The sequence below is a fragment of the Euphorbia lathyris genome, chromosome 7 (assembly GCF_963576675.1).
Source record: "Euphorbia lathyris chromosome 7, ddEupLath1.1, whole genome shotgun sequence".
Taxonomy (NCBI): Eukaryota; Viridiplantae; Streptophyta; class Magnoliopsida; order Malpighiales; family Euphorbiaceae; genus Euphorbia; species Euphorbia lathyris.
The window spans coordinates 16440-88528 of record NC_088916.1 but is presented as its reverse complement, the minus strand read 5'-3'; the positions used below and the strand labels follow the sequence as shown (position 1 = coordinate 88528).

Sequence of the window (72089 nt, the reverse complement as noted above, 5' to 3'; positions counted from 1 at the left end):
GAAAAAGTCATCCCCGAACTCGGCTTTATTCCCATTATCCGTAACTACACCTACGTTTGTCTATTTTCTTTCAGTGGTATCAAAGCAAGCGTTAAATATGTTATTTCATATATGTGAAATATTAAACATTAGACGAGATTGTTGTAAGGATTTTTTGTTTTCTACGCTACTTATTCTACCCATTTATAATGAATTTGGTTAAAACTTATTAGAAGCTCGATAAAATCTTGGCTCGGTCAAATTTGGTAAATTTTTTCAAAGTTTGGTTTGCGATATTAATGATCCAATACCGAGCCTACCTAGGTTCGAGTCAAGCCCTCTCGAATCAAGCTTTCACCGAATTTGACCAAACCAAGATTTTATCGAGTTTCTAACGAGCTATGTTAAAGAGTTCCAAAAAATAACCAATTCAGAACATGATATGTTAACCAGTTTTAAACTGGTATACCAGTCCAAAACAAGCTACCAGAACTGGTATACCAGTTCAGAACTGGTTATCCATTTCGGCTTAGAACCAGTTCTGAACAATTTTAATACTAAACCATTCTAATACTCTTAATTTAGTTACAATCATGGTTAAACAGATTTAGAAATTCTTTCTAAATTGACCATTTAAACAAGTCCTAGTGTACCCCAAACATATTCATCAAATAAAACAGCCAGAAAACTACATTCATTAACTCTTCTTTCACAGTACATTCAGACAACTCTTTGCTTTTTTCATTCACTTCATTTCTCAAATTATGATGAAACCAAATCCAATACATTTATGTCACACCATTTACGGACGGTGAATTTTGAAAACAAAATGTAAGCAACAGACATAATGTGTACCCATAGTATCCAAACATTGTGTCTAAAGATGGAGATGAGTAGCATCCTAGATAGTATTTTTCTTATTAAGTAACCAAATTTTGTCATTTGGACCATCACCTATTATTTGGTCACATCTGACAAAGTCGTTGCCCCGCTAATATGTGGTGATATTTTGATATCTCAACTTGACACGTGACACATCTTAAAGTTTATTTTTCATGTAGATTTTCTTATGTGAAAATAATTAATTATATTAAAAAAATAAAATTTATCAAATCTAAGGATAGGTTCGAAGCCTGGTCTTGGTCAGAGAGAGAATGCAATCGTCGATGAAAATGTGAAGCAAGAGGAAGAAGTGAAGCAAGAGGAAGAAGTCATTAATCGAAAAGAAGATGAAACCCAAATTGATAATTGGGACTGGAAACCAGTCAACTTTTGTAGGAGTGGCAGAAGGAACCTGAGGAAGACCGGTAAAAGGAAAAAGAGAAGTTCAAAGGCCAAAGAAAATTCTATGGGTTTCTTTTATCGATTCTTGACATTTTGTTACTGTTTCTTTAAGCTTTTTTTTTCTTCTTGGCAAAATGAATCTTTAGATGTGCCTGACATTTTGTTATGGGTTTCTGTTTCTTTAAACTTTTTTTTAATCTTATTGGTAAAATTAATCGGCAAAAAAATGTAAAGATTAGAGAGGAGTAAGCTTTCTAAAAGCTTAAACTGTAAATAGAAACGTATGTATAAAAAATAAGAATTAGTAATGAAGATATACTAGTTTTTGTTTGCTATCGACGAAAAGTGAAATAGATAAAAAAATTATATTTCCACTACACCTACGTTTGTCTATTTTTCTTCAGTGGTATCAAAGCGAGCGTTAAATCTGTTATTTCATATATGTGAAATATTAAAAATTAGACGAGATTGTTGTAAGGATTTTTGTTTTCTAAGCATTTATGATGAATCTAGTTAAAACTCATTAGAAGCTCAATAAAATCTTGGCTCGGTCAAATTTGGTCAAATTCGATCAAAGCTTGGTTCGAGATATTAACGATCCAATACCAAGCCTACCTAGGTTCGAGTCAAGCCCTCTCGAATCGAGCTTTGACCGAATTTGACCAAACCAAGATTTTATCAAGTTTCTAATGAGATTTAACCAGATTCATCGTACATGCAAAAACTGAAACAATAGCAGGAGATAGAAGATGATCTACGAAATGCTCCACGTCAACGTCTATATCTTCATTTTCTCGTTCTTCTTCCTCTCTGTAATTCAGCTCGTCAAATATAATTTTGTGACTGCATGATTTGGCTTGTTGAAGCATCATCCCAAAGAGCATATCCAGGTGTAAGGTATTCACTGAATATGGGCAAGCCACATGGACGTTGCAAGTGGCATTAAGATTGCTATAAATCATCTCACTAATCCTATCTAGTGCCAAATCAATGCTATAAATCGGTCGCTGTAATGGCATGCCGAAATCCAAAGATTCATCCATTTGAAAGAATGCGAAAACTATACAAAACAGACAAAAGCATTAATACAAAAAACAACAACACAGAAATTGAGTCTAGTTTTGACCAATCATAATTAACTAGATAAATAATAAGAAAAAAACAAGAATGTTTTGCAACTCAAGACGATTGACAACTCTTTCTTAAATCTAAAGTGCGTAATCTACTCTAATTAGTATTTACATTCCTAATCTCCCAAAGCTTAATCAACATTTACTCAGAGAGGGTTTGCCATTTATACAAACAACCTGGCAGACGGTAGAGGCTAAAAACAAATAATTATCTGGAAAAGTTGCATCTATGTAGCCTGCTTCTTCTACTGCTCTCTAAAGCACCAAAAAAATTAAAGAGTTAGCAGAAACCCAAGACATCTAAATTCTTGCACTCATCGAAGCAGAGAAAACCAGAACAAGACAGTCAATTGCATATATTCAGTTGAGACATCACTCTACCAACAACATCATTTGTAATTATCGTTGCAAATGCCATCTAGTTTGACAGATTGCAAATCTGAAAGGTTTTTCAGACTATTAGCAAGTGACAGATTAACCTAAACCGATGGAATGATCACACTCCGCAATGTAGCATGTTAAGCAATGAAGTAAAAACTATGAAATCTATAACTAAAGGAAGAGAACTTATAGACATACGAGTTCCTCTAAACCTCCAACACCACTGATGAAAGAAGACGACCAACATGACTAATGCTCTGACAATTTGACATATCAAGAATCTAAAAAGAATGACACAATAGCCAGATAAAGACAACATGAAAGAAAGTCAACCTATTTCCGCAGTTGCATTTAGCCTAGCTACAGCTCTTTAGTTGCTTCCCCCCAAGCATATCAATGTAAGCCTTTCATATCCCCAAGAAAACCCTAAGCCCCAAAACATTAAGCAAACCCCAGAACTTACCGAAATTACTTCCGAAAATATGAAAGAAATAAAAAACAAAGGAATTGTAGTGGCTGCAACAGCGGGTGAAACTGTGATGGTTCTCTGGTTTCTATCATTAATTACAAATTAATCCATATGGAAGTCATTGATATCGATGATTTATTCTCAATTATGAACTAATTAGCCTTCATTTCGTCATTAATTATTAGTGCATTAACTCTAAACTTTTTTTCCTTTATCTAATTTTGATAATGGTATGAGTGTTCCATGGTTAATTGCATATAGATATCCTATGGTTTGACCGATTGGTAGATGGATACTTGTGGTATTTCTTTTACAAACGCAACTTTGTAGTTTGCAAAATTTTGCATTTGGATTCACTTTATCAGAATTTGACCGATAACGACGTCGAAATGAAAATTTTCAAGTATTAAGTGATATTTTAAGCAGCTTTAATTATTCAACTTTTTAGGTTTGAGACCATTTATGTGTTGTTTTTTTATTAGAGAGAAAATTAATGTTTAGAGAGAGAAAACTAAAAAAATAATGATTTTGAAAAATTAAAAATATGGTTCCATAGTAAATATGATACTAAACAAGTTTAATTCTTAAAAATTTTATTTTGAGGTCATTGCTGGCCAAAGCTAAAAAGAGAGAAGAAAATTCTTCCAAAACCTAACTCGAAAAATTAGCTTTCTAGTTTATTCGTTTCTTAGTTCGTGTGGATACCGTTGGAGACAATCTACACTTGATTGTTTTAATTAGTTGATTACTAACGTTTTATTTTTTGTTTTGTTTGTGATCGTGATTGACGGTTGATATCCTCGTGGGCACTTCGTTTGCAACTGTAGATAATTCGTGAATAAAAGGTACACATGTTTAATCCATTTAATATGAAATAACGGTTAACAGATCTTGAAAAAGTGAAATAGGTAAAAAAAATTATATTTCCGCTACACCTACGTTTGTCTATTTTCCTTCAGTGGTATCAAAGCGAGCGTTAAATCTGTTATTTCATATATGTGAAATATTAAACATTAGACGAGATTGTTGTAAGGGTTTTTTTTGTTTTCTACGCTGCTTATTCTATGCATTTATGATGAATCTGGTTAAAACTCATTAGAAGCTCGATAAAATCTTGGCTCGGTTAAATTTGGTCAAATTTGATCAAAGCTTGGTTCGAGATATTAACGATCCAATATCGAACCTACCTAGGTTCGAGTCGAGCCCTCTCGAATCGAGCTTTGACCGAATTTGACCAAACCAAGATTTTATCGAGTTTCTAACGAACTATGTTAAATACCTCCAAAAAATAACCAATTCAGAACATGCTCTGTTAACCAGTTCCAAACTGGTATACCATTCCAAAACATGCTACCAGAACTGGTATACTAGTTCAGAACTAGTTATTCATTTCGGCTTAAAACTAGTTCTGAACAATTTTAATACTCTTAATTTAGTTACAATCATAGTTACAATCCGATCTTACCGAACTTTAGACTGAACATTCTGTGCCTATTCTATCAGATATAGCTAACTTCTGCGTAATATGCTATGAGTGTAGCCGAACAGGGTCTTTATCCTTCTTTTATGTTCTACGAACCATTTTCCCTAGCCTGCTTATGAGCCTTAGACTTTCCCGGCTGAGCTTGTGATCCGATCCCTAGGCTTTAGGCTTATTTACCGGATTATGATCTGATCCCTAGGCTTTATGCTTATTTACCGGTGCTTCTGTAAATAACTTCTCTAGCTAATCTACTTTTCTCTCGCTAATCGGCTAATCAGCTTTTCTCTGGCTAGCAATTTCCTCCATCTTTTGTGTGTAAATGAAATAGCAAAATAAAATTTATACATAAAAGAATGGTTTTTTTAGAAAACATCAGAATTTTGTTTATCCTAACAAAATATTAAGTTCAAAATCCTTAGGATTTGTAGGATTCTAAATCCCTTAAAACTCTCTGGTTTTGATTAAGTACAATTCTTCTTCCACTTTTACGCTTCTTTCTTCTTTTTCTACCATTTTCTTCTCTCAAAGCTCAAAGAATATCAGAATCAAGCTTTCAATACTTCAATCATGGGTACATAACTCTCTTTTCTTTTCTTTTCTGATTTTTCTTTTGTTATGCTTTTTTTTTTCTGTGTTAATTCTACCGTATATAGATACATGTTTATTGAACAATTGGCGGACTAAATTGAAATTTTAGAATAAGAATTTTAGAATTACCATACTTGAGTGAAGGATTTATCGCTGAAATTTTGTATCTGATTATCACAGCTGATTGTTTGTATTCTGACACCATTCGTGTTGATTCTCGTTTGGGCAAAACTATTGGCTTGCAGGAGGTACTTCCCAATTAATCAATTTTGCAATTTTTCATGATCATGTGTTTGAAGATAGTATTCATAGGCCCTAATTGTTTGTGTCTTCAATTCAATATCAGGATAGTGTCTTTACTCTTAGCCTTGTTGTTGTGAATAATTCTCCATTGCCTCCTTATCCTATGAGTAGTGCTACTGAACTGGCCCTTCATAGGGAAACTTATTAATTTCCTAAAAATAAGAAAGCACTGATATTCCCTTATCGTTACACTGGATGGAATGACCTTGTAACCCGTTTAGAACCGAGATATGCAGGTGTTTGGAATACGGTTGGTATTAGAGATTTTGTTCACCTGACCTGTTGTGAAATTATTCCTTGTGTGAATGTCCTTGAAGGTGTTTTGAATTTTTGGTCGCCGGTTTATAATTCACTGATCCTCAGGGTAAGTATGAATACTTTGTACTATGTGTTTATCAGTTGATTCTCTGATATTGATACAGCTGAAATGGTTATTGTTTGTAGATCACATTGGACTATGACCGTTGTTGAGATTGAGAAGAAAAGATCATATTGGTTAGATCCATTAAAAATGAGATTGCCAAATTCCACTGAATGGACGGATGTGTCAGCAAGTAAATTACAAAATGCTTCTAATGTGTACACATTCAAATAGTCGTGTTCCTCATATACATACACGTTGTTACACTTGTTGCAGTGTGATAAAGTTCTATTATACGTAGAAAGACCCAAATAAAGTGACAACAACCAAACTTAAGATGACACCGCTTCTAGTGAGTTGTACAATTACCTGAGCAAGTGTATATTGTCTTTTTTAGGGTCTAACCAGTATATTTCGTGCCATAAGGCATACCTGAGCAGCGGGATGATAAAACATGTGGTTTTTAGGTAATGATGTACATGAGAGAGATCGTCATGGATAAGGACTTAAAGTTTGTTGAAAAGGTACCATCTTCAGACCAAGTCATCAGATTGTACATAATTTATTATCATAATTTTGTGTTGAGGTCTATGCAGTTGTTCTAGCTATCACTTATAGAGCAAATTCCTCATAATAAAACATCTCTATTTTGTAGTGGATAAACAAGTGTGGATTGAGTTACAACCAGTCTGATTTGGATGCACTCCGCAAAGAATGGGAAGATCATGTGCTTCACTTGAAGTGACAATGGATTGTGTATGTAATGTTTTCGTACAATATGATTATCTATTTGTGTATATTAGGTACATTTTTTGTGCATATTTTGGATCTGTTTTGGTGCACATTTTTGTACAATGGTATGACACTGGTTCTATGTGTATATATTGTGCACAATAGGTGTATATATTATGTAAATAATGGATACGTAAAGTTATATGTGAAGTTTGCAGTAGTACTATCATATAATTTAATGGCAGTATGTACAGGTGCATGAAAGGGTTACAGGTTATGCGACATAATTGACAAAAAAAGTCTGTCGTCTATTGCAATATTGAATGAGCGCTAAATTATAAAAATGTCATATTATGATGTGTGACACGATACCAGGTTAATGAAATACTGTCATGACTAAAACGTTAAGATGACATAAATAAAAAATAAGACTGTCGTCTAACAATTAACATAGTCAAATATGACTAATTTTGTGACAGTTGATTAAATGAAAATGTCATGTGAAATCCACTCACAAGACAAAAAAAATTAAACAGTATGTCATCTCAAATACCTTCCCATGATAGTAATAAAGATAAAAAAATGCCGTCTTAACTTATCTATAATGACAAATACGATGGTAAAATGTGTCGTATGACACGTAAAAGGTCTATTGTTTCCCAAACTCCAGTCACGGAATATATAAAAGATCTGTCATTAGAATGAAACCAATATTACGGTTCTAAATAAAACTAACGTCGTCGTAACATGGAAAAGATGACAGAAGTTTAGGAAGCGTGTGTCATGTGTTGCCGATATAGATGACAGAACTTGACCATGGTCTGATGCATTATCAGACGGCACCGAACCCCGTGACAGATTTATATCTTGCGGGACGACGGTTTTTAACCGTCATCTGAGAGGCTATTTGGCATAGTGTCATAAACTTGTATATATAACCAAAGTGCAATCTAATGCAAATAATGTGCAAATAACTTTTATATATAACAATAAACTTGTACATATATGAAGACCATAATATTAACCAAAGTTTTTCTCATTACAAAGCTAAAATTTAACTACATAGGAAGTCTAAACACCTAAACCTTGAATACCCTATGGTATGCCGATCCTTTTTAAGTTTTTCCATCCCTTTTCTCCTTGCAAAACAAAATATATAGATTAGTTGAGTGATGGCCTTGAAACTAACATGCCTATTATAATAAAGAAAATGACTAAGTTGAAAGCATAAATTCTAATTAAAAAGATTTAGTGAAGCAGACTCAAAAAAAAAATATATGGTTATGGATTAGCAACACTTTGACATTGAATTTGAGACTACTAATGTCTAGCATGTAGGCAAATCCCACCTGGGAAAAATGAGTCACCCCTCACATAATGTATGGTCTACTAACATCATAGGCTAACTTAAGTGAGCACTGTTACCAAAAGCATATATTTTGTGGCCAATAATACAAAATTTCTTATGATATGGACACAACTCAAAAAGGATTTGGGGTCAGATTTGCTGTTAGTGGCGGAGCATATTCATCAAACATACTTCCATTCTTCTTAGGGTTCAATTATAGACGATTATAAAAGTCATATTTCTAGTATCAACGACATTTCTGTTAGATTTATAGGTCGTTCTGCGAATGGGGCGGCTTATGCTTTAGCTAGGTCTTCTCATTCCTTATCAGAAGTTGCGGAATGGGGTACTGTTCCTCCAGATTTTATTTTACATTCCTTGTATGTTGAAATTCTTAAAAAAAAAAAAAAAAAAAAACTCAAAAACGATTCAACCACTCAAATATTTGCTACTAACAATGAAATAAAATGTTTCATGCACCTTTCATATATTTAGCCAACTTATACTTAGATATTAGATGTGGAAATACTGAGATAATTGTTTATTTTCTAACCTTTAATGCAACCTCGTTGTAGTTGAGCATAAGCATGACAGTTGTGGATCAAACTTCTCCTAAAATGATCAAAAGTTGGTTTGTGATTAGAGAACAAATAGAGTACAAAAATCTGAATTTTGTATCATTTGGGAATGCGAAACTGATTTTCAGTTGAAGTGAAAGTCAGATTTGCTCACCGAGTCACTTTTCAAATCGCACCTTGCAAAATAAACAAAGGAAATACCATAATCTATGCAATAAAATATTTGTTGATATTGGAGATATCAGAATCTTCTTTATAAGCAGCTTTCAATAACCTGAAAGCACAACAAATAGTCAGACAAGGGCCAAAATTCAGTGAACCCTCTCTGAAACTTAAGTTCGTAAGATATTCAGAGAAGAATATCAACTTGAAACCGGAGTTCTCAAATCACTGCTATTTATAGATAATATCACTTACAAGTGGGCTTATATAATGCACACATGTCAGCTTTTCATTGGTTTCGAACCCTATTATTTCGCGTTAAGCAAAGTTGAGCGCACCTTTTGGGATCCAAAGCTCCAGCTGGCTTACGTGTCTCTTCGGAACTTTCTTCTAAATAGAAGCCTTTGAAAGGAATGTGGGTTGATGCTTTAAGATTGATAATGGGCTTGGGCCTTTGGGCCTTAGCCATTATTTATCATATCAGATGTCCCCCCCACCAGAACGATTTTAAAAGCTCTTTAGGGCCTTTTCTCTAATCAAACTAGCCATCACTACTAGCATTAATGATGTCATAATAACGTTGCATGCGTCGCTGTTTCAGAAACTCATTATTACAATTTGAATTTGTTGGTCTCGTGTAATGTAATAGGATTAGTTCTAAGGGGGGGGGGGGGAGGGTTAGGAACTAATATAACTTTTTCGCTTAATTATGGTGACTTAATTAAATGTTTAAATAGCTTCACTCAGTTTTGGTCAGCAAGGCTGAGCGTGATGTAAGACAGCTTTAGTCAGAGGCTGACTAGAACTGTTTCACTTGTGAGTTGGGAAATAACACTTAAGGTCAGCTTTCAACTCAGCACTCTGATTACTCAGCGTTGGCTTATACAAATTATATACTGAGTAATTTAAGCAAGCAACACATACATATATATCAAGAGAAGGGTTAAAGATTACTCAGCAGTCTTATCCTGGTTCGGCCTCACCGCCTACGTCCAGTCCCCAGAATCCTTCCTGGCTTTTTCAATCTACTACTGAGCTCTTTAAAGGTAGAGCACAAACCATTTACAAAGTAATTGAGTATGCAAGAGTACCATCCCCTATTTGTCTACTCAATCCTACTGAGCGCTATAATCGAACACTCAGATTTTCTCTACCGCTGTGTACTAAAATCGAGTACTCAGCTTCACTCTCTCAACCTTTATAATTGATACAAGATTTGTTCTCTCTAAACGAAGAACACTTTAGATGAATATAAATTCACTCTAGAATTTTACACAAAGATTGGATTTGGGTGTAAGAACTTGCTTTTTCTATTTAGACAGCTTCTATTTTGGATTTTCACTCTTGTGAAGATTTGCTTTTCTGTCTGTGCTTTCTTGTATTTCGGCAAAGGATCCAAGTGATGAACTTGTCTTTTTATAGCAATTTCTGAAGCTCCAATGATTTGAATTTGGACATATCCATTGAATTCAAACGGTCTTCTTTCGTCATTGATAGGTCAGCGTTCAGTAATTGCAGGCCAATCCTGTCGTCTGAATTTAGCAGGTGCCAGACTTGCCAGTTTCGTCTTCTTGCGCCAGGTTTCGTCTTCTAGCACCAGGTTTGTCTTCTTGCCAAATGCCAGGGGATCCATGCATCTCGAGAAGGTCTCTTGGCGTAATTCTGAGGCTTCTGAATTGGTGCAGACCTTTGTCGGACTTTGTCTTCTAGTCAACGGATCATTGGTGCTATCCCGACGAACACTCAGCTTGACTTAATTGACGTTGCCTTTGATCTTTTATCTTTATCGGAGACTGAGTAACATTCTACTCAGCATCTTCGGCCAGCTTCGTCTTCAAGCGTTTGTTCTGAAGAAGACTTTTCTTTTATGGTGCTGAGTTGTGTTCTACTCAGCTTCTGTGACTCATGCTGACTTCGTTCTGTCTTACTTTTTATTTCTGTTCTCATTTATTAATATACTCAAAATTGAACAAACACATTAGTACAATTAAATCAAAGCACTTAAATTTAATTGTCTTAATCATGGGATTAACTTAAATAATTTTATCAAATCAAAATCATGTGGAAAGGTGTTTCAACAAACTCCCCATTTTGATGTTGGAAAAAGTATTTAATTATGGAACTCAGTGTTGAGCATCTCTCATGATTGTTTACCTTTCTTATTCTTCTGAAATTACTCCCCCGTAAGGGTTGCATCTATTGACTTAATTTAACTCTAAACCTAAGATCTAATCGAGAAAAATTAAGACATGCCATTACTGACTTAGTTCAATTCTAGACCTTCCAAGATCTAATTCAGATGAGCCCAAGGTCAGCTTTCAGAAGTAGGTCAATTCTTGGAACATATATTTATTACTTAGTGCCAATTATAGATATCAGAGTTTATATTGAGTATGATTTACTTGTATATTCCTTATGTTCACAAGTTTTAATTTGTTGTTCAATGAATAGTTAAGTATGACAGATCAGCATATAAGCACAACAAGTAAGCATCGCATATATAAAGTCAGTGTGGATAAAAGATGCTTATAATATTACTCAACTTAACAAGAGCATGCCATAAAATATAAGTTACAAGCACTATAGTCTATTGCTAGCACTATTTCCTAATATTGGCTTGAACTTGATTTGACTTGGGTTTGGTTTTGGCAGTTCGTTGTTGCTGAGTGTGGGTGCTCGGGACATCAGAAGTTGAACCAGGCTTCTTAGATATCTCCCCCATTTTCTGCTGAGTTTGTTCTTTCTCCCCCATTTTTCCAGCATCATGAGATGGAGGAGAATGAGCATAGAAGGTCACCTGTTGAACAGCACGAGTCAGTTTTGATGAATACATTTGCAGTTGACTCGTACTCTCTCCTAGACCTTGGAAGACCTGCATGCCATCGGCCATACTTGAAGCGGAGATTTTAATGTTGACACTGAGCATACTAAGTAGATACTCTTGAGATTTCCTGATCCAAGTAATCGATTCTATCATTCGGGCATAGGATTGATGATACATCCTGAGCAGCGCAGTATCGTATGTCTGACACTGAGCATTTGTGTGCCGGACTTGCGCAAGTGTTGATTGCGTGCATTGCAGAATCTCACTGGTCTTGACATGGTCAGTGTACATTTCCTCTTTGCTCAAGTTGAGTAGGCGAATGGCTTCACCAATCTTTTCGATGGAGCACTGAGAAGAGGAGAAGATAAGGTCACGAGCTCCAGTTAGCTCAGAGGTCAGCTGGGAGAAGAGTTGATTGACCTCAGCAGAGGTTGCATATGTTGAGTTCACAACCGATAAGGTATTAAGGTGACCTTGGATGGAGTTCATATGATTTACCATCATCAGCTGGAGTTCAGCCATCTTCACTATAGACTCTTGCTTGGGCTGTTGAGAAACGAAAGATGTCATGACACTCATCAGTTCTTTAAGACCCTTAAGTTCGGTCAGAAGTTGAGTGACAGAGGATATTTAGGTTGGCTCAGCAGACACAGACCCAGCAGCATCGGCGTGAGTTTGATGAATATCCTGAAATAGAGCTTGAGCTGAGTCAATGATTTTTTTGCCAGACTCAGATGCATTCAGATAGGCGTAGGAATCATCGATGTTATGCTCAGGGGCCGGAATCTTGTCAGCATCGGAGGGAGGAGATGTTTGGTGCTGGGAAGTGGAGGTGCCAGCTTGGTTAGCAGCTCCACTTTTATTCAGGTCAGCAGCAGGGGCTGACTGATTTTCTTTCTGCTTTATAGAAGTGGGAAGAATTTGATTAGCAGAGATACTGACCTGCTCAGTGTCAGTCTGAAGTTGAGTAGATTTTGGAGGTTGAGGCAACTCAGAACTGTCTTGAGCAGGAGTTTCCTTTGCTAGCTCGTTGGGTTGAGCAGCAGAGACTTCGAGCACTTGCTCAGTGGAAGGATGAGCAGAAGTGTCGGCAGAGATTGGTCCTTAAGGGACTGTTGGGTCGGCTTGTTCCTCAGCTCGAGAAATAGAGGCTTGTTTTTTCTTGATTTGGTCCGGAGTTGGCTTAGTGACGTTGGTGAAGAACTTGAACTGAAGTCCGGTCAAATCTGTTATTGGATCTCGAAGCGGGGAGTCATCCAACAAATCGATGATGTTGGGTTTTTGAGCTTTGCATTTGAAATGCTTGTCTGCACTATCCTTAGGAGTTTTGGTTGGTGGAGAAGGGTCGGCAGCAATAGAGTCGTGGGACTCAGAGGAAGAATTGAGTCCAAGATCAGCATCAAGACCTTCCACAACCTTGTCCTTCACTGGTGACTCAGCTTGGTTCTTAGCTTGCTCAGCAATAGCTGTTTTACTTTGCTCAGCAGGACCCATCATATCTGCTTGAGGCTGATCCTCAGTGTAGCCTTGTTCTTCCTCCTGACCAGAAGGAGTCTTCTCCAGATCAATTTCTTGACTCCGCACGAAGTGTGATTCCTTTATAATCACAAAGTCAAGTGGGTTAGCATCTAGCGGCTTCAACCCAGAGGTTTTCTTCCTCTTCAGAGGCTGATCAGGTGTTTCCTCACTTTCTTCCTCAGGCTCATCTTGCCTTTTCTGTTTCTCAGCTGACTTAGGTTCCTCTTGAGTTTGCTTAGCAGCTTTCTTTGCACTAGATATAATCCCGAGCTTCCGCGGAGCTATGTTTATGTCTTTGGTTGAGGTTTGGTCAGCTTTCCTCTTTTTGTCATGCCTAGTGCGCTCAGCAGGTCCCTTTTCAACCACAACTTTCTTCCCTTTCTTGGCCAGCACATCCTGTGCTGCTTCAACCATATTATCCCCTTCAACCATATTATCCCCTTCCATATCTTCCTCAGTAGCTTCTTCTTCAACCATAGTCCCTTTTCCTTTCTTGGGTTTTATCGGTTGGTTGTAGACTAAGCCGAACAGCACTGCGACAGTGATTTCCGTACCCTAAATCTCAATCTCCTCTACTATACTGACCTTGTGATCCTGGAGTATCTTTGTGATGAGAGAACCCATCCTGAGGGTCCCGGTACTTCGTTGGAAAGCACCGATGAGAAAGACGGGCATGTTGAGCGGCTTGTAGTTCAGCATGTGCCAGATAAAACACTGCTCAAAATTTGAAGCCGGGGAGGAGGCATTGATCTTGGGGAGCACGAAGTTGGTCAGAATATAGTGAGCCATTTTCTGAGGCTGACCCATGCAGGTGCTTGCAATTTCTCCTTTGTGGTTCTTTGGTTTACAGAACTCAACAGGGTAATCAATGCGCGTGTAGTCGTTCGTGCACCGGAGTTCTGATCCTTTGGCCGTCAGCTTTAACAGTTTAGCGAGATAGGACGGAGTGATGGTGATGTCCTTGTTTTTGACTTTGGTGACTAAGTGGTCAACATCATCTTCGGCAACTCTGAGGTTCGTGTAGAATTCCCTCACTAACTGTGGATAAGTGGTACCGGGGAGAGAGAAGAGTTTGGTCCATCCGTTTTTGGAGATCCATTCGCAAAAAGGTTTCTCAGCTTCTACGAATCCTTTGGAGAACCAACGGGATCAGAAGATTTTGAGATTTTTGACATTTTTGTAAACAGGGAGGAAAACCTTTTCCTTAGGTTGCTTGTTCTTTTTCTCCTTCTTCTTTCTTGATGGAGTTGCTTGGTCAGCTTGAGGGTTTTTATGAGCCATACTGACCTTAGGAATAGATTGGTCATGCTGACCTTATTCTTGAGACTCAGTGGAAGTCTCTTCATAGTCCTGCTCTGCAGGAGACGGAGGTTTCAGATCGGAGCGATTGTCATCGTAATCGGCACCGGAGTTGTTCTGAGAATCGCTAGACATTTCTTGAGAATTTGAGAGATGTAGAAGATTTGGGATTTTAGAGAGAGAAATCAAATGCCAGAGGTTTCAAGTGTAAAGAGAAATTAGTGGGAAATCGTCCACTATTTATAGTCGTTTTGAGTTAATCTGATAGGTCGGAATGGCGGTTTCACCTCGAGTTGATCAATCGACTGTTATCTCTGGCATTAATGACACATTCGGCGCATGGTTTTCTAATTATTACGCTTACGTCATCCTAGGTGGCTACTTAAATGCACGTGCTAGCATTAATTGTGCAAGTGGCTTCGCTCAATATCTAGAATACTAAACGTTTTGAAGTTCTGAGTGCTCAATTTTACGTAGAAGGGATTTTAGCATGCTTAGTAACTCAGCTCATAGTAATCACTCAGTATGTATGTCTACTCAGCATAAGGTGATTTTATATCGTTCATATTAGCTCAGCATACGATAGTTACTTATTAAGCAATAATCACTCGGCATATTATAATCACTCAGCATTTAGCGCAGAAAACTTATTGAAGAGGATTAGACATACCGATAGCTTCCCTTAGTATGTTAAATTGCTCACGAGCCAGGGGCTTCGTACAGATATCCGCAAGCTGTTCATCTGTTGGAACATAGGTCAGCTTGATCTCACCCTTGAGTACATGGTCTCTGATGAAGTGATGCCTAATGCTGACATGCTTCATCCTGCTGTGTTCGATTGGATTTTTGGATAAGTCAATGGCACTCTTGCTGTCGCATTTGACTTCGATTGTTTCTGTTTGTACTCTATAATCCTCCAGATGTTGCTTAATCCATAGGACTTGTGCCACACAGCTTCCAGCAGCAATGTACTCAGCTTCAGTTGTTGATAGGGCCACTGACGATTGCTTCTTACTGAACCAAGACACTAGACAGCTTCCAAGGAAGTGACATCCTCCTGAGGTGCTTTTACGCTCCAGCTTGTCTCGTCCATAGTCAGCGTCAGTGTATCTAATGAGTGTGAAGTCATTTGTGTTTCGATACTATAAACCTGCATTAACTGAGCTCTGCAAATATCTAAAAATTCTTTTTACAACTATATAGTGAGATTCCCCGGGGTCAGCTTGATATCTCGCACAGTAACATACTGAGTACTGAATGTCTGGCCTACTAGCAGTTAGATAAAGTAGAGAGCCAATCATACCTTGATATAACTTCCTGTCTACTGACTTACCTTTCTCATCAGCGCAAAGCACAGTGTCAGTACCCATTAGGGTAGATATGGGCTTACATTCTTCCATATCGAATTTCTTCAATATTTCTTTGGCATACTTAGACTGACTAATGAAGATGCCATTCTTCCCTTGCTTAATTTGAAGTCCAAGGAAGAAGTTGAGTTCGCCCATCATTGACATCTCGAACTCAGTTTGCATCTATTTACAAAATTCCTTGCATATAGATTCATTAGTAGCACCGAAGATAATATCATCTACGTATATTTGTGCCAGCAGGGTATCTTTACCCTTTTTCTTAATGAATAAGGTTGTGTCAGATTTACCTCTAACATAGTTCCTGGTCAGCAGGAAACTAGTCAACCTTTCGTACCAAGCACGTGGTGCTTGTTTCAGTCCGTACAAGGCCTTTTTGAGTTTATAAACGTGGTTTGGAAATTTTGGATCTTCAAACCCTGGAGGCTGACTAACATATACCTCTCCGTTTATAACTCCATTAAGAAATTCACTCTTGGCATCCATTTGGAATAGTTTAAAGTTCATGAAGCTAGCATATGCACACAATATTCTTATACCCTCTAACCTAGCTACGGGTGCAAAGGTCTCACCATAGTCAATGCCTTCTTGCTGATTGTAGCCCTGAACTACGAGTCTGGCTTTGTTCCTGACTACATTACCTTGTTCATCTAGCTTATTTCGAAAGACCCATTTAGTTCCTATGGTCTTTTGATTCCTAGGTTTTGGCACTAAATCTCATACCTCATTTCTTTTGAATTGATCAAGCTCTTCTTGCATCGCATTGATCCAGAATTCGTCGTGCTCAGCTTCGGTGAAGTTCTTTGGTTCATGAACTGAGACAAACGCAACATTACTGAGATATCTCCTGAGTTGATTTCTGGTCATCAGGGTGTTCTCAGCAGCATCAAGAATGGACTTTTCTTAATGTCCTCTTGGAATTTTGATCTCTTTGGGCAGTGTTGAGTTTTCAGGAGCAGGTGTTTCAACAATCTCTGCAGTTTTAGATTGGTCAGCAAAGGTAATTTCAGGTTCGTTTTTACCTTTGGTCAGCCCGTGTGGTAATGACTCAGCGGCTCCATTTTGGTCAGCGGAAGCTGAGCATGGGTCATCTTCGGTAGGCTGACTTATCTTCCCTGCAGGGTCAGTTTCATCGAACTCAATATGAACAGATTCTTCTACGACCTGAGTTCGTTTATTGAACACCCTATATGCTTTACTGTTAGTTGAGTACCCTAGAAAGATCGCTTTCATCAGCTTTAGAGTCAAACTTGACAAGGTTGTCTTTCGTATTGAGTATAAAACATTTACAACCAAAGGCACGAAAATATCCAATGTTGGGTTTTCATCCTTTCCAAAGTTCATAGGGGGTTTTCTTAAGTATAGGTCTAACTAAAGCCAGTATATAGCACGCTGTGTTGACAGCTTCACCCCAGAAATACTTTGGAAGCCTATTCTCACTCAGCATTGTCCTAGCTATTTCGACTAAGGTTCTGTTCTTCCTCTCAACTAGGGGTGGTCACGGTTCGATTAACCGGTCTAGTAGGGTATTTTATTAACCGAACCGAATCTATCGGTTTTTAATATATTAAAACCGAAACCGGTCCATTAACATCGGTTAACCGCATCAACGGTTAACCAATATTTTCGGTTAAATTTTTCGGTTATCGGTTTTTAACCATTTACCTTTTCTTTCTCTATGCTTAACCAAAACGAACGGTTAACCGTAATTTTTTTTATAGGATCTTTATCAATAATTGCTAATTACACAAAAAATTCAAATATACAAACAAATTTAATTTTAAATATAATCTAATTAAAAGTTGATGATATATGAAAAAAAGGGTTTTGAGAACCCAGCTAAACATAAGTGGGGATTTTTTTTAATATATCTAAAATATTTAATACTCTTGCAACATTTTCCATTATTAATTTAGAGCAAAACAATTAGAAAGATAAAAAAAACAAACAATGGAAGAACTAATTTATACTAAACAATTAGAAACATAAAAACAAACAAAAAAATGAAGGCTGAAATTAAAATGAATCTAAATGTATAAGTCTTTCTTTTCTTTGGTTCTCAAGATTTGATTTGTGATTCTCCATCCTCTATTAGCTGGTAATTAGTATCCAATCTAAAAGAAAATATAGCCTTGAGCCTCATTTCTCTATTTGCTTTTCAAGATCCACCCTTGAGGAAGATAAAGTGAAGCACTTGAAAGCCAAGAAAGTTGAAATGGTAGAACATTTAGGCAACCCAGACATTTCTATTTACCTTAATCAACGACGATAATAGATCAGAACAACGGCGGTGCGAGATCAGAACGACGGCGGTGCGAGACAGAATGAGGAACGACGATGTGAGGAGATCGAAAGGGATGAGGAAAGACGGTGTGAAGATATCAAAATGGATGAAGAACGATCGTGTGAGGAGATCGGGATACGGAGGAACCATGGTGTGAGGAGGAGAGCGGCGGCTTCCTTTCTTTCCTTTCTTTTAACTTACAGATACACAACAAAAATAAAAATAGGGTTTGTTTGTTTTTTATATCATAATAGTATATTAGTACATTATATTAGTATATTCTGTATAAAAAAATATGATATCATAATGGTATCTTAATATAGTATATTCTGTAAAAAAAAATTCGAAAGGACAATATAATAATAGTTAGTATACTATATATATAATATATTATTATTTCTTAATATATATTTATTAAACGGTTCAGTTAACCGTTAACCGCGGTTTTTGAACACTCTAATCCGAAACCGAAACCGAAACCAGTATAATTTTTAAACCATTAAGAAAACCATCGGTTTGGTTAACCACTTTTTCCGGTTCGGATTATCGGTTTTCGGTTTGGTTACCGGTTTGTCCGGTTTTTTTGCCCACCCCTACTCTCAACTACCCCATTTTGTTGAGGAGTTCTAGGAGCAGAAAAATTGTGGTCAATGCCGCTGACTTCACAGAATTCATCAAACTGTTGGTTTTTGAATTCTCCATCATTATCACTTCGGATGTGATCTAATTTTAAGTCTTTGTCATTTTCAAGTTTTCTAATCAGTGTTGAAAACATCTCAAAGGCTTCATCCTTGCTACTCAGCAAGATGACCCAAGTATACCGAGAGAAATCATCTACAATGACCAAGGAAAATCTCTTACCTCCCAAGCTGAGTGGCTGGACTGGTCCGAAAAGATCCAAGTGTAGTAATTCCAATGGACGCTTGGTTGAGACAATATTTTTACTTTGAAAATACTTTTTGGTTTGTTTACCTTGCTGACAAGTATTGCATAATTGATCTTTCTCAAATCTAAGTTTGGGCAAACCCTCAACTAATTGCTTTTTTGCTAATTTGGCAAGGAGGTCCATGCTTACATGACCAAGTCTCATATGCCATAGCCAGGAATTATCTTCCTTGGACACTAAGCATATATTTTTCGAAAACTTCTTTTCTAAACTCAACATGAAAACATTGTCAACAGGAGGGGCAGTTAAAATTAAATCATTTGTTTTTCCCTCGAGTATCCGACACTCAGTGGCATCAAATACAACATTTCTACCGCTGTCACACAGCTGAGCAACGCTCAGTAGGTTATATTTGAGACCCCTGACTAGGGAGAATGACTCAATAGTAGGATTTCCTCCAATAGTACCTGATCCTACTACCTTACCCTTTTTGTTGTCTCCAAAACTTACATTACCACCTCGTTTACGCACAAGTGTGATGAAAGGAGTTTCATCACCAGTCATATGCCTCGAGCATGCGCTGTCAATGTACTATAGCTTTTACTTCTCCGTGCACCTCAGGCTCACCTGCAATTTAAACTATTCATCTTTAGGTACCCAATTCTTTTTGGGTCCTCGTTGGTTAGCATGAATAGGTGAAGCATCATATTTTATTTGTGACGGCATACATTTATGGTGTGGCCATCTTTACCACAATAGTCACAAAAAATTACCCTTTAAGGGTATTTCCTCTTTTGGTCAGCACGATGGTGCTGAGCATACCAACACACATTTATAGTGTGTCCTCTCTTTCCACAGCAGTCACACTGACTGTTCTGCTGAGTGTACTGTCTATGCTGACCAGTACCTTGATACTCAGTATTTGGATAGAACCTTTTCTTAGCCGAAGTACTCAGCTGGTTCTGTATAGATGTGATGTCCTTTCTAAGCTTCTTAGAGTCTGATTGGGCTTCCGAGACAAACCGATGCATGATTTTTAGATTTTCATCTTGCCTGGTGTTGTCTTGATGCAGATGTCGGAGGTCACTCAGTTTGACCTCTTTAATCTCATCACATCGCATGCTGAGTGCTCTTATTTTCTTATTACACTTTTTGGTCAATGTATAGAGATCACTCAGGGCATTAACCATTTCATTTCTGAGCAGAAGAAGAGATGTTACCTCAATAGAGTGTTCCTCTTGGTCAGATCCGTCTGGGAGGCCAGCTTGCTCAGATCGGCAGTGGTCAGCAGATTTGTCAGCCATGAAACATATGTTTGCTGACTCAGTGGCATCAGCTTCTGATGAGGTTGACTCATCATTATCGCTCCATGTTGCCACCATTGCTTTTCTGCTACCTTTCTTTTCTTTCTTCAGAGTGGGATAGCTTGATTTAATGTGCCTAGTTTGATGGCATTCAAAGCAAGTGACAGGCTTCGAGATGTCCTTCTTATTTCTGCTATCGCTGGACTCAGCTTTGTATTTATCGCTTCTTCTGAATGGCCTTTTGCTGTTCTTGTCATTCTTTCTGAACAGCCTCTTCATCTTTCTGGTGAACATGGCCATCTCCTCATCATCTGATGAGTCAGCTTCTGTTGAGTCAGCTTTCATGACAAGAGATTTTTGCTTCTTGTCCTCTGACTTTTCTTTAGCTTTAAAATTCTTCATGGAGATCTCGTGGGTCAGCAGAGATCCTATGAGCTCATCATATTTGTATGTGGTCAGGTCCTGAGCTTCTTCCACAGCTGTCTTCTTAGCTTGCCAGCTCTTGGGGAGACTTCTTAAGATTTTCTTCACTTGTTCTTCTTCTGTGAAGTTCTTGTCGAGTCTCTTAAGCTCATTTATGATATTGGTGAACCTTGAGTTCATCTCAAAGATGTCTTCATTCTCGTTCATCTCAAACAGCTCATATAGTCTCATGTGTTGATTCACCTTGGACTCCTTGACCTTGTTGGTTCCTTCATAGGTCACCTCCAGCTTCTTCCAGATTTCCTGTGCTGACTCACAACCTGAAATTTTGTTGTACTCTGCAGCATCTAACGCATAGTGAAGCATATTGATAGCCGAAGCATTATTTTGCAATCTTTTAAGGCCATCCTCTAACCACTTAGACTCGGCCATCCTCTAACCACTTAGACTCACTCTTGATGGACTTTACTCCATCAACAATTTCATAGGGAACAAACGGGCCTTGGACTATAGCCATCCATGCACTCATGTTTGTTGCCTGAATGAAGTTTTTCATTATGTTTTTCCAAAATGTATAGTTTGACCCGAAAAACAGAGGAGGCCGACTAATTGATACTCCCTCAGGGAGTATCTGTGTTGTTTGATTTCCAGGAAGGAAATGAGTGTTGTTCTCATCCATTTACATGGATCAGCTCAAGATAGTTTTATCTTGAATAGTGAGCTACTGAGCTCTGATACCACTTGTTGGTCCCGTGTAATGTAATAGGATTAGTTCCAAGGGGGGGGGGGAGGAACTAATATAACTTTTTCGCTTAATTATGCTGACTTAATTAAATGTTTAAATAGCTTCACTCAGTTTTGGTCAGCAAGGCTGAGCGTGATGTAAGACAGCTTTAGTCAGAGGCTGACTAGAACTGTTTCACTTGTGAGTTGGAAAATAACACTTAAGGTCAGCTTCCAACTCAGCACTCTGATTACTCAACGTCGGCTTATACAAATTATATACTGAGTAATTTAAGCAAGAAACACATACATATATATCAAGAGAAGGGTTAGAGATTACTCAGCAGTCTTATCCTAGTTCGGCCTCACCGCCTACGTCCAGTCCCCAGAATCCTTCCGGGCTTTTTCAATCCACTACTGAGCTCTTTAAAGGTAGAGCACAAACCATTTACAAAGCAATTGAGTATGCAAGAGTATCGTCCTCTATTCGTCTACTCAATCCTACTGAGCGCTATAACCGAACACTCAGATCTTCTCTACCGCTGAGTACTAAAACCGAGTACTCAGCTTCACTCTCTCAACCTTTACAATTGATACAAGATTTGTTCTCTCTAAACGAAGAACACTTTAGATGAATACAAATTCACTCTAGACTTTTACAGAGAGATTGGATTTGGGTGTAAGAACTTGCTTTTTCTATTTAGACAACTTCTATTTTGGATTTTCACTCTTGTAAAGATTTGCTTTTCTGTCTGTGCTTTCTTGTATTTTGGCAAAGGATCCAAGTGATGAACTTGTCCTTTTATAGCAATTTCTGAAGCTCCAATGATTTGAATTCGGACATATCCGTTGAATTCAAACGGTCTTCTTTCGTCATTGATAGGTCAACGTTCAGTAGTTGCAGGCCAATCCTGTCGTCTGAATTTAGCAAGTGCCAGGCTTGCCAGTTTCTTCTTCTTGCGCCAGTTTTCGTCTTCTAGCGCCAGGTTTGTCTTCTTGCCAAACGCCAGGTGATCCATGCGTCTCGAGAAGGTCTTTTGGTGTAATTCCGAGGCTTCTGAATTGGTGCAGACCTTTGTCGGACTTTGTCTTCTAGTTAACGGATCATTGGTGTTGTCCTGACGAACACTCAGCTTGACTTATTGACATTGACATTGCCTTTGATCTTTTATCTTTATCGGAGACTGAGTAACATTCTACTCAGCATCTTCAGTCAGCTTCGTCTTCAAGCGTTTGTTCTGAAGAAGACTTTTCTTTTATGGTGCTGAGTTGTGTTCTACTCAGCTTCTGTGACTCATGCTGACTTCGTTCTGTCTTACTTTTTATTTAGGGTAAATTCCAAAAAAAAAAACACTGTGGTTTGATGTTGTTCCAAAAAAACCCTTGTGGTTTGTTATTACAAAAAAAAGGACTGTGGTTTGCGCCGTTACCCGAAAAACGGAAAATGGCTTAACGGTGTTAAATTGCTGACGTGGCACAGGGGTAAGGTTGGAAATTCGAATTTTTTTTATTTTTTTCTCTCTCATCTTCTTCTTCTTCATTCTTCTTCTCCTTCTCCTTCTTCCTTCTCATTCTCCTTCTTCCTTCTTCTTCTCCTTCATCCTCCTTCTTCTTCTTCCTTCTTCTTCCTTCTTCTTCTCCTTCTTCTTTCTTCTTCCTTCTTCTTCCTTCCTTCTTCTTCTTCTCTCCTCCTTCTTCTTCTTCCTTCTTCTCTCCTCCTCCTCCTCCTCCTTCTTCCTTCTTCTTCTTCCTCCTTCTTCTTCTACTTTCTTTTTTTTCTTTTTTTTAAGTTTCGGAAATTTCCAGATTTCTGGAAATTTTCCAGAAGGAAATCTGGAGGAAAATCTCCAAAAATCTAGAAATTGTCCAGATTTCCGTCGGAAATCTGGAATTTTCCAGATTTTCGGAAATTTGGAAAATTTCCAGATTTCCAGAGTTAGAGAGTCGATGAGCCATCTGTGATCCCTATACCTCCGCCACTGCTCTTGCCCTCCTCCAATTGTCTGTTGCTTATATTTCAAATCGAACTAGAAACCTAACTCAAGTGATTTGAGACCATTATTTGCGTAAATAGATCTGATTAATTTCATAGATGGATCTGATTAATCTGTTTATTAGAAATGTAATCTGGATGTGGAAATTTCAAATTTGGTATAGAACTGGTATATCAGTTCAGAACTGGTTATCCATTTCGGCTTAGAACCAGTTCTGAACAATTTTAATACTAAACCATTCTAATACTCTTAATTTAGTTACAATCATGGTTAAACAGATTTAGAAATTCTTTCTAAATTGACCATTTAAACAAGTCCTAGTGTACCCCAAACATATTCATCAAATAAAACAGCCAGAAAACTACATTCATTAACTCTTCTTTCACAGTACATTCAGACAACTCTTTGCTTTTTTCATTCACTTCATTTCTCAAATTATGATGAAACCAAATCCAATACATTCTTTGCAGCACTACTGAGCCAGTCAAGATTATATAATTGATCCAATGTTTGCACAATTGCAGAAACATTAGCTCTCCTTTCTTTTTTCCCAAATATTTCTCCATTAGAGCTTACATTAATATGACTATTCAACAATGTCTCGAACCATCCGCTTCCCGTTGATTAAATTCACAATTACCCATAGAAAATGATATAGTATATGAGTTGGAATTTGGCAGAGATATTATGTTGGATTATTGGAAAGATTTAAGGAGATTAGCATTAATAGAGAATTGAGTTAGAATAAGTACATTGTAGTTAATGTTGGTGAATTCGGTGGAAATGCTTTTGCAGGAGATATATGATTTAATCTCTTGGAAGTGGTGGCATTATATGATTTAAGTGTGCGAATTGACAGAAAGAAACTTGGTTTACCAATAGAAAGGAAGACATTTTGCAGACATTTTTGCTGGGTTTTAATGGGGGGTTTTTGGAGAAGGAGAAGAAGATGAGTCTTGTGCTGCTGCTGCTAGCCATGTCTTGGTGATTAGATTCACAGAATGGACCTTTTTTTGTTGGATTTCCAGATTTTCGGAAATCTGGATTTCCAGATTTCCGGAGAAATCTGAAAATTTCCAAAATCTGGATTCCAGATTTCAGAAATTTCTAGATTTCTTCGGAAATCGGAAATTAAGAAGAAGAAGAAGAAGAGAGAGAGAGAGGGAAAAAAATAAAAAAAAATTAAAAAAAATTCGACTTTCCAACCTTACCCCTGTGCCATGTCAGCAATTTAACACCGTTAAGCCATTTTCCGTTTTTCGGGTAACGGCGCAAACCACAGTCCTTTTTTTTTGTAATAACAAACCATAAGGGTTTTTTTGGAACAACATCAAACCACATGGGTTTTTTTTTGGAATTTACCCTTTATTTATGTTCTCATTTATTAATATACCCAACATTGAACAAACACATTAGTACAATTAAATCAAAGCACTTAAGTTTAATTGTCTTAATCATGAGATTAACTTAAATAATTTTGTCAAATCAAAATCATGTGGAAAGGTGTTTCAACAGAATTCCCTAAGGAATTTTATCAATAACAACGTTTAGACATCCTTCTTCTTCTTTCCTACTCTCGTGATTTTGGAAAAATTTGTAAGTACTTCCACTCCCTTTCTTGCTTTTGATGTTTCTTAGTTTTTCTATTTCTTTTCAATTCACATGGCTCCTAAAGCCACTACCAAGAAAGTTTGCCAATCTGAAATCCCAGAGGTAGTTGAGAAGGTTCCTAAACTTAAAAAAACCAACCCCAGAGTTCCAGATCAACCTTCTACCTTGACCACCACCTCCTTACGAACTATTGAGGAACAATATGCTTGGCTTCAGAGGATGACTATCTCACTTCCCCAAAAGAACAAAAGCGCTCAAAATCATCCTTGCATACTTAAATTGGGTCTTTTCACCCAATATGTGGATTGGGAGATGAATTTTCCTTTTCAAGAAAGTGTAGGAGTTGTGCTTAGTGAATTCAACAACCGGAAGTATCCGATGTGCTTACGGATATCACCAATCGTGCAACCGGTGGGTTCTCTAGTGCAACATACAGCATCCCAAAGATAGTTCAAATGGATCGACATGAAGCAATACCAAGAGTAGTGAGCAGTCTGAACGATCCACTAGGGTTTGGTTCATCTAGAGGTGCAGGGGCTTCACTTGTCTCAGAAGTGGAAAATATGGGTGTGGAGGTCTCGGAGGCCATGAGGAAGCGGGTAGAAGGATAGAACGAGCAAAATATGAATGATGATTTGGGTTTGATGTCCTGTGATGAGAATCATAATGGGGAAGATGCTAGCAGAGCTTCTAGTGTGAATGTTGTGGGTATTGATGTCCAAGCCCGCCAGGAGCAATGAGCGTCCTCTCTTGGAACTGTAGGGGTCTAGAAACGCCCATACAGTTTGTTAGTTAGTTGAATTTGTTTCCCGCCTCAAACCTGGTTTTATTTTTCTAATGGAAGTTAAATGTAACCGGATTAAAGTTGAAGCAATAAATAACAAAATTTCTTACGCTGGCTTATTCTATGTGGATCATGTGAATTGTGTGGGTGGTCTTGCTTTATTATGGAAGAATACATGGTCAATTAATTTGCTCAGTTTCAATGCTAACTATATTGATACAAATGTTTCTATCTTGGGTTTGCTGGAGTATCGATTAACCGATTTTTACGGTTTTCTAGAGCGGCTTAGGAGAGTCGAATTTTGGTGCTTGTTGAGATCCATTAGTTCTTTTTCCTTGCTCTGTGGTTGGTTATGGGAGACTTCAATGACATCATGCCCCTTCTAAAAAGTGGGGGGGGGGGGGGCAACCGTCACCCTATCTCACTTATACAGGGGTTCCGAGAAGGAGTTATTGCGAGCGGTCTATCGAAAATGCAGATAGTTGGGTATCAGTTTACTTGGGAGAAGAGCAGAGGCCCGACAGTTTGTATTGAAAAGAAGTTGGATTGTGGGTTGGCCTCGGGGACGTGGCTGTCCCTTTTTCTGATGGTGTTGATTTCCAATAAAGATTGCATGAGTAGTGACCACTCTGCGCTCTTTCTCATGATTGTTGTAACGTAGCCTGCCCCTCACTGCCGCTTCTGTTTTAAGAACTCTTGGTTTGGGGAAGAGGATAATGCAGAAACGGTATGTTTAGCCTAGCAGTTCGATTCGTCTACTGACGTGTTGCATCGTCAATCGATGTGTAGGGAAGTGCTGGTCGTCTGGGGACGTTAGGTCTAAGACACATTCAACCGAAAAATTACGGATTACCGTAGGGAGGTTTGGAGGTTGAAGGCGGGGAATAGCCATGGTGCTCAGTCGCTGTTTATGGAGGTGAGGGCAAGACTGGACGACTTACTCTTAAAATAAAAAATTTACTGGAAGTAGATGAGTAAGAAGTTATGGCTCCAGGCAGGTGGTCTCAATTCAAAAAAAATATCATTCGGCAGCGTCTAACAAAAGGAAAAAGAACACTATTCTCCGATTGAAGGATAACTCAGGTGATTGGGTTCACTAGAAATCAGGTTTACCTTCTCTTATCTCAGATTACTTTTCTGATATCTTCTCCACCTCTGGCTGCGAGCCCGATTTTATTATCAACAGTGTTCAGTCCGGATCACGACTACAATTAATCAAAAGCTTCTGAGTCTTTTTACTGAGGAGGAAATAAAATCTGCAGTATTCTTGATGCATCCAGATAGGAGCAATGTTGTAAAAGTCGTTAGGCGCTAGTCGGGCGGACAAGACCTCCAAAAATTAATCGAGGATTAATCAGTTATTAATCGAATTTGTATTTTTCTATTTTTTAGATTTATATCAAATAAATATTATATAAACACATTTAAAATATAAATTATACTATCTAAAAATAATAATAATAAATATTATATAATAGAAAAACATAAATATTTATTTAAATAAATAATAAAATAGTTATTAGTTAATACTAATTACTTGTATTATTTTTTACTAATTGTAATTTATACGTTGGGCCGATTTTAACTCATTTCAGCCGATTTTTTTCCGCCTAGACCGATTTTTCCGCCTAACCCGACTTGTCCGACTTAACCCAATTTGAACCGCCTAGACGGAAGAAAATCGGGCTCCCGACTTATGCCGACCAGTTATATAAAATCGGTCGGTGTTGTAAAAATCACCGATATATCGGTCGATTAGTCGCCGGCTTGACCGATTTTTACAACACTGGATAGGAGCCCTGGCGCCGATGGTTTTAATCCATGTTTTTACTAGCACTACTAGGATCTAGTGGGTCCGAATGTGGTGACCTCGTGTTTACACTGGCTCAATTCGGGTAAGTTCCCTGAGGATATTCATGACACACATATTGTCCTTATTCCCCAATAGACTAAACCAGAATTGGTTTCTAACCTTCGGCCTATAGCATTATGTAATGTGATTTATAAAATTTTATCAAAAGCTATTGCCAACCATTTGAAGTCAGTTTTACACCTTATTATCTCGTCCACAAGGTCATGCTTATGTTTGAAGTAAACCACTTCTTGAACAGGAAGACACAATGTCGGGTTGGTTTTGCTTCACTAAAGCTCTATATGGCTAAGGCTTATGATGGGGTCGAATGGGATTTCCTGTGTGCAATGATGAAAAAGCTTGGGTTCGATGACAGGTGGACTGAGCTTGTATTGCAATGTGTCACTCAAGTCTATTATCATGTATTTAGTAGTGGGCACATAATAAGTTCGATTCGGTCGAACCGTGGCCTCAGACAGGGGGATCCGATCTCCCCATATTAGTTTTTTATTTGCACTGAAGGACAGTCAGCTTCTCTTTCTCATCTAGAAGCAAGTGGATTGACTCATGGTTATCGTCCATATCTCATTTGTTCTTTGCTGATGATAGTTACTTATTCTTTCGAGCTAATGCTGCTGAAAGCAATTCAATTAAGCACTACCTGGCAATGTACGAGAAAGCTTCGGGTTAGAAAGTAAATTTCAGTAAGTCATCTATCTCTTTTAGTAAGAACTGCAGTCAGGATCTTTGTCAAATGTTGAGTTCACTCTTTAATATCTCAATGTTGGCCATCCCCGACAAATACTTGGGGCTCCTAATAGGGACGTTTTATCCCTATCTTTTGGGTTAATTTACGGTTTATTTTTAAGCTAAGTTGTTAGGTTTAGTGCTAGTTTATTGCATATTTCGCTAAATTAGCAACAAGTAATAAATTATGTACCTTTAGTTGATTTTTGTCATTTTTAATAAATAAAATAAATCATAAATCAAGTAATCAAGTAATCTCGGTGTTCATAATTGTGCTTTGCAGGACAAACGTATAAGATGGAAAAGGCGATGAATAAACGTCCACGCGGAGCGCAACATGTACCACGTGGAGCTTAAATCAATGAGAAGTGTTCAGTAAATCATTTACGCGGAGCGTAACCCTTTCCACGCGGAGCGTAACCCTTTTAGAGGACAAAAATATGACTTCAGAAGCTCATCTACGCGGGACGTAGGTGTCCGGTCACCTTGTTCACATTGAGGACAAATTTGACACATTTTCATACTTTCATCGTATCTCCCACATACGAACTCGGATTGAGGCGATTCAAAATGCGTTGGAAAGCTAAGAGAAAGATGTACAAGTGAATAATAATGTCATATCCAAATTCGCATCGAAACAGGCTCAAATAGTTAATCTAAGTTGCTGGACGTATTGAAGCTTAGGAAATCTTCCATTGGTGTGAAATATGCAAGGGAGAAAATAAGAAAATAATGAAGCATCACATGCTTCATTATTCTACATCAAATTCAAAGTCTTCCTACCACTTTTACACACATTCAAGATCTCCATTCACATTCAAAGTCTCCATTCACATTGAAAGTCTTCATTCAAAGTCTTTTTTTTACACTATGTAATTACAATTATGACCCAAGCTTGATTTGTGTATAAATAGGAGTGCTTGGCACTCATTTAGGAAGTAGTATGTAGTATGTAGAAGTAGTTTTAGATTTAGATTCAGATTTTATGTAACCAAACTCTACCACCTTGAGCTTGTACGATTATTTCGTTACTCCGTCGAAGTTCCGTTCCATCCTCTTCCACCAAGCTCGAGAGTTCCACCTCCGAGTCCTACGTGACGGCTATTGAGTCTGGTTAGCTAGTCCTAAGGGCCGATTCTTCTTCCCTTTTTACTTGTTAACTAGCTTGTACTCTTCTTATGTACTAGGCTCGGTTGTATTTCACTTTTATACCTTCCATATTTATAATACATGTTTTGCAATTTCCGTTTCTCTATACGTGTTGCTATTTACTACTTGTTTTGATACTTATAATTGATTATTGTGTAGGGGAGCGCGATTACCGGTGCCCTTTCACGGGTCATCTTTAGGGAACTATATAGGTGCTGCCCTACCGGAAGTGACACACCGGAAACCGTAGAAATTGACAAGCCACAGAACATACGGGCCCTAGTTTCTGATCCCCCGCATTAGACACGCCTTGAATAAGAACCACGTAGTCTAAGTACTTCACGGGTCAGTCGAACTACACATAATCGTCTTTGCAAGAGTAAACTATCATACGTACATGTTCGGAATTATTGTTTCTTATATGTTATGACTTATCGTCACCTTTATCGCTTCTTTGGAGTTTGAATTATATAAATCTGTCTCACCTTAGTTTAGGAGTAGTTTGTAGTTGTCACCCAACCCAAGCTAAAGTATTCACCGCTTAGATAACGTGTAAAACTGAGTAGTTTAATACTTGTGGTTATAAATCCCGTGGATTCGATACCCGGTCTTAACCAGATTATTATTTGATACGACGGGGTACACTTGCCCCTACGTAGTAGCGTCTAGTACAGTTAAAGCACTTAGAAAGATCATATCCATAACCATAGCACACTCATAACATATATATATTACCACTCTACCTAGTTGCCCATCAGCTCCCATCTCTAGTGGGAAGAAATAAATTCTAGGTGTTTCATTATGTTGGTGATAGATTTGTGCTCGTCTCAACAGCTAGAAAGTCAAATTCCTCTCCCGTACGTGTGAGTAAGGAGATTCTTCTTAAATCTGTCATCCAGGCTATGTCATCATATGTAATGAGTTTGTTTCTTCTACCGTACATGCTTTGTTCTGATGTGGAGAAAATGATGAACTTCTTCTAGTGGGGTTCGATGGGTTAGAACGACTCGGGTATCCATTGGAAAGCATTGGATAAGTTGTGTACCCCGAAAGAGGATGGTGGAATCGGTTTTCGGCGTATGCATTAGTTCAACTTAGTTCTGTTAGCCAAGCAAGGATGGTGTTTCTATCTAATCCAGAGTCCTTGGTTGCACGGGTTTACAAGGCCTGTTACTACCCGGACACTTCTTTCATGTAAGTCGAGGTGAATGATAACCCGAATTTTCTATGGAGGAGCATCATGGCTTCTCAACATTTAATCACTTACAGAGTGATAAGGGTGGTTGGTACCGATGAAAGCATTAAAATATGGAAGGAGCCATGGCTACCGAATGATGATCCGTATATCGAGAGTACCCGAATTGTGGGAGTGGAGTATGAGTTTGTATTAGATCTATGGGTACCTGGGGGTGCAATATGGGACTTGGATTTGATTCGGGGGCTATTCACTGAGTGGGATACTGGCCTGATATCTTAGATACAGTTTAGCCTCAGGATAGTGTCGAATTCATAGGGTTGGGCATTGACGACTACGGGCCGATTCTCGGTGAGAAGTGCCTATCGGAGGCTGATGGAGATGGCAGATAACCCATAGCATCAGGTTCCGGGTGTGGATTGGCAGTCCATGTGGAGTCTTCAGGTACAGTCGAAAGTTCGTAACTTCCTGTGGAGAACGTTGTCGGGCTGCCTTCCGACACGGAATGCTCTTTGGTAGAGACGGGCGCCTATCACTCATGAATGTCTGTGGTGCCAACACCAGGAGGAAACGTCCTACCATGCCCTCATTGCATGCAGATTCGCCCGCCTAGATGGAACTTCGTGACAATTGGAGACCTCAACGCAAGATTCTCGTCTTTTGGAGTTCTGGGCTGATATATCAGTTGCTAACTCCCAGTCCATTATTGCGCAGGTGGCGGTTATTTGTTGAGCGATTTGGCTCGATCAGAATGAGGTAATGTGGAATCAAAACAGAGTTTCAGCCGACATAACTTTCAGCAAAGCAGCCGTTTTTCTTTCCTAGTTGATGTGATATCAAAAGCACAAGAGCATGGAACAAAGGAGCTTGGAGTTAAGGAGCCTAGTAGAAGCATGAGGGATCCATTGGAGCTGTCAATTGGACCTATGACGAAGAATCGTGCAAAGAAAGACCAACAAATGCTTAATGGACTCATCTTGAGCTTCTTTAAACAAGGAATGAATTCTAGCGAAGTCATTAAAGATGGTGTGTTTTTGTGTTGTATCCAAGCCCAAGCCCATAATAGTGATATGTAAAAAGGTTGATCATATTTTAAGAGAAGCTTTGGACTTGCATGTGTTTGGCATGTGCAAAACCCATTGGGACTCATTAAAATTAATGCTATAACCTTATAGGTTTGATTGGGCTTATTTCTAGCTAATTAAAAGGCCCAAATAATGTTAATTAGTGGGCTGAAATTGGGCTCTAAAGGACAAAAACGAATTTAATGTTTTTCCTTGTCTAATTAGGATTTCTTTTACCTTGGTGCACTAGGATTCAACTTCCTTTTTAGTTTAGGTTTAGGTTTATTTTGTAGCCTATATAAAGGCTTGTATTCTTCATTATTTTGATCAATCAGAAATCAATATTTTTATGAACAAAAGTTCTTCTTTTCCTTTGGGAATTATTTTCAATCCGGGATTGAATTCTTTATTGTGAGCTTGAGAGACCGGGTCATCATTCTTGCAATATTATCTTGATCGTGAACAAGTATTTTGGTAAGGTACTTGTGAATCGCCAAACACTCAGGTTCCAATTTAATTATTCGAAGGTGTAAGGTCAGATCTCCTTTCATTGTCTTTAATTCTTTGGGATTGGTTTGTTATCACCAATTTATGTTTGTTATTTGATTCTATTAATTCCTTAAGATAGATCGGGAAAACTTGTTGATTTGGTTATTATCTCTTTTTCATAACCAATATCACATCAATTGGTATCAGAGCTTTGGCTCTTAAGGAATTTGTTGTTTTTGTTTTGTTTGTCGAAATTAAAAAAAAAAAAAAAATTACCCCAATCTAGAGTCTTTAATTATTGATCGAGTTCCTCATATCTTTGCATCTAGTTATTTAGGTTCTTAGTTGTAGCGAACTGATTATTTTTGGATTCTATTCTTACTAGCCAAACCCATTTATGTGTGTGAATTTCTTCAATTTTTTTTTTTTGCATGCTAAATCATTAGTGCAAGTTTAATTTGTTAATCAATTCCAATCTAGTTTAAAAAAAAAGGAAAAAAAAAAGAAAAAAAAAAGGAAAAAAAAAAGGAAAAAAAAAGAGGAAAAAAAAAGAAAAAAAAAAGGAAAAAAAAAGGAAAAAAAAAAAAATCGGCTCATTGTTTGTACTAAAGTTACAAGTTTTCTAGAATTTACATGCTAAACACACATTCTTAAAATTTCTTTCAAACATTTGTCTCTTCTTCGAAAATCGTCTTTTATTCTATTCTTAGTGTGCTAAACTTTGGTTATCGTTACAATATTAGTCTTCTTTGCTTCTAGTTTCTGCTCTACTTTATTTTGTCATTCTTTTGCTTCATTGGCATTTATATTACCCGAGATAATCCTTGTGATCTATCAAGATAATATAAAAGAGTGATTGAACCGGTTGTGAGGTACTTCTTTTACTTTCTTTTTCTTCTTTTCTTGCTTTAGACTAGATTTCACTTTTCTTTCATTCTTTATATATTTTGTCATGTCTAACGAACCTAAAAAGGACAACGTTAACGATGTTGATTCTAAAGAATGGCAACAAGCTATTGTAGGTGAGATGAAGAGGTTAGGGGCTATTGTGGCTGATTTGGTTTCAAACCAAAAGAAATCAAGCCAAAAGAAAGGAGGACGCGGGAGATTGAATTTTGATGATGAACTATCCGAGTCTGAAGAGGAGGAGCAGTTTGGATACCGAAAAAGGGGTAACGATCGAAAAGATAGTAATCTTAATGCTATCAAACTTAAAATGCCTACTTTTCGAGGAGCTAGTGACCCAGAGGCGTATCTTGATTGGGTACGAAAGGTTGAAACAATCTTTGACATACATGAGTATTCCGAGGAGAAGAAGGTGAAACTTGTAGTATCCGAACTAACTGAATATGCGGCTGTTTGGTGGGACCAATTAAAGCGCACAAGAAAAGGAGATGGTGATGAACCCATAAGAACATGGGGTGAATTAAAGAAGGTCATGAAAAAGAGATTTGTGCCGGCTCACTATTATAAGGAGTTGTTGAAAGAACTCCAATCCATGTCTCAAGGTAACCAATCTGTTGAAGATTATCACAAACAATTGGAGATGGCACTAATCCGAGCTGATATACAAGAAGATGAGGAAGCTACCATGGTTAGATTTCTCATGGGAATGAAGAGGGAGATTCGCAACCCTCTTGAGCTACAAACTTATTTCCACATGGACGAGATGCTCCATAAAGCGATAAAAATTGAGAGACAACTTCAAGAGGTTGAGAAAGGGAGATCAAAGTTCAAAGGCACTACTTCCACTCCATGGAAGTCAGATCCAAGAGGTAATTTCAAAACTAAATCTGAATTTAGCTCTAAAAGTGACCAAACGCCTCAGGTTGATTCAAAAGCATTTGGGAAATTGCAAATTGGTGGAACTACTCCAAAATACAAAACTACTGAAAAACCCACAAGAACTCGTGAAATTGTGTGTTTTAAGTGCCAAGGGAGAGGGCACTATGCAAGAGAGTGTTCGAATCAAAAGGCGATGGTTATGAAGCATGGTGAGTTAATATCCGAAAGTGAGTCCGAACATGAATCAGATGATATGCCCACCTTAGAAGATTGTAGTGATATAGAAGAGGTGGATAGTAAAGGAGGACATGGAGTTAACTTAGTCACTCGTAGAACATTGAAGATGGGAGTGAGTGGTGACATTGAGCAACGAGAGCACATCTTTCATGCTCATTGCAACATACTTGGAAAAACATGCTTACTAATTATTGATGGAGGAAGTTGTTGCAACGTGGTAAGCAATGTGTTAGCAAGCCGATTAGGGATATCAACAATTCCACATCCCAATCCTTATCGGTTACAATGGTTGAATGATAGTAACGAACTCAAAGTTACTAAACAGGTGCTTCTGAACTTTTCTATTGGTTCTTTTTCTGATGAGGTATTATGTGATGTAGTACCTATGCAAGCATGTCATGTGTTATTGGGGAGGCCTTGGCAATTCGATCGATCAGCACTACATCATGGTCGAACAAATAAATTTACTATTGCTAAGGATGGGAAGAAGTATATTTTGCCACCTTTATCACCTGCTGAAGTGTTTGAAGATCAGCTCTACATGCAAAGAATGTTACAAGAACAATCTGTGAGAAGGGAAAAGGTTAAGGCGAGAGAAAATAAGAGTGATAAAATCAGTGAGGGTGTGAAGAGAGAAGAGGTGAGTGAAAAGGAATTAGTGAGGTCGAGAAATGAGGGTGAGAGGAGAGAAAAAGAGAGGAGCATTAACAAAAGCCAAAATCTATCTTTATATGCTAAATTGAGGGATGTAAAGCAAGCTGATTTTGAAAACAAAAATTTATTATTATTTTATTGTAAGAGTTTTTGTTTATCTTCTGTAAGTCAGTCTAACCTTCCTTCTAGTATTTCCCCTCTTTTGCAGGAATTCAAGGATTTATTCCCCGAAGAGATGCCTAATAAGTTACCCCCGATTCGAGGAATTGAGCATCAAATTGACTTTGTTCCCGGAGCACAAATTCCAAATCGACCAGCCTATAGAAGTAACCCTGAGGAGACAAAAGAACTACAAAGGCAAGTCGAGGAACTAATGGCAAAAGGGTTGATTCGTGAATCTATGAGTCCGTGTGCTGTACCAGTCATCCTAGTACCAAAGAAAGATGGAACTTGGCGGATGTGCATCGATTGTAGAGCCGTCAATAAAATCACGGTAAAGTATCGTCATCCTATCCCTAGGTTAGATGATATGTTGGATGAATTAAATGGCGCTGTTATTTTCACTAAAATAGATCTTAAGAGTGGGTACCATCAGATTCGCATGTCATTAGGAGATGAATGGAAAACGGCTTTTAAGACTAAGCATGGTTTATATGAGTGGTTAGTTATGCCTTTCGGTTTAACAAATGCACCTAGTACTTTCATGAGATTAATGAATCATGTTTTGAGAGAGTTTATAGGTAAATTTGTTGTTGTTTATTTTGATGACATTCTTATCTATTCTAAATCTGAGGCAGAACACATAGAACATGTTAAGGTTGTATTAGATGTTTTGAGAGAACAGAAATTATACGCTAACCTTTCTAAGTGCTCATTTTGCATGGAGAAAGTTGTGTTTTTGGGTTTTATTGTTTCAGCACAAGGAGTTTCTGTTGATATTGAAAAGGTGAAAGCCATTCAAGAGTGGCCAACGCCAAATTCAGTTACCGAGGTGAGGAGCTTTCATGGCTTGGCGAGTTTCTATAGGAGGTTTGTGAAGAACTTCAGTACCATTGCCGCACCACTAACCGAGGTAATAAAAAAGAATGTTGGCTTTAAGTGGGGCAAAGCACAAGAGGATGCTTTTGAGATGCTTAAGGCAAGACTAACTTCTGCCCCCGTTTTAGCACTTCCAAACTTTGATAAATCGTTTGAAATTGAGTGTGATGCGTCGGGAGTAGGGATTGGTGCTGTTTTAATGCAAGAGGGTCGACCTATAGCCTTCTTTAGTGAAAAACTTAGTGGTGCAACCTTAAACTATCCCACTTATGATAAAGAACTCTATGCATTAGTTAGGGCTTTGCAAATGTGGCAACATTATTTATGGCCTAAAGAGTTTGTGATCCACACCGATCATGAATCCTTGAAACATCTTAAGGGTCAACAAAAATTGAACCGAAGACATGCCAAGTGGGTGGAATTTATAGAGACGTTTCCTTATGTGATTAAGTATAAGCAAGGGAAGGAAAACGTAGTTGCTGATGCATTAAGTAGGAGAGTTAGCTTATTGAATGTGATGCATGCTAAGTGTTTAGGATTTGAGTATATCAAAGAATTATATGTTGATGATCTAGACTTTGCATCTATTTATAAAGCTTGTGAACTTACTGCTTTTGGAAAATTTTATAGACATGAGGGCTACTTATTTAGAGATAATCGATTATGCATGCCTAAATGTTCACATAGAGAATTTCTTGTGAGGGAAGCCCACGGTGGAGGCTTGATGGGGCATTTTGGGGTTGCTAAGACTTTGGACATGATTTCTGAACATTTCTTTTGGCCTCATATGAAACGTGATGTGGAAAGAATATGTGCTAGTTGTATTAATTGTAAGAAAGCTAAGTCTAGAGTTATGCCTCATGGTTTATACACTCCATTACCTGTGCCGAATGAACCTTGGACTGCTATATCCATGGATTTTGTGATGGCTTTACCTAGGTCTAAGAGAGGTAATGATTCCATATTTGTGGTTGTAGATCGCTTTTCTAAGATGGCACATTTCATACCATGCCATAAAACTGATGATGCTATTAATATTGCTAACTTGTTCTTTAGAGAGGTTGTTCGTCTGCATGGGATGCCAAAGAGTATAGTTAGTGATAGAGATCCTAAGTTTTTAAGCTATTTTTGGAAGACTTTGTGGAATAAATTGGGGACTAAACTGTTGTTTTCTACTTCTTGTCACCCTCAAACTGATGGTCAAACCGAAGTAGTAAATAGAACTTTAGGACAACTTCTTAGGGCAGTTATTCAAAAGAATCTTAAGTCATGGGAAGAATGCCTACCATTTATTGAGTTCGCTTATAATAGGGCTATACATTCATCTACTAACTTCTCACCATTTGAAATTGTTTATGGTTTTAATCCTTTGACACCATTAGACTTGATCCCTTTGCCTGTTGATGAAAGGAAAAGTTTAGATGGAAAGAAAAAGGCAGAAATGGTGCTTAAGTTACATGAACAAGTGAAACAACAACTGGAGAAGAAGAATGAGCATTATGCAAAGCAAGCTAACAAGGGTCGACAATGTGTTCTATTTGAACCCGGTGATTGGGTGTGGTTGCATATGCGCAAGGAAAGGTTCCCCGCTCAGAGAAAATCAAAGCTACATCCTAGAGGCGATGGTCCATTTCAAGTAGTCGCACGAATTGGGGATAATGCCTACAAGCTCGACTTGCCAGGTGAGTATAGTGTGCATGCAACTTTTAATGTGGCTGATTTATCTTTGTTTGATGTAGGAGATGAAGATTTGAGGACAAATCCTTTTCAAGAGAGAGGGAATGATGTGATATCAAAAGCACAAGAGCATGGAACAAAGGAGCTTGGAGTTAAGGAGCCTAGTAGAAGCATGAGGGATCCATTGGAGCTGTCAATTGGACCTATGACGAAGAATCGTGCAAAGAAAGACCAACAAATGCTTAATGGACTCATCTTAAGCTTCTTTAAACAAGGAATGAATTCTAGCGAAGTCATTAAAGATGGTGTGTTTTTGTGTTGTATCCAAGCCCAAGCCCATAATAGTGATATGTAAAAAGGTTGATCATATTTTAAGAGAAGCTTTGGACTTGCATGTGTTTGGCATGTGCAAAACCCATTAGGACTCATTAAAATTAATGCTATAACCTTATAGGTTTGATTGGGCTTATTTCTAGCTAATTAAAAGGCCCAAATAATGTTAATTAGTGGGCTGAAATTGGGCTCTAAAGGACAAAAACGAATTTAATGTTTTTTCTTGTCTAATTAGGATTTCTTTTACCTTGGTGCACTAGGATTCAACTTCCTTTTTAGTTTAGGTTTAGGTTTATTTTGTAGCCTATATAAAGGCTTGTATTCTTCATTATTTTGATCAATCAGAAATCAATATTTTTATGAACAAAAGTTCTTCTTTTCCTTTGGGAATTATTTTCAATCCGGGATTGAATTCTTTATTGTGAGCTTGAGAGACCGGGTCATCATTCTTGCAATATTATCTTGATCGTGAACAAGTATTTTGGTAAGGTACTTGTGAATCGCCAAACACTCAGGTTCCAATTTAATTATTCGAAGGTGTAAGGTCAGATCTCCTTTCATTGTCTTTAATTCTTTGGGATTGGTTTGTTATCACCAATTTATGTTTGTTATTTGATTCTATTAATTCCTTAAGATAGATCGGGAAAACTTGTTGATTTGGTTATTATCTCTTTTTCATAACCAATATCACATCACTAGTGGTAGGCGGCTCGTGTCTGCACCCGTCCTGGTCCTTCTCAGAATCCACCAGGTGTGATTCGTTGGTCACCTCCACAAGCGGGTAGAGTCAAGGTAAATGTCGATGGGGCTTTGTTTAGGGATCTTGGAATTGGAGGTTATGGTTTTGTGGTTCGTGATGACAACAGAGGCTTTTTAGTCACAGCTAATGGGGTTTTACATTTTGAGTTAGACCCACTGCTTGTTGACGCTCTTTCATGCAGGGAAACCTTCAGCTGGTTGAAGTCGCAGGATTGGAGGTATTTGGAGCTTGAATCGGACTTACAATTGCTAGTGTATGCGTTACAACGAGAAACTAGTGACAGTTCGACACTCGAGCATGTTATTGCAAACTGCCAGTTTTTGTTAAAAGACCTTAATGATATTTTGGTCAAGTTTGCTCGACGTTCATCGAACTTGATAGCTCATTATTTTACAACGACTGTTAGTTCTGTATCTGATCATGGAAAATGGCTTTCTGTTCCACCATCTTTTGCTTGTAATGCTATTTATACAGACTAGTAATACAAATAAATTTTAAAATTTAATAAATTATATAACTTAAGTTGAATTATAAAATTTATTATTTTATTATATGCATCTGTTAGTAATATTAATAAAAAAATAATTATTTAGTTATAAATATATCTCTTTTTTAATTTTATATTTATTGAATTTTAATAAAAAAATTAATTTTTCATATTAAATTTATTAATTTAATATCTCAACATATTATAATATTAAAAATTATTATTATAGTATAATAATCAATAAAAAATTTAATTTTTCATACTAAACGTATTAATATCTCAAAATATTAAAAAATTATTATTATTAGTATAATTTTTATTAATATTATTGATATTCTATGATGTTATCATGTTAAATGTAAATAAAATTATAATTTTCACATATTTTTTAAATACCGATTGAACCTTTAACCCTTGACGACCCTCCATATTTTTCCTTTTTTTGATTAGTTCGGTTTTGACAACCATAAAAAAATGACTATTCAATAAGACATTAGTGAATGGATTATATATATATATATATACATATATATATATATATATATAGTCTTGATCACATGCACCTTAATGAGCATGTACTTGTATATATATATATATTATAAATAAGACGTTTTCAAAACATAAAAAGCAAATGGTTGTTTAGGACAAATATAAAAACTAAAATGTATTGAGCCACAAAATAATAAGACATCATGGATAACAATAGCGGGCGGGTTAAATACACCATTGATCACAGAACTTTCATTGTTGTGTTAAAATGATCATTCAATTTTAATTTGTCTCAATAAAATTACCCTGACAACTTCAAGAGCAACAAAACACCAGAAATATGACGTGACTTCCACATCAGTATTAATCAACTTTTAGCACTAACCGAAATGACATGTAGCTTCCACCTAGCTAACCAAAACGACACATTAGCGTCCACCTAGCTGACACGTATCTTTTCGATCAACTTGGTGAAAACGACATGTCATTTCGATTAACAGTGAAAGTTGACAAGTACTGATGTAGCAGCTATGCCACTTTTTTTGTATTTTTTTCTTTTAAAGTCGGCGAAATAACTTTATTGAGTCAAAACATTCAAAATTGAATGCTTTTATTGAAACAAGTTGAAATTGAGCGCCCATTTTGAAATACCAATAAAAGTTCAGTCACAAAAGCAGCAAGAAGAGTAAGAGATAACACAACCAACACATATATTACACAAGTAACATCTTATTTATGTTCACAACAATCTATACACAAAAATTACAATCTAATCCTTTTTTTTCTTTTTCTTCTTTTAAACTCCCTATAATTTGTCCATTGAGAAAGAATTCACCCCATTAAATTGCAATCATCTATCTATCTATCTATGTATCTATCTGTTTTAACGAAGTTTATCCTTTCCTTCGGTCAAATTCAAAAAATGCTTAATGCTTCAAAGAGTTTATCCATTTATGCAGATTCATCCAAAACGGATCACAATGCATGATATATCATCCTTACTCTTTCTTGCCAGCGCCTCGCTTGTTAAACGCTTTGCTGCCGCCTGTGGATCCTTTATCGGTTTCACCAATTCCACCGCCTCTTCGTTTTGCATCACCTACCGAAAATAATCATTCACCGATTAGCATTACAAATTGACAAAGATGAAATCAAACAACTGCAAAATGAATCATTCAAGAATCATAATAGCACGCATAAAAGCATCATAATCAAAATCAATGATACATCTCGATCATATTGTGCCTATAAGCGTAGCAACTCTAATGAATAATGTTCGAACATCAACAAAAACGCATTCCTGTTTAAAGCACACTGCACATCCTATTCATATACAACTAAGGGTTAACTCTTTGTACATATAATCTTCTGAATAGCCTGATTAATGCTGTCATCAATGGAAAAATAGAAATTGACGTTCCCAGCGAAAACATGCATTATTATATGTATCGTATAAGAGTGCGGAGCAAAAGATCAAACAACCTACAAACAATTGCCTCCTCGAGCTAAGGAAAGGGTTATTGTTGTGAATTTGATTAATATATAGCCATAGTTGTTGAAGGCGCAAGGCGCACTAAGGCGCTAAGGGGGTCAATTTCTACTTTGTTCTGAGCCTCGTGTTCCTCAGGCGCTCGCAACATACAATAATCAGGCTACTTTGAAGATTATATGTACAAAGAGTTCTTCCACGACTATGGCTATATATTAATCAACTAAGGCGCTTGCAACATATAATAATCAGGCTAGGGTCAAGGCGCAACGCAAGGCAAGCGCCTGAGGAATACGAGGCTCAGAACAAAAAAAGAAACTCTATTACTAGTTAAAGCATATCAATATTTGATATCAATACCACTAGTAGAGTAATACTAGTTAAAGCATAAACCAAAAAAACACACTTATGAACATACAAACAAGACAAAAACATATAAAAGCATAAGGGTAAATTATACCCATGGTCACTGAACTTTGCTTTTTTTAACATTATGGCTACTGAACTTCAAAACTAAAAGCCACTCAACTTTACACTTTTTAACATCGTGGCCACTCAACTTTAACTATCTCCTCAAAATGACCGTTAACGACTTCAAAATAAAAATATTCAAGAATTAAAATTGTTCAGAACGACATTTACCATGAAACCACATTTTTTATTTTCCAAAATAACTTTTTTTGGAGCTTTCTCTCTCTGAACATTCACTCTCTCTCTCCTAACCAAACAACACCTAATAGCCTCAAAACGAAAAGCTTCAAGAATTAAAGTTGTTTAGAATATCATTAACTCTTCAAATTTTTTTATTTTGAGACCGTCAACGGTCGTTTTGAAGCGTTGAGTGGCCACGGGTGTTAAAAAGTGTAAAGTTGAGTGGCTTTTATGTTAAGTTTTGAAGTTCAATGGCCATGGGTGTAATTTACCCAAAAACATAACACTAAATTTCTAAAACACCAAGTTAAGTTCATACTTCATAGAGACATTAACATATACTTAACGTCTTAATTAGTACCTAACTAATGCCACTAAACTAATAACCATTCATCGTGTCGCAGTTTCTTCTGTTTCAGATGTTGTAGCAGTTTCTGTTTGAGTGGAGACTATTCTTTAGTCTTTCTATATTTACGTCTCTTGATATTCTTATTTAGATCAAGGGTTAAGATTAAATTCATTTAAATTAGATAAGTGGTTGAGATTAATCAGCCATTTGTTTTACACAAAACAGTAAAAAAAAAAAAAGGAGGTGTGCATCGACTCAGGCTCCAAAGCCATGGCGAGGCGCACAAGGTGAGATCCTTTTAAACTGCACCACGCACAAGGCATTGTTATAGAATATAGAAACAGAATTAGTGTTAGGGTTCTTTCATGAAATTTGAAAGATGTCAGAAAGTGAATCAAAAAATATAACGGCATGGTCTAACAACACGTCACCGGGACACGCAGCTGACTTCTTTAACTATAAATAAGTCATTCTTGATGCACTAAAATACAGAAGGCAAATCTAAACAACCTCTGAATCATGTTGCATATCCATCAATGACAATTATAAATGCCTAGAAGCTAACATAATACGAAGAAATTCAGAAAACAAATTCATCACCATAACGCAGATGAGTAAATTCTCTGCGTTATGAAGATCTCGATGCTCTCCAACTAAATATATCAAATAACGCAGGTGTAAATTCTCTCACACCCTATTTGGAATGGATTGAAATTCGCCAAACTTTAAGGAATTCATTTCTGCTGATCCAATATTCATACTTGGAATAGAAGAAAGTATATATTTCAATCTACAAATCAATTTCTAAGAAATTAGACATAACTAAACCAAATTCTATATATAAGAAACTTTCAGACCAATTCGGTAATACATAACTGCTATGTTACACAGACACTCCTCTTTAGTAGCGTTTCTAGTTTCTAGTTTCTAGTTTCGTGTCTGTTTTTGTCTGAAGGCTATTTTATGAAGGTTATGTTTTAGCGATTCTCTCTCAGATTTCTCTTCCTGTCACTCTCTCTCTCTCTCTATCTCTCCTCTTACTCTGATTCTACCTTATTGCCTCTCACTCTTCCTTCTTTTTCTCTTTGTTTAAACATTTATTCGTTTTCTTCGGGACAAATGAATTTTGTTTTAGACACATTTGAAATATACATTATCTTGAATTCAATTAAAAAAATCATATTTTAAGTCCGTGTAGTTTGAAATATCAAAATTCATTTTTCAACAAACTTATTTCAAATATATCCACATTCACAATCATTCATTCAATATATTACAGCAAGCATAATTGTTAAAGGCGCAAGGCACACTAAGGCGCTAAGGGTCCTGGAGCCTAGGCTCAAGGCGCGTGCCTGAGAACACGAGGCGCAGAAAAAATATATATACTCTATTACTTGTTATCAATATTTGATATCAATATCACCAATACTCTATTACTAGTTAAAGCATAAACCATAAAAACACACTTATGACCACACAAACAAAGACAAAACCACATAAAAACATAATACTAAATGTCAAAAACACTAAGTTAAGTTCATACTTCATAGAGACATTAATATATACTTAACGTTTTGACCTAAGTACCTAACTAGTGCTACTCAACTCATAATCATTCATTGCCAATCGCAGTTCCTTCTGTTTCTGTGTGTCGCAGTTTCTGTTTGAGTGGAGACTATTCGTTACATGACTTTGCTCTTAATCCCTCTCTAATAATTCTATATTTACGTCTCTTGATATTCTTATTTTGGTCAAGGGTTAAGATTAAGTTTATTTAAATGAGATTAGTAGTTGAGATTAATCAACCATTTGTTTTACACAAAACAGTAAAAAAAAAAACCCTAGTGAAAACAGTATATGTTACTGAGGCGCGCCTTGACTCAGGTTCCGAAGCCCAGGCGAGGCGCACAAGGAGAGAGCCTTTTAAACTGCACCTCGCCTTGTGCAATCAAGGCTGCCTTTAACAACTACGCTAGCAACAAACCCACAACTCATAGAAACAAATGCAACCAAATAAAACTCTTTATGGTTGCTCTTTCACCAAAAAATAGCTATTATCATTACAATATCGTACAAACTAAATAAGAGCCTTAAAATTTTGAAAAAGAATTAGTTTCTTAAATGAGATTGGCCAAAGAAAGCATAGAAGCTATAAAACCTTCCTCACATAACGGTTTCTTCTTCCATAATGTGAAGTCTAAACTAGACAAATTTAGCCATTGGCGTGATATATGGTTAAGATAAGTATAAAATCCTTGAAGGAGAAGCTGCAAAAATACACCTAACGTTGTTAACCAAGAGCAATATTACCCATGATACAATTAAGGACTTAAAGTTGTCAAATTAGTCCAATTTTAGACATCACTAATAGCTTCACTAACACTGGTAGAAGTTCGGTTCCTCTAATCTACGTGGCTTCCATCCTGTTATTCAAAAAATTTAAAACCCAACTCAGCATTTCTTCAAAAAAGAAAAATTCAACTTCATCAAAACCTCTGCCTATCTTCTGAAATTATTTGTAATCAAAAAATCCCAAGAGCTCTGAAAATCCTAAAAACCCCTCCACTCCTTAAATATATTTCATATCTTTCCTGTGAATGTCGCTCCTTGCAATCCTTGCAAATTCTTCATATCTATAATTGCTCCTTATACACAGCTCTTATTATTTTCATATATTTCCACAAACGAGCGATTCATCATGCTTCTGAATATTTCACATTTGAATGAATGAAATTTCCTTGCAATCTGTCGTTACACATGATCTGATATCGGCTTTATTTAAAATTGGATTCTCCGGCAAGGCACTTGAGTTTCCGTCATGGTTACTGGGAAAAGGGAAGGATTATTTGAGCAAGGGTTTAAAGAGAGATCTGAGAGAGAGATGGACTGTTAAAGAGTTGCTTGACCATCCTTTTGTTGATGTTAAAGAGGTTAGTATGAGTTGTTCTCCAAGCTGTGTGTTGGATTAGGATTTCTGGGATTCCATGGACGGATTAGAAAGTCCTAATCAGGATTTGCAAGTTGAACATTTATCAAATTCGAACTTTTCAAAATCGAAATTCTCCAGCTGAGAGGATTAAGTGTTTGATGGGATGTGATCTTGAATCGAGTTTGAATTGGGGTGAGGAATGGATTACTGTTAGAAGTAGTAAAATTGAGGAAAATGAGAAACCAATGTGATGAAAGCCCTGTAAATTAGGGGAAAGGATCAATTTTAACAGAGTTAGGGAATCTGTTAAGGGTGTCTAAAATTGGATCAATTTACAAATGTTAGGTCCTTAATTGTACAATTTCTAACCTTAGGGGTAATATTGCTCTTGGTTTGCAACGTTAGAGGCATTTTTGCACCTTATCCCGTCCTTGCAAGAATTGTAAATAGGAGACATGAAAATGACAGGCAATGTAGAATTTAGTGCATCTATGAATGTAAAACAACAAAATGCTCATATATCCTTAGTTTTCGTCCCAATCTAATTTTACTATCGACATGCATAAATTTAGGCCTATGAACTTTTCAATTTTCAAATTATCATTAACTTCCATAGTTTCAGGCTTCTGCTACGACGGTCCTTCACTAGTTAACTGGAACCAACTAGATGTTAACTGAAACAAATAGTAAGAACAACATTCTCTAGAGAGAAAAAAGGTATCACCAAGAATTTTCAAGGCAAATCTTTCGCATCAGCTATAGTTGGAAATCTTGAAGCAAACTGAGGCCATCTATGTTGCACAGACTCGGATATGGACACGGACAACGTTGTTTCTAAAACACAACCTTCACAAAATAGTCTTTAAAAGAACACGGGCATGAACACGAAACAAGGAACGCTACTAAAGAGTGTCAGTGTGACATAGGAGGCCATATATCCATATGTCAGGCAAAGAAGTGGGAAGTAGAGTTTGATCCTGCATATAGTGGAGGAAATCTAATCCGGTTTGCTTTGTAATATCGACAAACGACAAGTATTAAGGGACAAGCAAGTAATTGAAAAAATGTGAAAATGACAAAAAAGATAACTACATGTGAGGGGATAACGACTGACTTTCCACAAACTGTCACTTGCTAATATAAGTATATTATAAGACAACTGAGGCCATCTATGTTGCACGGACATGGACACGGAAACCGAAATGGATATGGACACAGAAAACGTTGCTTCTAAAACAGAACCTTCCTAAAATAGCCTTCAAAAGAAAATAGATACGAATACGAAACGGACGTGAAACGCTATTAAAGAGAAGTGTATGTGTAACATAAGAGGCCATATATGCATATGTCAGCAAAAGAAGTGGGAAGGAGAGTTTGATCCTATCCTAGATTTAGTAGAAGAACTCCAATCCGCTTTGCTTGTAATATCGACCCATGATAGATATTAAGGGACAAGCAAGTAATCAGAAAAAAATGTCAAAATGACACAAAATCTAACCACATATGAGGTGCTATAACGACTGACCTTCCACAAACTGTCACTTGCTAATATAATTATATTATAAGACAACTGAGACCATCAATGTTGCACGGGGACGGAAATGGATATGGACACAAAAAACGTTGTTTCTAAAACATAACCTTCCCAAAATAGTGTCCAAAAGAAAATGGATACGAATATGAAACCGACGTGAAACGCTATTAAAGGGAAGTGTATGTGTAACATAAGAGGTCATATATGCATATGTCAGGAAAAGAAGTGGGAAGTAAAGTTTGATCCAACATTTAGTAGAAGAACTCTAATCCGTTTGCTTTGTAATATCGACAAACGACAAGTATTAAGGGACAAGCAAGTAACCAAAAAAATGTGAAAATGACACAAAAGCTAACCACTTATGAGGTGTTATCACGACTGACCTTCCACAAACCATCACTTGCTAATATAATTATATTATAAGACAACTCAGGCCATCTTGTTGCACGGATATGGACATGGATATGGACACAGAAAACGTTGTTTCTAAAACATAACCTTCCCAAAATAGTCTCCAAAAGAAAACGGATACGGATACGAAACGAGGAAACACTACTAAAGAGAAGTGTCCGTGTAACATAAGAGGCCATATATGCATATCTAGACAAAGAAGTGGGAACTAGAGTTTGATCCTATATTTAGTAGAACAACCCTAATCCAGTTTGCTTGTAATATCAACAAACAACAGATATTAAGGGCAAGTAATCAGAAAAATGTCAAATCGACACAAAAGCGAACCACTTATGAGAGGTGCTATAACGACTGACCTTCCACAAACCGTCACTCGCTAATATAATGAACTCCATAGTCGAATCAAGGGGCACATGTCTTACATCAGGTTCTGAACTCAAATGTGCTTTAAGACTTTGATCTCCAAAAGCTCTTGCAACAGCAAGTTGTCCATTAACTCTGGGTACATCACCTGAAAACGATTTATCAGTTCCTCAATCCAAAATGAGCTAAAAACTTGCACAAAATACACAAGTGCTGCACAATTAAAAGCTCAGCCATTATATTACCAGGAAGAGTAGTGACAAAGCCACCCTGTTTCTCAATTCTTTTCCGTTCCATATGCGGCTCATGGTCAACAGTAAGCTGATTAGCAGAACCTCTTTCACAAACAACAGCTCTAGAATCACCAACATTAGCAACCCACAAGTCCTTTCCATCAATAACAATAGCAGTAACAGCAGTAGAGCCACCAGGTCCCAAATTAATAGAATTCTCTAATATATATTTATCAGTGTTCCGATAAGCATTCTTAATTGCAGTCCTAGGATCATCTAAGAAGTTGGGCTGTAAAAACAGAACAAGGAATCAAAATGAAATTAAATAGCAGAGTATAAGAAATTAAAAGAGGAGACCTAGAAGACAGTCACATACCTCTTGAAGTATGTTAAGGAAAAGATTGTCTTTCAAATAACTAGGAACACGATCGCCAAGATGCCCATCAAAGATAGCAAATAATCCAAGTTCATGATTCTTGATTTTCCGATACTCAGCTACATGATAATCTTCCATATCATGGCCGGATTTACCTTCTACTAACTGAAACCCATGAGACATCCGTTTATTCGATGATTTACTTTTCCCTTTCCCTGAGTCAGGGGGAGACGAATCTAAGCAGGCGGCGCTCTACATGAAATTCAAGGACTGAACATCAAAATCAAAATCAAATACATAAAAAAGGGGGGAAATTAAAAAGTAAGCAAAACCTTGATCCTCTGGAAGAAAGGGGTGCGTTTGGAGGTGCGAGAAGCACCTGCTACTGAGTGCCTACTCATAATATATAGTACTACTTATTTCAATTTCAATCATATAAACAGAAATTACAGAAAGGAAGAAGGAGAAGGGGAGAGAGGAGGAAGAAGAAGAAGAAGTGAAGGAAAGCGTTTACCAAATCCGATTTTGCTTTTTTTTTTCTTGTTAAAAAAGTATTCTTATGAAATTCTTGTTTCAGTCAAAGCTTAGATTTTTATTTTTGTTTATTTTTTTAATTCTTCTTATGTAATTCCTACTATTTTAATTTGAAAATGTCTTCTCCATTATGATTTCATGACCAACCAAAAATCAAATCCATGGATCATACGCGTATTCTCACTTGGAATTTTCCTCCACCTTTTTTTCTCCTAAACAAAATTTCCCTTTTTCACTATAACTCTTTGATGCTCATTATGTGCATTCAATGCAAAATATTAGGGTTATGGGCTAGTTTGGTTCGCATGTTATTAGTATATAGTGATGATAATGGCTATTTTATCGGTGGATATCCGATTCTAACGAGATTATACATACATGATTGGATACGTGATGGGTATGAGTTTAAAAAAATTACACGTCACGGATATGGGAATACCCCTAGAGTACGTGTTATGCGTCATATATTTGACTTTCATCCATTGACTTTTACGGCTAAGCCAATTTATTTTTATTTATTAAGGTTGATTAGAATTTTTGAATTTGGAATGTTAAATTTGTAGATGAATTATTTAGGGATGATTTATTAAATTTGTATTATTTTTGTTTTATGTATTGGTCCTTGACGGGTAAGGGTGCCCGCGATTTGAATGAGACGGGTATGGGATTCACGAAATATACTCGTTTGGGTAATGTGACAGGTAGGGGTAATGAAAAAATAAACGGGTAAGGTTTTGAGATTGACACTATCCGCGGATACACGGTACTACCCGACTCTAATAAGATTATCTGTCCCGTATATAAAAGGGTATATGAGCTCAAAACAAATTACCCGGACGGGTATGGGAAGATCCTATAGGCAGGGCCGGCCCTGGGCATAGGGCCGGGGTGTGCCGGCCTAGGGCCCATGGCTGAAGGGGGCCCAAAAAAAAAATTAGCCTTTATATGTATATATGAAATTTAATTTTTTTTAATATAAATAGTGATTCGGAATATCACTTAGGCCCAAGAGGCCCAACGGTGCCCGACCAGCGAAAGGGCCAGGGTAACAGAAGGCCCACATGCCCAAGATAATTCAATATATAAATATACCAATGAAGGAAGGAAGAGAGGATCGGGTAACTATTTTCCTACCTCACTCTCATTTGATTAGAATACGCTCTCGAACTACTAACTGTCTTGATCGTCGGAGTTTCTGCAGGAACCGTTCCCCGCATAGAGACGACCCCCGAAGAAGCCAAACCTTCCCGACGAAGATCCAGATCACTGTTCCGCATTCCCTGATTATTTGGTGCGGTGAGCATGGATTACAAGTGACCTCGGAGCTTCAAACAAAATGCAAACCCCAACTGACTTTGTTACGACGCTAGCGCCGGAAGTAGGAGCAACCAGCTCCATGACTAATGTCGAGCGTTCCGTTCCGACCATTCCAATTTCCCCCAGAAACCTGGGACCACTGATGGAGGAGGTGAGCCCTGAAGAAGAAGAGACTTACAATACCACACAGCTCCTCAGTGCGATACAAGGTTTTCAGACCACCCAGGCTATTCATACGGCGGCTTAGATGAAGATCATAGATCAACAGAGAAGCTTTCAGGAGGAGAACGCCAAAATCTGGCAATACCTTAAGGAAGCAGCGGAAATACAAAGAGAGGGGGCGCTGCCAGGAGAGCCCGCAGGACCCGGGGTCCTCGCAGGGAGGGGCGCCGGAGATGCCACGGCCGGAGAGAGCGGTGCGCGGCGCGATGAGACAGCGGCTGCGAGTAATGAAGACATGTTGGAACTAAAGATCCAGCGTTTTCTGGACAAGAGGGTCCTCGGGGGCGTCATGGGAGGAAGCATCACCTCCAGTAAAACACCACTAGTACAAAGGATCATCGAGACGAGATTCCCACGGGACTGGAAGGCCCCGCGGCTATCGCAGTATTCGGGAACCGAAGACCCAAACGACCACGTGGCATCTTTCATGAGTACCATCAACTTGTACTCGAAAGACGAGGACATCATGTGCAAAGTTTTTTCGACCACACTCTCTTCAAGTGCCCAAGAGTGGTATCGAGGACTCGCTCCGGAATCAATTGACTCATTCGACCTCCTGAAGGACCTTTTCCTCTCCCGTTTCGCCGCGGCAGCGAAAGTAAGGAAGATCAGTTCGGACCTCAACGGGCTCAAACAGCGAGCAAATGAGCCACTACGCAACTTTCTTTCCAGATTTCACCATATGGCCTCTCAAGTCAAGGGTCTCAACCTCGAAGTGGCTCATGATGCCTTAGCAAAAGGGACCTCGTGTGAGCCCCTAAAGCAGAAGTGCTTCAGAAAGATGCCGCGATCCTTCGAAGAACTCATGACCATGGCACAAACCTTCGTCCGGTATGACGACTGCGACCGGCCCGCCGAGTACAAAGAATCAGAAAGAGACAAGGCCAAAGGCGACATGCACAAACAGGAAAGAAGCAGGCCGACCGCAGAGGCACGTGACGAAGGCAAGGCGCGCAGGGAGGCCCCGATGCCTTTCCCAGCTCGAGTCGAGCGAACTAACATTGAGCGCAGAGGGGACCGATCCCGCGGGAAGGAGGTGCATTATGCTCAGAGCCAGCCTCGCCGATTCGCACACCCGGCTCCGCCGGTCGATAAAGGCAAAACCCGTGTAGAAAAGGAGTACTGCAAGTATCACAAATCCTCCGGGCACTCCACGGAGAACTGCTACCAGCTCCAAAAAGAGATTGAGCGGATAACTGAGCAAGGTGCGTCACCAAAAGTAGTTAGGCAGAGGGAGCAAAGCCCGAAGCAGTGGGACACCGGCCGAGCAGATGAGCCAAAGCGGCCTAGGTACCACGGGGAGATCCACGTCATAAGGGAGGGAGCTCCGACACTCTACACGCCTCCGGAGAGCTCCTGAAAGAGAAAAGCAGTTGACCAGACTCTGACGTTGCAGCCACCACTCCGGACCAACCATTCGGAGGCACTTGTGGTCACCATCAACTTCGCCGGCTTTAAAACGCACCGAGTGTTGGTGGATACAGGCAGCTCGGTAAACTTGCTCACCTGGAAGGCACTCCGCGCAATTAGAAATGCTCACACAGCCCTCCGAGCAGGGACTTTCCCCCTGGTTGGCCTGTCGAAAATCGAAGTCCCAGTGAAGGGAGGCATCTCCCTGTCAACAGTCTTTACCGAAAGTGATAAAGAAGTAGAGGACACTGCAGAGTGGGTGGTGGTTGATATCCCCTTGGCCTACAATGTCATCATCGGAAGACCTCTGCTAGCTAACTTGAAGGCCACAGTTGATATCTCCGAATTATGCTTGACTTTGCCGGTCCAGCATGGCAGAATCACCATCCAAGGGGATCGCATCTTGGCCAAGAGACTGCAGTGGGAGGCTACTCAACCTCGGACAGAGCTTTACCTGGAAGACGGTCTGATGGACATAAGGGGATACAATCCCATACCTATTGAACCGGTCAGCGACTATGCCATCGCGGACACCAAGACAGTGAAAATTGGGACTAGACTCACGCCCCATTTGGCCGGCGAGATCAAGGTTGTTCTATCAGAGCATGCAGACGTGTTCGCTTGGTGCACCGAGGATATCACGGGAGTCTCACCCGAGCAAGCAATACATAGACTAAGCATCGACCCCTCCGTGGAGCCCCTAAAGAAGAAGATGAGAGTGCAAGCAAAGGACAAACAAGCTGCAGTCAAGGAAGAGATCGAGAAGCTTCTAGTTGTGAAATTTATTCGCAAGGTTCACTATCCGGATTGGCTTTCTAACGTCGTACTTGTAAAGAAAGCCAGCGGAAAGTACCGCATGTGTGTAGATTTTACGAATGTTAATAAAGCATGCCCAAAGGATTCTTACCCGCTGCCTAACATAGATCAGCTTCTCGACCAGACAGCTGGTCAGAAAATCTTATCTCAGTTTGACGCCATCGCTGGTTTTCAGCAGATCCCTATGGACCCGGCCGATGCCGAGAAAACTTCCTTCATTACGCATGAAGGCACTTATTGCTACAACGTCATGCCTTTTGGGTTGAAGAACATGGGGGCCACCTACTAGCGACTGATAGATAAGATGTTCACTCACCTCATCGGCAATACTGTACAAGTATACATCGATGACATGGTTGTCCTAAGCACTGTTGAAAGCGACCATCCGCGTGACTTGGCGGAAGTGTTTAAAATTTTCAGAAATTACAACCTCAAGCTGAACCCGGAGAAATGTTTCTTCGAAATTCGTAGCGGCAAGTTCCTTGGCTGCGTGGTGTCTGAGAAAGGTATCGAGCCGAACCCCGCAAAGATCGAGGAAATCTTAGCGATAGAAGCACCACGCAACTTATAGGGAGTTCAGAGGCTCAACGGAAGGATAATCGCTTTGAGACGGTTCATTTCCTGCTCGGCGCAACGATGTTTACCCTTTTATAAGGCAATCAAGAAGGAGCATCCTTTCAGGTGGTCTACGGATTGCCAAGCGGCATTCAGCGCCATCAAAACTTTCCTCGCTACCCCTCCCCTACTGTCAGTACCAAAGTAGGGACGGGACATTCTCTTATACTTCACCATCATCGATGAAACGGTAGTTATCGTTTTAGCTCAAGAAGAGGAACCGGAGCTCTATCCAATTTACTTCTTGAGCAAGGTCCTGAAGGGTGCTGAGATCCGATACTCCGAGGTTGAGAAAGCTCTGTTCGCCATCACACAGGCGTCCGAGCGCCTCCGACCATATTTCCAAGCGCATACGATCGTGGTCAGGACCAATTACCCTCTCAAAAAGGTAGTCCAAAAACCAGAAGTCTCCGGGCGGATTACCAACTGGTCGGTCCGGCTATCCCAGTTTGACATACGTTTTGAACCTCGCACTGCGATCAAAGCCCAAGTGCTGTCCGACTTCATAGTGGAGATTACCGGGTCATCAACCAGCAGCCCCACGCCGATAAGCATTTGCAACGGCGACATATGGACCATGAGTGTGGATGGATCCTGCGGCCCAGGACGGGCAGGAGCAGGCATTGCGATTCAGGGACCTAATAATCTCCGAATAAGATACGCCATCCGTCTCAACTTCCCGACCACGAACAATCAAGCAGAATACGAAGCCCTGGTCACAGCTCTTCGGTTATCCAAAGCGATGGTGAACGGACATCTGACGGTATATTCGGACTCTAAGCTCGTCGTTAGCCACATCAGCGGCACTTACAAGGCAAAGGATCCAACTATGTGTCAATACTTGGCCCTCGCAAAGTCCTTGTTGAAGGATCTCGAAGACAAAGGAGTCACCTTTGACCTTATGCTTGTCCCACGGGAGGAGAACAAAGAGGCGAATGCTATTGCCGCTCTCGCAGCAGGCGAGCAGTCCAGTGATCCGCATACCCTCATCGAAACTACTGTGGCCCCGACCATTCACGTAGAATGCTCGCTACAGATCGACACAGCGGATGCAGTGGCTAGCGGGTGTAGAAGTCCGATAATCAGGTATCTTCAAGATGGAACACTGCCGGAAGATCGAACGCAGGCATCCTTCGTGGTTCGGCGTTCCTGGCGATACGCGATGCATGATGGCTTACTCTATCGGAAGTCCGCCACACACCCTTGGTTGCGTTGTATATCCGAAGAGGAAGGGGATCACTGTCTGAAAGAGATACATCAGGGCATCTGTAGCTCGCATCAAGGTGCTCGGATGATTGCAAAGAAAGCCCGGCTCTAGGGGCTTTATTGGCAAACCATGGATTCTGATGCGATGCGTCTGGTTCGTAGTTGTCAGGCGTGTCAACTGCACGCCAATACTCATCACGCACCAGCGGCTCCACTCAAAGGCATTATCACACCTTGGCCATTTGCAGTATAAGGTATTGACCTGCTCGACCCATTTCCGATGGCTTTAGCACAGAAGCGCTTTGTAGTGGTAGCAGTCGATCACTTTACCAAATAGACTGAGGCTGAGGCAATCGCCAAGATAACCGTCGACAACGTAATCGGTTTCCTCAAACGAGCAGTCATATACCGATTCGGGGTCCCTCACTCTTTCATCACCGATAACGGGAGGCAGTTCGACTGCAGTCAATTCCGCGAATTTTGCGCAGAGTGGGGCATCAAAGGACGATACACCTCGGTGGCACACCCTCAGAGCAACAGCCTCACTGAAGTAAGCAACCGAACAATCCTGCGAGGAATTAAAACGTGCTTATCCAACCAGGGCCGAGCATGGCCTGACCACATCGCGACAATATTATGGTCATACCGCACAACCCCTCACTCGAGTACAGGGCGCACTCCTTTTTTCCTCACCTATGGGGCAGAAGCAATGGCACCATCTGAGGTCATCCTTCGCTCCCCTCGACGGACCACCTTCGAAGAGGTCGACAACAACGCGGAGCTTGTGGAAGCAAGTGAGCGGTTAGAGGAAGAATGCCTTAATGCTTTATTACACATCACGGCCCACAAGCAGAGTATCACGCGTTACCACGATAGGCGGGTTCGTCCCCGCACTTTTCAAGTCGGAGATCTTGTGCTCAGATACGCCACTGCTGCCCAGTCCCCGCTAGCTCACGGCAAGCTCGGTCAATCATGGGAGGGGCCATACAAGATCGACATTGTCCTCCACAACAGAGCCTACAAAATCGCCTCTTTAGACGGTTTGGTCTATGACAATAGCTAGAACATCCAAACATTGAAGAAGTATTATCAATAGCCTCCTGTAATGTGAATCATGAATAAGAATTTGTTTTTTACGAACAACCCCATGTTGTTACCAATTAAACAAGAAGCGAGCTACCCGATACGGTCCTCGCACTAAATAACTCAATACGTTATTCTCCTGGCTTTTCGATCATCTCAAAACGCCCATTAAATCGCACAAACAACCCCATGTTGTTACCGATTAAACAAGAAGTGAGCTACTCGATACGGTCCTCGCACTAAATAACTCAATACGTTATTCTCCTGTCTTCTCGATCATCTCGAAACGCCCATTAAATCGCACAAACAACCCCATGTTGTTACTGATTAAACAAGAAGCGAGCTACCCGATACGGTCCTCGCACTAAATAACTCAATATGTTATTCTCCTAGCTTCTCGATCATCTTGAAACGCCCATTAAATCGCACAAACAACCCCATGTTGTTACCGATTAAACAAGAAGCGAGCTACCCGATATGGTCCTCGCACTAAATAACTCAATACGTTATTCTCCTGGCTTCTCGATCATCTCGAAATGCCAATTAAATCGCACAAACAACCCCACATTGTTACCGATTAAATCAAGAAGCGAGCTACCCGATACGGTCCTCGCACTGAATAACTCAAGACGTTATTCCCCAGGCTTCTCATTCATCACGAAAACGCCTCTTAAAACGTGCCTACAACCCGATGTTGGTACCGATTAACTAACCAGCGAGCTACTTTATACGGTCCTCGCACGGATTAACACAACGGTTTTCCTAAGCTTCTCAAAGAAGCACCTAACCAATAAACCAGCCAAGGGCGGCGTAAAACGCGATCCTCGCTCACACAGCGTCATGCAAAGTTTGAGCACTTTAACTACGTGCCCAGACCTCAAGATATGTTTTCAGATACTGCTATACAATTACAACCCTCGGAGGAACTTCCCGAATGACCGTACCGAGGAATTCTACCGTACTCCGTGCAGCTATTGTTGTTGATCCTGCCGAGCCTACCCAAAGGTTCAGGCCGGATTGTAGGAATTGGGCGATACGTTTTTGTATTTCTATGAGAAGCTCTACGGCACCTACGATTCCCAGTAGTAAGTCGTCGGCATATCGCGCGTAAGAAAGATTTCTTAAGTAATGGCTTTTTAAGGGAGCCAGCTTACGGGCCAGCCGTCTCTCTGACCTGATAACTAGTATCGCCTCTCTTCCTGCTACTTGCTCATTGTGCGGGATCATAAGGAAGCTAGGCCCCAATGCGCCTATCAAAGCAGTCTGGATCTGATCCTGTAAAGATTTTCTTATTTTGATCGAGAGCATAACGGGTTCGGGGAGGCCATAGGCACCCTTGGGACCACTGCTCCCCTTGAGCTATTCTCTTTCGAACGAAAGAACCTATAGTTTGGTTTAAGACAGCAAACTACTTGTCTTTTGGGTTACCTTTCCCGAAAGCGCTTAAGTAAGAAGGAGTTGGAAGTTAAGAAGTCAGTGTGCACCCTCGGCTCTGGTTCAATCCTTTCATACCTCTCCTTCCCGCTTATTTCTTAGGGCTTAGAAGAAATGCCTCTCCAGAAGTGGACTTCGTTCCTCTCCTTTTTGTCGAGTACTGGCAGTTGGTCTAAGTCTCAAAGCATCATAAACTTCTCGGTGAGCAAGAGAGTGCCTTCATCCAATTGTTCACTGAGATCTAACGCGCTCCATTATATCCCAATCGGTAGACCACGTCTCCTGAAGGTCTTACCATTCCCATCGACTTCTTGGTCAACTTTTTCCTTCAACATCAAGATAACGAGAAAGGTCTCGCAGTTCTTGCCTTATCCATCTATGGCATGGTAATGTTCCCGAAGGCTCATGGTCAAATTTGGCTGCGGCATCTTTGGCCGAAAAAATGCCTTCTCTTTCGCGGTTCTGGGAGAGGCTTTTCATGAGATCGATAATCATCTCGAGCTTTTCTGGCGAAGCCCCCTCCAGGTCAAGTTCGTGAACTTGACTCTCTAAATCTAAAAAGGGGCGCCTAGGCTTTCGCTTCCCAAATGAGGAGAGATAGTCCTCAAGTTTGCTTTTAGCTTCGGCAGGAGCTCGGGGGCCCGGGGAAGACGTAACTCGCGAATCAGAGAAAAGGGAAGGATACGAAGACTCTCAACCCTCTGCTACTCCCATCGTATACTTAACTTTGAAGCATAGTTCTGGGCGTACATCCTCTTCCAACTAAAAATTTTATATTACCTTACAGGCAAACTCGGTTACCTGGGGTTCGCTCTATATTAGTTCCCTGTGATAAGAGCTCAATCTTCTGCCTCAGAAGCGAGACCAAACCTTTATACTAGCAGCCCTCCAGCCCTCTAACCCTCCTTTCATTCAAACTGGAAATGGAAAGTTACCGATCACAGGATTGGATTGGTCTAACTCACTTGCTACAAGCACGCACTTAAAAAAGATTTAGAAATCTCTTCATCAGTTTTATACTTTACATCTAAAACTGAATTACCTAAGTATCTTGACACAGTAAACCTCCTGCGGATCCTGCTCTCTTTTTAGACTACTGATACAATGATCGGGACATTGGCTTACCTTTTCCTTGTCCTGAGATACATAAGATTGGGAAAAAACCGATTAGGGTTATAGTATTCATCCAAGGAAATACAAATTATTTCTACCTCCAAACTTAGACTCCAACGAGAACGAGGAATGCGAGAAGAACTTCTATCAGCTGTGAAGCTAGAAAAGCCAGATGAGGCTGGTGACAAGTTCACATTGTACTTTTTTTAACCAATATATGACCGAGAAATGAGTTGATGAACCCTCATGGGTGGTCTTGTCTTACTAGGGATAGGAATTCTTTCCATGATTCATTCCCAGTTTACTGTAATCGAGGAGGTTGAGCATGATCCAACGCCGTCTGAATTAGAAAGATAATAGGATCTGTAAGGCTTCTGAAAACTGTAGAAGCTTCTTGAGTCCTTCCTCTTCCTTGCAGGCGAGCTTCTTAACCTACTCAAAGACCTGGAATGGAATACCTTCGTCTTTCAGTGCCATTGACAAGCGCGTTTCGCCCTTCTTTCGGGGAAAAACTATCCCGGCGCGGATTCCACGACTAAGTGGATCCCCTGTTTCTGAAATTACAGAAGATTCAACGCCTCGGTTCGTACCCCACATATTACTCAATAAGAGTTAAGGAACTAGCGGATAGAGAAAGCCATTCTCCAGAAAATAGGGCAAACCTCTTATGAAAGATGAAAGGTATTCTTCCCGGGAAGCACAGGTTTTTATTAACTCATTGGAATTAGCTAAGCTTCTTCCTTTTCCACCCGTGTTTTGAACACCGACCCTATTATGACATGAAAAAAAGAAAGAAGGTGAATTACCGGGTCCAATGGGAATTGTTTTGTTATTTAGGAAACCATAAGGAGGATGGGATGAGCCGCCATTCGTAACGTAACCTGTTTGCCGCCATTCCTTTCCTTTTAGCCTATTGCCCTCTGCTGCAAGCTTCCTATTCGGAACCCATTTATTTAGGCCTTTACCTAGCCCTTTTCCCTAGCCCGGTTATGAGCCCTAGGACCGCAGCTTAGGAATCCGCAGCTTTCCTTCCCTCTCTATCGCCTTTTCCACCCTTGCTTAGGCGCCTTCTTTCGCTGTTGAACCCCGGAACCCAGCTGCTTTCTTAGCCCGGCTTTAGGCCTCATTTACCCGTGCAAACTTAGAACGAGCGTAAAAGAACCTCTTTGTACCGAGACCAAAGGCTTCTATTTGCGCCCATCAATGTAGTATTTAATACTCATTGGTGACCTCTTTAATTTCTCACTTTCACTTAGGCCCGGGCCAAGTCAGTGGGGGGACCCTGTCGGGCTCCTTCCCCCCCCAAAAAAAAACTGTACGTGAAAGTTTCCCTTCATACGGCTCGAATCATTCTCAGATGCCCGGAGACGATTTTTTAGTTACCTTGTTTGTTGGGTTGGTTCTTTAGACCAGCAGATGGGAGAAGGTTAAGAAGGCTTAGTTTCTTGGTTCTACAAGGCCGGTATCAAAGAGATTTTGGCATGGCACCTAAGTTACTCCGTTCTGGCCTAATTGTATTCGCTCTAGGCGCTTTAGTTTAGGGAGCTACTCTTTTTTTAGAAAGTTTTTAAGCCCCCTATCTGATCAAGGTCATGTAGAGCGAAAGATTTGGCGCCGCTCACTAAATTCTGTGGTTAATGAAATTTGTAAATCGGTGGTTCCTGTTTGGAGAAGAATCAAGAGAATAGCTAATAGCATAAAAACAGATCCAAGTAAAGTATAAAGGAAAAACTGATATGCTGCCTTGATCTTTCTTTGTCTCGAACCCCATACCCCTATAATAATGGTAGAGTAAGGGGTGGCCCCAAAGCAGAATTGACCGGTGGTGGTTGGTCGAAGCTCCAGTAGGTAGCCACTCCCTTCTCAGGGAACCGTACGTGAAACTTCCGCCTCATACGGCTCCGTCCCGAGCTTCCGTCGTCGGCCCTTGTCATTAGACCACTATCTATGCATGTATTTTTAGCCTGGGACTCTCGAATCTTTTGCTTCTCGGGTGGTGGCGAACAATGCAGTTTGCGTTGCGGGAGATGCCCGTCCTACGGGCCCGGCCTGCTTATCGCCCGAAAGAACCGCTGACTAGCTAGTCAGTGGGGGGCCCTATCTGGAAACATACTGAAAACCGTGGGCGATCAAATATCGAACAAGATAGATTTCGTCAGGAGTACTAACAAAGGAAATCCGAAATTGCAAATTTTCATTAGGAATACTAAACCGCACAAAAGTTGGAAAACTTAAGCAAAAGATCCTTAAATACAAACACTGGAGCACAGACGCTTGACACAAGCTAAAATCCAATCTCTTACAACATTCCGTTAGCACTATCAGGATTAGGAATGGCCTCAGCATCCATTAAAGCCTGGTGCACTGCCCGCCAGTCGACACATTCATCGGTATTATGCCCATTTTGCCTGTGGTACAGGCATGCTTTCCCAACATGCGTCACTCGATGCGTCGGATCAGCTGGGATAGGCCCTAGAAACCCCTGTCTAGAAAATTCAAGAAAAACCACACTACGAGGGCGGGTCGACAAAGGTCGCCCCATGAGGTCGACTCGATGAAGCATGACGTCCAGAACGACGACCTTCCACCTCAAGAGGAAGATTCATAACTCTATCAAGCTCGTCGGTAAGAAGCCTCCTTACCCAGGCAGGATGCGGATTCTTCACGGGCACCACCGACTCGTCGGGATTCAGAAACCCAATACCGTCCTGCGACCAAACTTTCTTCTCAGTCGAAGACAAGGCGCTGACAACTACATCGCACGAATCCGTCGCAGATCCAGTATAAGGCGCGAAACTCTCACTCTCCCCGTTTTGACTTCTCCGCGAAAAACCCCGGTTCATCCACACAGGAGAAGCATATCGCACTTTCTTGTCCAGCTCGTGATCATCCCTCGGGGGACAGTACACGTAAGGATGAGGCATCGCCGAAATGGCTTTCTGCACCTCAAGCACCTTAGCGGAATCCACAACATCCCAAAGCAACATCACACGAAAATAGGAGTAAACAAACGACTAAGAATACGAGCACTCGAGACAAGAATGCCACATGAACGAGAAACACAAACAAAAACCGACTCCTATTTATAGCAAGAATGGACAAGACATGACAAACACATCAGGAAGGCTCAAATCAAATCAAAGTGCAAAATGATGATCAGAATAAACTGCCAAAAGATCCACAAAGATACCAACCGTACAGCCAAATTATTACATCTTTGAAATTAGGAAACAAAAACACATGATATCATCGGTTACACTCATTTCTTCTTGAAACGACCGCAGAACTCTACGGCTTTCGCCTGGGCCGCCTTATCATACACATTCGGAGAGAATATGACCTCCGGAGGCACATCATACCCGGCAGAGTGAGCAGCAGCAATGAGCATCATCCGATCCATTTTGATCAGCTTCTCCTCGCGCTGACCCGCAAGGGCACGCAACTCGCTAGCCTCTTTCCGAGCCACCTCTAGCTCTCGTTTAAGTTTCTCATTCTCGTCGGACAGTGCGTCGGCTTGCTTGGCTCTCTCGTCAAGTTTCTCCTTCACTCGACGAGTCCATAGGGTGGCAAACTTGAGCATAACTTTGTAAGAGCGAAGCATCTCCACATCGAGTTTCAATTTTTTCGCCAGCTCCACTCTGCCTCCCGTCTCCACTTTCAGCTGCTCGGTCAGCACGGCAATCTCGCCCTCACAACGTTCCAATAACTCTCTAGCGGTAGCTAGTTTCCCAGTCGCCGTTTCCAGTTTTTCACCGCATTCCGCAGACCTTGCTCCATATCACGAAACAGATTCTCGTCATTCACACACATGTCGAAGACAGTGTTAGCATTTTGAATGGCCTGCATAAAAATCGCACAACTCAAGATACAGTTGTTAGAAACAAACCTAATGGAGAAGGTCAAGAGAGCTTACCACACCAAGCGCCGATAGAGTCTCCACACCAAGGTTCATCTTGGTCACACCGTCCATTCGGGCAACTTCTCCGGGCACCTTAGCTACGCGAGCCATCGCTCGAGCAAGGTCAGACGTCATCATATCGGAGTGAACCGACAAGCCCATAAAGTATTCCCGGAACTTGGCAATCTTGACATCCATTCTTTTTATCATCTCCGGGTGATCGCCTACCCGATCCATCATTCCCGCTCCAAGCTCGGACCCACCGTCAGTACATGCTCGTTTAGAGCCGTCGTTTTCCCCAATGGTATCATCTCTAGCACGTCGGCTTTACCCTTGTCTTTCTTACGTTTTCGGGTAAGGGGCCCCTGAATCTGATTCTCGATCTGTTCCTCTGCGACAGCCATCACCTCCGCAGTTTTCTTGGCCTCTTTCTCTACCACGGGCATCCCTTGCGGAATGTCACCAGTAGCGTCAAGGTCCTCATGCGTCGCAAGCATGCCCCCCCATGCTCTGAACCACTTGGTTCGCATCTTCAAGCGAAGAAAACGACGCTAGGGATCCGGAGGCAATAGAAAATGCTTCCTCCGCAGTGTCGAGGCCAACACCGAACTCATTCGGATCAAAATCCATGCTAACACGGGGATCTCCTGGACCTGCACAGCAAGAAAGAGCGGAAAATTTAAACCACGCATAAAATATATAGTAACAACAGCACACAGGACGAAATGAACAAAACCTACAACCCCGACCACTCACCTACAACAGCGACGTTTACGGAAATCGCCTCTAGTTCCGCCAACTCTCCGGCTTTGAAGTTGTACCCGCGTTTCCACTTCTCAAAGTCCGCTGTTGTCCATCCGGATAGCTGAGCCATTCGTCATTGGTTCCAGATATAGTACCCGGGGGCCAGAAAGTGATGCTGTTAGATGAGGTGCCGCGGCCTAATCTCCCGGGCGGACCGGGGGGTGGACAACCTCATGGCAACGTAAGCGGTGATTGGCGCCGAAAGCAACCAATCGTGGAATCAAACTGCTCGGCAGGACCGGAGCTCGGAGATATGGAAGAGTCGCCACCCACGAATGGGAAAATGAACACTGATCCCTTACGGGAGACCGGTGTGGGTTCGGGAAACTTAGGTACGAGCCGAGAAGGCTAGCTCCTTTCCGGAGAAAGGCTACTAGGCACCCCGACATCGCCCGGTTATGAACCACCGGCCTCCTACTCAACATGTTAGGCGATAACGGATTAATCGTATACTTCTTTAAGTTTAAAATTCATTTGAAACATTTTCTTTCTCTTTTTAGAAACCGTTTTGAGCATATATTATTGAAAAGCCACATTAGTAAAGAATCACCCATTTACATCAGTTCAATATACATACAAAGAGAGGGGGGAAGAAAGAAGTGATTTAGTTACAACGTGATTTACATGTCGTGTTGCGTGTTAATTCTATGCTAACTTATTTCCCCAAAACGAATTTATTTACATGGTTCGCACCTTAATCGCCGTTGGAACGATTTAGGTGCGCTTTAAAACCCCGTCTGATGAAGTTCACCCGAATCGCCGTTGGAACGACTCGAGTGTTTGAAAACGTTGAGATAAAAACCTTTAATAAGAAAACGTGGTTAAACATACAAGTCAATTTTATTTTGTACAAATCCTTTAAGAAAACGATTCAAAACTCTATTATTCACAAAGAAACGATTTTAATTACAATGTTCGCTTAATCCGTCGTTGGAACGGACTAAGGTTTTAAAACGTGGTGTTTTGAGAAACGATTTGAAATGTCAAGAAAACTCAATTTATTTACATTAGGAACCTCTAAAAATTCATTAATTTAAATAATTAAATAGAAAACTCTTTTTGTGATTTATTTTCCCCTTTTCCTTAATGGATTCTCTACTAGTCATAATTACAATAATAAACATATTTAAACCAAAATTCACTCCCAAATAAAGCCCATTTGAAACATGGACCCCTAAATGGCCCAAAAGAACAAAGGAAATAATATAAGCATATATATATACATTTTAATCCAAAAAGGAAACATGAAATAAAAGTTAATGAAAAGAGATTATATAATACATATATGAAAATACTAAATATAATACATTTATACTTTAAACATGTGAAAATAGTAAATAAAACTCCTAGATAAGAAAATAACATTTATTCCCAAAATAGTTTTATCTAATAATAACTAATATAACCCAAATATCCCAAAACTATATATATACATAACTAATGTAATTTTAAATGTCAAAAATAATACATATTTATCCACTAATAAATCACTCCCAAAACCCCAAGTAAATATTCTTTTAAAATGAGATTAATTACCATTTAAGTAAAAGAAGAAGAAAAGAAAAGATATATATACATATACTTATATTTAAAAATAAAATAAAAAATGATATACAAACATCCTAAATAATTATATATACCAAATGTCTAAAAAAAATAATTTGAAAACATGTATTACATAACTATACATATATATATAAAGGATCAAAAGCCCAAAAGTTAAGAAGGAGGGACCAAAACACCATTTTTTACATTCCAGCAGATTTACCGACGGAAAATCCGTCGGTAAACAGAAATTAGTGACAGAAACGGAAAATTACAGAACTACTCCAACTGTTTCCAGATTTATTCAAAAGCTTTAAATTAAGTCTAATTCAATCGTTTTGGATTTCCGAACTCCCAAAAATGGATCATAGTTAATAACGGAAGTTCCTAAAACGACGTTTTTATTTTAAAACATTATTCGGAAATTCTTTTAAATTAAAACTTATAATTACAACGTTTTTAACACCCGAACTACCTTTTTATCGGATCACGGTTCGTATTGGGATATCAAAACGAGGTTTTTTATTTTAAAGCAAAACCGAATTTTATTCAACACGAGAAGAAAATTAAATAAATATGTCAAATTAAATAAAACGTGATAAAATAAAAGATTAACTAAATAAATAAAAAACTATAACATAAAAATAAATAAAGGAAAGGAATAAATTAAATAAAATAAAAGAGTCTAGTCCTCGGATAATACCTTAAATTCGGTATCTGACAGACGAAGCCGATTGATTCCACGAGTCGTGATTTTCCGGTTTTTTGTGTTTTTTTAGTAAAAATTTAACTTTGGAAAATTTTGATTTTTTTAGGAAAAAAAATATTTTCTCCAAAAAATTGACTTTCTCTCTCTAAAAATGTTTAGAGTGAGAAAGCTCCAAAAATTCTCCCCGTTTTTTCTTCCCAAATGCATGGGGATCCGTGCCTTTTATAGGCAAACGGGTCCCCGGACAAATGGACGACGCCCGAGTAAAATCGGGCGTCGCCCAAGGGGGTTGGGCGGCCGCCCAAAGCATGTTGGGCGGCCGCCCGACGCGGTTGGACGCTCGCCCAACGGCCGCCGGGGTGCGTCTCGCGCCGCTGGGCGTGCACGCTCCCTGCGGCCGTCGAGCTCACATTCTGCGCCGTCTGGCGTCCACGCGTCGTGACCGCCGAACGTGTGTTCCGCGCTGCCGGACGCACACGCCCCGTGGCCAACAAGCGCGCGCCTCGCGCTGCCAAGCTCGTGCATTGCTCGGACGTCGAGCGCGTGCTATTTCTGGTTGGATGCGTGCGTCCGACGGGCATCGAGCGCGCGCTTTGCGTCGTCGAGCGGGTGTCCGACTGTCGTCGAATGTGCGTCGGCCGCCGCTAAGTACTCGCACCATGCCGCTAAGCATTCGCGAGCCATCCAATCAACAACAGCGACCCACCGTAACTTATTTATTTTATTATTTTTTTTCGAAACTTCCGGAATCAATCGCTTCCACCATTTTGTTTTCAGGTTTTCGTCACACGTCCTCCGACTCGGTGTCTACAGTTGCCCCTACTTTGCTATTTTGACAGTGATGTGTGTGTTTTGAAAACGTTTTTTGCTAACGCAACACATGCAATGTAAAACATATAAAAGTAAGAGACACGTAAAGAGTAGGAGGAAGAATACCTGATCTCTATGCCGCATGCTCCGGCCTTGTCTTCGATCTTTGCCTTGGTTGTCCCGTCCTTGCCTCTGCATCGACTGCAGACGAACGCTCCTTCCGGCGACCCTAGTCTCTAAATCGACCGTAGGTGTATAGCTCTATCTAGCGACCCTAGTCTAAATCGACCGCAGGTAAAGTTGCTCTTTCTAGCTACCCTAGTTTCCAAATCAACCGCAGGTAAAATTGCTCTTTCTAGCTACCCTAGTTTTTAAATCAACCGCAGGTAAAATTGCTCTTTCCAGCTACCCTAGTTTCTAAATCAACCGCAGGTAAAATTGCTCTTTCCAGCTACCCTAGTCTCTACATCAACCGTAGGTAAAATTGCTCTTTCCAGCTACCATAGTCTTTATCTCGACCGCATGTAAAATTGCTTTTTCTAGCGACCCTAGTCTTTATCTCGACCGCAGGTAAAGTTGCTCTCTCTAGCGACCCTAGTCTTTATCTCGACCGTAGGTAAAGTTGCGCTTTCTAGCGACCCTAGTCTTTATCTCATCCGCAGGTAAAGTTGCTCTCTCTAGCGACCCTAGTCTCTAAATCGACCGCATGTACTCTTACCGGAAGTGACAAACCGGAAACCGTAGGAATTGACAAGCCACGGAACTTAGGGGCCCTAATTTCTGGTCCCAAGCATTAGACACGCCTTGACTAGGAACCACGTAGTCTAAGTACTTCACGGGTCGGTTACTCTACACGTAGTCGTCTTTGCAAGAGCAAACCATCAACCGTATAAACATTAGAAGTCATTATTTGTCATAATTATAACTTATCGCATTCATATCACTTCATAGAGTTTCGTTATATAAATTCGCCTCACACGTAGTTAGGAGTAGTTTGTAGTTGGCCCCCATATCAACCTCAAAGTATTCACAGCTTAAATAACGTATAAAACTGAGTCGTTTAATACTTGCAGTTATAAATCTCGTGGATTCGATACCCGGTCTTAACCAGATTATTACTTGATACGACGGGGTACACTTGCCCCTAAGTAGTGACGTCTAGTAGATACAAAGCACTTAGAAAGACCACATCCATAGTCATAGCGCAATCATCGTAATATACATTTCGTCGTAAGAAATACAACCACTAGACGCCACGCATCAAGTTTTTGGCGCCGTTGCCGGGGATTTATAACATCTTGCGATATTAGACAAAAACGTTTTATTGTTAGTTTAAGCATTCTTTTTGTATAAATTGTTTATATATACTTTTACTAACATCATTCTTTTCTTGTCGATATTATATTTTATTTCACTTATTTTATGCATACCCGATCTCGGAGTGATTCTCTTATTCCTATTGATCTCGAAATTGAACGTACTCTTTGTAGGATTCGAAAAGAGAAGATGGAAAACCCCAACGATGAGGTCAACTAACCCGAAGGAAACCAAAGGCCACACGTGAACAACATTCGCGGGGGTAACGACACATGTTCGATGATGGAGATCCTTGCTCCGCACTGTCCCCAAAACCGTAACGGAATTGTCGCCCCCACGATACCGGCCAACACGTACGCGATAAAGACTGGCATGATCCAGCTGATACAACAATGCGGTCAATTCGGAGGGGAACTCCACGAGAACCCTAACGAACATCTCGATAAATTCCTTATGTGTGCCGACACCTCTCGGCAAAATGGTGTTCCCGTTGAGGCTATTAGACTAAAGCTGTTTCCTTTTTCTTTGACATGGCAAGCGTTGGAGTGGCTACACTCTTTGGAGGCGGGATCCATCACATCGTGGGAGGAGCTCGAGAAGGAGTTCCTTTCCTACTATTTTCCACCGTCCAAAACAGTCAAGTTACGGACCGATATCACGTCCTTTAGGCAGTTGGAATGCGAGGCCCTTCATGCAGCTTGGGCTAGGTTCTGGAAGTTGCTCCAAAACTGCCCCCACCATGACATCCCGAAGCACGACTTGGTAAGCACTTTTTAACACGGGTTAACCCCACTAACCGTGTGACTGTTGATTCCGCTGCAGGTGGGGATCTATTTCGGAAGTCAGCTAGTGAGGCCTACGAGCTCATTCATGAGCTCGCGAGGAAAAGCGTGCAATGGCAAGAGGATCGGCTTGCCGGCCCGTCGCGACACCAAATGTTCACTGTGGAGAAAGAGGCTCCGAAAAGCTCCATAGCAGAGATGCATAAGAAACTTGACTCGTTAATTGCCCACCTAAGCCTCAATAAAATTGCATAGGTCATGATGTGCAATCACTGTGGTGGAGACCACGACGGACTCAATTGCCAAGCCGGTAGCCCTTTCGCCGGCGACATCGAGAGTGTAAGTTACATAGGAGGAAATCCAAGGTATAATCCTAATCCGAACTCCTATCACCACCATAATAATAATAACAGCGGTTGGCGGCCTCGGTACTAACACCCGAACTTGTCATATGGCAATAATAATAACGTGTTGAGGCCCCCATCCAGCTTTGAGCAAGAATATCGGGAAAACGGGCTCGGGCAATCATAAGCCGTGCCCGGTAATCGGAACGCTCCACCTCCCGACAATGTACACGACCAATCGGTCACGTCTTTATTGAAGGATATATTAACCCGTCTTTCCGATAGCGAGGTGTTTTGTAGGGATCTTAGCCGCCAAGTAGCCCATCTGAACCGTCAACAACAAAAAAGGCCACTAGGAACCCTACCGGCAAACACCGAACAAAATCCGCGGGGCAAAAATCGGGAATCCGGACAGGCGATAACGCTCATGAATAATGGAGGTTCGGACCCGTCAAGTTCCAACTCGGGCAACTTATATTGAGCCGCCGTGCGAGAAATTCGAGCTACTTCGAGTCTAAACGTAGCCTCGGTTTGCGTCCCTCAAACCCTTTGTATATATGTATCAAACCTGTTTGTTCTTTTTAGGCACTATTCTTATTTTCTTCCAATAAAATCAACGAAAAACAAATCCCGAGCAAATCCAAATACCTCACGTGGGGCGTGCCCACTGTCACGCCCCGCGCTTCCGAGCCTCTGGCCAAAATCGGCCTAAATTGCACCTTTTACGCAGGGCGTACCTCCTTGTACGCCCCGCGTAATTCCCCTTTTCATGTATAAAATGCTCAGAAACTCAAACACACAGGGCGCCCCACTTCATGCGCCCCGCGTATTTGAGTCTCTGCCCAAAAACAACATAAAACGCACTGTCCACGCGAGGCGCCCCCTAGGCACGCCTCGCGTAGGATATGACCCCCAAGGGGTCTCACTTTTAATTCACCATTTGTTTTTGTTTTTGTTTTTCTTTTCTTTTGCGACGTCCTTGGAATAGACGTCATTTTAATAACACGGAGGGCCGTGCAATCCTGCACTTTCAGTTTGTTTTGCACTAACAAAAGCAAAAATACAAAAATAGAAAAAGACACAAAAAAAAATAATTAAACTAATTTGTTGATTCTTAAGATTTTTCCCGACACACTAACCTCCCTCGGAATTAATTAAATGTTCTGTTGTTTGTCCTTAAATGTAAATACTATCGGACCACAAAGGATCGGTTCTATTAAGAAATTTTAGTCTTAATTTTGAAGTTATAGAATTTATGTAAAGACTAGGTGATACTAAACAAAAGCATTGAGTCCTAACCCATAAGTCATCTCCATAACGAAATTTAAAAAGGCAATAAAAACGGGATGTTTGAAAGTTTAGTGAAGACTCGATAGTACACAATTTAAACCCGAAATTTTGTGAGGTAATTTTGAGCCTAAAGGAGTTCGTACGAGAACTCTATTTCTTTCACAATTTTTCGAGAGCTTTGACTTCACTCACTCATAGAGTTTGCACCTAATACCGGGTTAAGTACACCTATTTTGGTTAAAATGGCGATAGATGATAAAACGAGCCCACTTAGTCTAATTCTTTTCTTAATTTATTTTTCTCATTTTTATCAACCTCTAGGAAACCCCCTTGAGCCTACTAACCGACATTTCTTGTCAACACCCTTTTAACAATTAACCCTCTTTTTCCTCTTGTTTAAATACCAACGAAATCAATTTGCACCCGAAATAAGTCAAGGCCTTAATAAGTAAGCACCATAAGTTCTCGAGATCATTTTTGTGCCGCTCCCAAAACAAAAAGAAAAAGAAGAACGTAAGAAAGAGCAAAAAGGCATTCTCAAGCTCCACTCGAGCAATTTCGAGTATTATTTTTCGAACTTACCAAGGCCAAAATAAAATATGGTGCAGTCATCAAAATGGTATTTGAACTCGAGTTTTCAAAAATTAACCACTAAAAAGCCACCCACATTACAACCCCCCTCTGGGTTCATTTTTAATATTGTCTAAACCATGACATAGGAGGAAAAACCCGGATGAAAATGCAAACTCAAAAGTGATCTCGGGTAAGTACAAAGAAGAGAGCTAAAACGCCGACCCACCAAAGTTTGAGCGTAAGAGTGAAATCCCTTGGTGAGGTATTATCGGGTTCTAAAAAGATAGTCAACCCCCGTTATTATTGCCTATTAATTTTAATTATGGAGGTTTCAAACAAGTTTTGGTCGCTCGATTGTTTGCGTAGGTACTCGCCGAAAACTTTGCATAAAACTTTAACTTTGAAATCACGCACTTGGTAAAACCAACCGTCGGTTTGTTTCTTAATAATCTCAATCCCTTGTCTTTCGATTTCTTTTACTTGAGGATAAGTAAAACTTTAAAGTCCGAGGAGGTTTGATATGGGTATTTTACCCCTATCTTTTAGCGTGATTTACGGGTTAATTTTAGAAGAAATAAATAAGTTTAATTACAAAAATAGAGTGTTTTAATAAAATAACGGAATAAAAATAAATTCCATGCTTTCAGTTAATTTCCCTTATTTTTGAGTAATTTAGAAAATAAAAACGTCAAGCTAACTCGGCCCCGAGATTTGTATTTCAGGTACGAGCAAGGAGTGAAAATCCACTCAAATACGCGAGGCGCATCATCCCATACGCGAGGCGTGAAACATAAAGTCAGAAATGATTGCCCTATCCACAGACACCACGCGGAATCTAGTCAGCATACGTGAGGCGTATGCCAACTTACGCGAGGCGTATGACACATGTCAGAAATGATTGGCCTAATCCTGAAAGTCAGACTGCATGGTCTTCCTGAGTCAACTATCTCTACGCAGGGCGTACTACCTTACACGCGGGGCGTGTAAGGAAATTTTTCAACACAAAAGTTCAGAGACTCATTTACGCAGGGCGTGCCTCAAGCCACGCATGGCGTAAAAGGACCAAATCAAGCAATAAAAAGTCAGAGTCTCAAACACACAAGGTGCAGTCCATTCTACGCAGGGCGTGTTTGAGACAACAAGATCCGGAATTGGTCCATATGCAGGAGAATAAAAAGTCAGAGTCTCAAACACACAAGGTGCAGTCCATTCTACGCAGGGCGTGTTTGAGACAACAAGATCCGGAATTGGTCCATATGCAGGAGATTTCTGACGGAATGGGCATACACACAGGGCGTACACCACCATACGCGGGGCGTATTATGGGATTTCTGCACAAAATTATGTTCCTCCATGCTTGCACCTTGTGGAATTACAATCTTGCCCCTAGCTTGATCTATAAATAAGAGTGTCTAAAACCCCCTAGACACTTAGACCTTAGACCATACACCTTACATCTTGTAATTCTTGCTATTTGTAGTTTAGATTTTGTTTTTAGGCTTTGTATAGCCAAACTCTTCCATCTTGAGAGCTTGTTCGTCGATTCTGGCATTCCATCAAAGTCCCGCTCCACTTTCTTGCACCAAGCTCGAAAGCTCCACCATCCAAGTCCTAAGAGACGGCTTTTGAGTCCGGTTAGCTACTTCCGAGGGTGGATTCTTCCCTTTTTACTTGCTAATTAGCTTGAACTCATCCTATGTACTAGGCTTGGTTGTAATTCATATTTACATTCTCCATATTTATAATTTATGATTCATAATCTTCTTTTCTATATATGTGTTGATGTTTGTTACTTGTTTTGATATTCATAATAATTGTTGTGTAGGGGAACGCGACTTTCGACGCCATTCGGGCTATTTTTAGGGATTCATATAGGTGTTGCCTTACCAGAAGTGACAAACCGGAAACCGTAGGAATTGACAAGCCACGAAACTTACGGGCCCTAATTTCTAGTCCCAAGCATTAGACACGCCTTGACTAGGAACCACGTAGTCTAAGTACTTCACGGGTCGGTTACTCTACACGTAGTCGTCTTTGCAAGAGCAAACCATCAACCGTATAAACATTAGAAGTCATTATTTGTCATAATTATAACTTATCGCATTCATATCACTTCATAGAGTTTCGTTATATAAATTCGCCTCACACGTAGTTAGGAGTA

At 39.8% G+C, this 72089-nt stretch overlaps 1 protein-coding gene across 1 annotated transcript; it reads right to left on the bottom strand.

The window, feature by feature from the left end:
- Positions 1–40443: 40443 nt before the first annotated feature.
- On the bottom strand, positions 40444–48684 carry LOC136235071 (probable protein phosphatase 2C 44). Its single transcript, XM_066024591.1, has 5 exons — positions 48439–48684; positions 48107–48358; positions 47743–48019; positions 47491–47645; positions 40444–40870 (listed from the first exon to the last, which is right to left on the bottom strand). The coding sequence occupies exons 1-5, from the start codon at positions 48505–48507 to the stop codon at positions 40733–40735; spliced, it is 891 nt and encodes a 296-aa protein (XP_065880663.1). The 5' UTR covers positions 48508–48684; the 3' UTR covers positions 40444–40732.
- Positions 48685–72089: the final 23405 nt, after the last annotated feature.

What these genes read in the sequence shown, in the direction of transcription:
- LOC136235071 (XM_066024591.1), bottom strand. Translation starts at nt 48,507, where the DNA reads ATGAGTAGGCACTCAGTAGCAGGTGCTTCTCGCACCTCCAAACGCACC. An exon ending in CTTTCTTCCAGAGGATCAAG is followed by an intron (nt 48,359 to 48,438) that starts GTTTTGCTTACT and finishes AATTTCATGTAG; the next exon opens with AGCGCCGCCTGCTTAGATTC. An exon ending in CTTTGTCACTACTCTTCCTG is followed by an intron (nt 47,646 to 47,742) that starts GTAATATAATGG and finishes AATCGTTTTCAG; the next exon opens with GTGATGTACCCAGAGTTAAT.